This window comes from Chenopodium album, chromosome 5, assembly GCF_948465745.1.
Source record: "Chenopodium album chromosome 5, dcCheAlbu1.1, whole genome shotgun sequence".
NCBI classification, from domain to species: Eukaryota; Viridiplantae; Streptophyta; class Magnoliopsida; order Caryophyllales; family Amaranthaceae; genus Chenopodium; species Chenopodium album.
In genome coordinates, this window is record NC_137838.1 from 71,878,211 (window position 1) to 71,950,299 (window position 72,089).

General features: G+C 35.6%; 3 protein-coding genes and 1 pseudogene across 6 annotated transcripts; 1 reads left to right on the top strand and 3 right to left on the bottom strand.

The window, feature by feature from the left end:
* Window positions 1-4,100: 4,100 nt before the first annotated feature.
* LOC145630984 (casparian strip membrane protein 2-like) lies at window positions 4,101-5,286 on the bottom strand. The gene is made up of 3 exons (XM_081683097.1): window positions 4,848-5,286; window positions 4,590-4,713; window positions 4,101-4,462 (listed from the first exon to the last, which is right to left on the bottom strand). The coding sequence occupies exons 1-3, from the start codon at window positions 5,117-5,119 to the stop codon at window positions 4,247-4,249; spliced, it is 612 nt and encodes a 203-aa protein (XP_081539223.1). The 5' UTR covers window positions 5,120-5,286; the 3' UTR covers window positions 4,101-4,246.
* A 970-nt stretch (window positions 5,287-6,256) lies between these two features.
* LOC145632236 (uncharacterized) lies at window positions 6,257-41,565 on the bottom strand. Of its 3 annotated transcripts, XM_081684560.1 has the most exons (24): window positions 41,218-41,565; window positions 41,028-41,128; window positions 40,030-40,240; window positions 38,659-38,740; window positions 37,578-37,854; window positions 36,322-36,427; window positions 36,060-36,196; window positions 25,965-26,138; window positions 18,481-18,674; window positions 18,247-18,390; window positions 18,077-18,165; window positions 16,485-16,632; window positions 16,207-16,259; window positions 15,423-15,481; window positions 14,504-14,667; window positions 11,608-11,798; window positions 9,797-9,854; window positions 9,623-9,695; window positions 9,401-9,502; window positions 8,946-9,042; window positions 8,768-8,878; window positions 8,424-8,683; window positions 8,175-8,315; window positions 6,257-7,650 (listed from the first exon to the last, which is right to left on the bottom strand). In XM_081684560.1, the coding sequence occupies exons 1-24, from the start codon at window positions 41,369-41,371 to the stop codon at window positions 7,468-7,470; spliced, it is 3,309 nt and encodes a 1,102-aa protein (XP_081540686.1). In that variant the 5' UTR covers window positions 41,372-41,565; the 3' UTR covers window positions 6,257-7,467. The 3 variants fall into 3 exon arrangements, with proteins under 3 accessions (XP_081540686.1, XP_081540687.1, XP_081540688.1); XM_081684561.1 differs by lacking the exons at window positions 41,028-41,128; window positions 41,218-41,565 and having other exon boundaries at window positions 38,663-38,740; window positions 40,030-40,084; XM_081684562.1 differs by lacking the exons at window positions 41,028-41,128; window positions 41,218-41,565 and having other exon boundaries at window positions 37,578-37,844; window positions 38,663-38,740; window positions 40,030-40,068.
* A 1,743-nt stretch (window positions 41,566-43,308) lies between these two features.
* On the top strand, window positions 43,309-45,200 carry LOC145630985 (putative pentatricopeptide repeat-containing protein At5g52630). Its single transcript, XM_081683098.1, has one exon. It carries the CDS (start codon window positions 43,377-43,379, stop codon window positions 45,180-45,182), a length of 1,806 nt encoding a protein of 601 aa, XP_081539224.1. The 5' UTR covers window positions 43,309-43,376; the 3' UTR covers window positions 45,183-45,200.
* A 6,427-nt stretch (window positions 45,201-51,627) lies between these two features.
* LOC145632237 (zinc finger CCCH domain-containing protein 30 pseudogene) lies at window positions 51,628-55,651 on the bottom strand (annotated as a pseudogene). Its single transcript, XR_014112535.1, has 2 exons — window positions 55,393-55,651; window positions 51,628-54,187 (listed from the first exon to the last, which is right to left on the bottom strand). The product of XR_014112535.1 is annotated as a zinc finger CCCH domain-containing protein 30 pseudogene (transcript).
* Window positions 55,652-72,089: the final 16,438 nt, after the last annotated feature.

Here is a 72,089-nt window from a genome sequence, read left to right on the forward strand (position 1 = left end):
ACTTATAACCTCATTTAATTTAAAATTCTATCTAAACTACCTACCCCACAATTAGCTTATTGGTCATTTCACATACTCAATCACCTTTAAGCTATCAGCTATTTACCAAACACTTTTATATAATCAGTTAATACAATAAGTTAGTCAAATCAGTTAATAAAATCAGCTAGTCAAAATCAGCTAACTCAATCAACTTCAACTTTCACCTTTCTCCCAAACAGGGCCATAATTATTTTTTTCAAGCAACTATGACTAGCCTACAAGTACTCATACTGTCATACATGATACATGTCTTATTAGTTATTATAAGATTATGTGGTTCCATAGTTAAATGTAGGGGTGAGCAAATTGGGTACCCAGTCAAAATTTTAGGACCCGGACTTGGAATTGGTTGGAATCGAGTCCTAAAATTTGGATCCAGAACTGGAATTGGTTCAACCGGGTCCTAAAATTAGGAATTGGTATTGGAACCACCGGGTACCCACTTATGTATGTAATGGTTAAAATATAATACAAATTATAATTCTTATTTTAATTAGATTCATTTTTAGCATTTAATACTTATATTTATGTATGCATTAAGCTATTTGTATTTATGTTAGGTATTAATAATACTTATTTAATTTACAAATTAGATACATTCAACATATTTTAATTATTTAAAATTTATTTAGTTTAGCATATATTAGGTAACCGGGTACCCAACCGGTTCCGGTTCCAAAAAGTTGAGAATTGGAATTGGATATAACCGGGTCCTTAATTTGTTACCCGGAATTGGAACCACCGGGGCCAATTCCGGTTCTCTGAACCCGCCGGTTCCTAATCGGTTCCAATTCCAATTTCGGGTACCCGAATTTTTTGCTCACCCATAGTTAAATGTATGTATCCTTTACTCAAGTTTTATAATTAAGAGTTTTTAGTATCCAAAATCAACATTTGACTATATAGTACAACTGTACAATAAAGGAGTATATTAAAACTAAAATTGCGAGCCCATATGATCCCCATATAAATATACTAGATGAAGCCCGTGCGATGCACGGTTTGTTTGTTTGTTTGTTTGTTTTTTTTTTTTTTTTTTTTTTTTTTTGTATTTATGAGCCTAAAATTTGTTATATATTTAGATAAAATTCCTAATATTAAAAGATAATATATAATATTTAATTAATTTAAACTTAAAAATCTCATTTGTCAATTTTGATTACATGGCATTTAAATTATTTAATTCTAAAAGAATTAATTGGCTACTACTAAGATTTATAATCCTACATGGCGCGCTAAGAAAATTAGATCCTACGTGGCTCTCTAAAAACTCGGGAAAAAACTCCCCTTTATATCTATATATTAGATTTGTAACATTTTAACTATTTTACTATTCAGACGCTAACTCTCTCTCTCTCTCTCTCTCTCTCTATATATATATATATATATATATATATATATATATATATAGTGGCGGATCCATGATTTCTAACTAGGGGTAGCACTGCGCATTAGATAACGTATTTAAAAACCGTAAATAAGTAGAACTCATAAAATAGTCGTTATATAATATAATACACTTCCTCCGTTTTTAAATGCTTGCTCCACTTTTTATTTTCGGCCGTTTTTAAATACTTGATGTCTTGCTCCATTTCCTTATCTGGAAAACTTTTACAATATTTAATTCACTTCTCTTAACTAGTGAGATCTAATAAAATGATTTTTTTTTTTTTTATTAACTTTGGATTCTCTCTTCTCTAATACGAGTATATCTTTTACTAACCCCACTACCTCTATATTTTATTACTTTATGACTTTCTCCAATTTCTCCTAAATCTCCGCGCATTAAGAAATAACACAAGTATTTAAAGGCGGATGTAGTACTATTTAGATTGTCGCTTTATACAACAATCAACCGAACAAGATTTAATACTAAATAATTTAATGATTAAATACGAGCTTTAAAAAAAAGATATGTATGAAAATGGGAAGAATTAATATGAATGGAGAGAGTATTGTAAATTAGAAAGCAATTTCTACATAGTAACTTATATGAATATGGGAAGTTTTCATTTAAAAGGATTAAAAACAATTTAAAAATAAATTGCCTAGAGGTCCCGAACCCTGACCATTCATGAAAACAACTTTCTGTCCATACTTCCGCACCACCGAACCAACGCATACCATTTTGTAATATCATACAAGGAATTATATATGTACAAAATAAATGCTGCAGCAATTTTGAACATTTCAAACTGTCATACATGATACAAGTATTCATACTGTCATACATGATACATGTCTTATTAGTTACTCCCTCTATCTCTTTATTTTTGCCCCATTGTCATTTTTTGGGTCAAACTTTGAAAACTTTGACCATAAATTATCGTTAATCTGTAAAAGATAATATAGTCATGAGTGTTCTTGTTAGATTCGTCTCATTTTATATTTTATTAATATCACGTTTTTATAATTTTTGCGTGTATGAAAATAAAGATGTAAACGTTCTAATACATGTCTTAGAGATCGTGTATAGTCTAATGGAGCAATAAAATAGGGACAGAGGGAGTATTATAAGATTATGTGGTTACATAGTTAAATGTATATATCCTTTACTCAAGTTTTATAATTAAGAGTTTTTTATATCCAAATTAACATTTGACTATATAGTACAATAAAGGAGTATATTAAAACTAAAATTGCGAGCCCATATGATCCCCGTATAAATATATTTGTAACATTTTGACTATTTTTCTATTCAGATGCTAACTATGTATGTATAATTTTTAAGAATAACAACTTCGATTATGTAAAATTAATAAAACTAGTATACAAAAATTCAAATGATAGTATTGTTTTATATGTTGTTAGTCTCAATATATATTTTTAAATATTTTTTACTAATACAAAATTACATATATTAATGATAAAACATGTGAATTTATATAGGGGAAATACTAGTTGATCTTCATGATCAACAAAAATTGTCAATCATAAGGGTGTAAATGAGATTTCCATCATTAAATTAGGGATGATATGGTAAATTTGCCATTGACAGTTGGCATTCTTGCCATATCACTACTTTAGCTCACAGTCACACAATTCACGCAGTTAACATAACATTTTCCATCAACTTTCTCTCTCCTCACTCTTCTCAATCTCTCAACAATGGAGGTAACTTCCAAGAGAAGAGCTCACTCAATCAGTGATCGATGTCAAACGTGAAAGCACTCCACCACCATCACAACCACAACCATCATCACAACCACCGTCATGTATATTTCATCTCCTCTCTTTGCCATCGACGACCTCACTTCTACCATTAACGACCCATCTTCGAAAATCAAGCTCAATGGAGGGAGCCTGAATGGAGGACATGGTCACCCCTACCCTTAGGGGTTGACCATGCCATTAATTTCACCCTTTATTCATAGGGTTTTCGTTTAAGATTGGGGAAGGTGGGTGGATTTTGGGGAATCATCAATGGTGGTGTCGGGAAAGCTTCAAAGGTTGTGGAGATGGGGAAGCTAGCTTCAATGGTGGAATGGAGGTTGATGAAGCTTTAATGGAGCAAGAAAGAGTACGAAGCTTTTCAATGGTTAACCCAATTGCGGTTACGACGTCAAATAAAATGATGTTTCATCTTGTTGATTCATCAAGTGGGGGTCACAAAAGCTGAGGTGGAGATTATGATTGACAAATTTTGTCAATCATGAAGATTAACTGGGCAAGCCCAAGATGTACATTCAAATTGTTGAAAGTATTTTGAAACAAATGGAGTAATATCCACTTGTGTTGCGTGGGAGGATTTTTAATGAACTTCCACCCAAGCTAATGCTTCTGGTGAGAATCAAACTCGTGACCTTCAAGTCACTGGTCGATCCCTTAGCTTGCTACTAAACCAATATTAACTTGGTTATCACAAACTACTTGGGAATAAGTGTATGCGATTTGTATATGCAGTCCATATGAGTCTCATTAGGGAAGTCAATTCGTCACTTGTTACAAGAACCTTTTGCCATGCTAGTTTAGACTTTAACAGTGCAATACTTGTGTTTGACAAAGAACTTGCAAGTAAATAGGAATCTACACTTCATACAAATTCAAATTAAATCCATTTCAAACTCAAATTCATAATCTTACAAATGTTTACAAGTCCAAATCGACTGTTAAGAAAAGAAAGAAAAGGCGGTATTAACAAGCTAAGATATGATAAATACATTTAATTTGTCACACAGATGAAATTCATCCTTAAGCAATATACTCAGTTTCTTCTGAGGGAGGCAGCAGAGATCAACACGAGTACGATGAAGAGGAAAGCAGCAATGAATGAAGCAACAACAGCTCCACTAACGCGCTCACAGAAGCTGCCAAATTGTTGGCAGATAGCCCCCCAGTTGATCTTGTTGTTACCCTTGTGTGCCAAGTACACTATGGCTGCTGCAGCTCCTGCACCTGCGGATATCAGTGCTACTGCTATCTGAAACAGAAACATTATACAGAGTATCAGGTGTCACACTTCAATATCGTTTAATGAATTAAATATGTAATTTTGTTACTTCACCAGGCCAAGGAACTTGTTTAAATGGACTGGTTTAAGTATTTACCGTGTCGAAGATGATGAGTAGCATCCTCACCCCTGAAGCCTGTGGTCTCACAATGCTGACAATGGAAAATGGCAGAGAGAGTACTAGGTATGCACTTGCCACTGCATTAGCAGCCACAAAAAATCTGCAGTTTTCACCATACATTATTATTATACACTATACAGCAGAAGTAGCTATTTCAGACATCCTCAAATAGTATACGTGACTATAAATGTTGTGGAAAGGGTGTATGATATATGAGTACTAGAATGCACTTACGAGAAAGCAGGGAGATCGTCGTATCTAGCATGAAACTGGAAGAATTGAGTGAAGAAATTAAGAGTTTGATCACTGGTTCCCATTGCAATAGCAGCACCAAGAGCAGCAGCTAAAGCAGCCAGTCTTAGAATGAAGTCGAAAACAGCGAGCCCTCTATTCACAGCTCCCCCTCCTGATCCCATAACTTTAACAGCTTTCATGGCCCCAAACTTTCCTCTTGGCTCCGACTTTGGGTCTTGGATGTGGATGGTTGATGATTCGTGGTGCGACATTTTCTTCTGCTCTCTTTGGGATGGATTATGAATATTATGTAAATTTCGGAAATTATATGAAAGATGAAGATGAGAAATGTGAGTAAATTGCTTATGGAAGAATAGAGTACAATGAAGAAATATATAGTTGATATTTGATGGTGGGTTAATGGGTTAGTTTTTTCATTTGATGGTGGCAAATTAGGTAATGGGGCAGCTAGAACAACAGTAGTGGTTGCTCAAACTTGCTCCATTCATAAAATGTTGCTATTAGCCTGTTATACTACTACTCTACTAGTATTATTTTGACATAAAGAGTACTCACAAGTAGAGTAGGTGGTTCCAACCACTTGGCCAAGGTTTCCGAGTTCATGGCGTTCCATACTCCTCGGCTCGTCCTTTGTCCTTGAGACTCCCCCTTGCTATTTTGGCTTAGCTCTATTTTAATCTTACTACTATCCAATACACTTACATCATCCTAGATTGTGGCAAGATCCTCATGGATTCAGAAACGATAGGTAACTATGTTTATTTTGTAAAACACTTTTAGGGCGTTGTTTGGCAGAATTTTACTTTAGGCACAGGCTCCAAAGTACATCTGCAAATGTAAATATTTCAAATTTTGTTTATGCAAAATTTATAAAAATGTGATTTTAAAAATGACGACTAAAACGAATCCAGCAAAATTTTACATATCTTCGTCCCAAGAGTTCTTCCTCTTTGAAATCTTGGCAAACAATCTTCTATATTACTCACAAGATATAAAACATACAATCAATATTGTTATGTTAGGTCTTATTTGATTCATCTTAATGAGAAGATTATTAATATTCACTTTTTTAAATTTTTTTTACTAATATGCTATTAAAGTAATCAATGGTAAAAATAATACAAAATAGAAAGAATTTTTAGAAACGAAGGGAGTTCATACGATAAAAGTTTAAAAATTTTACTCACTCACAAAATAGGGATTGAAGGAGTTAATGTTAGTGACATCTTTGGTAAACCGAACCCATTACTCGGTATCAATTTTTGGTACACAATACTTTTATTGACTACTTACTACAAAGTACTCCGTATGTACTTAGCATTAAGCATTAGCATATTTTTATAACTATAACTCTATAAACGATTCCAAACCAAAAAGAAGCCTCGAGCTGAGCACTAAATTATCTTTGTTTTTTCTTCTTCATACACAGTAATTTGGGAGTATTATGGTCATAAAAATTACTACATCTGTTTCATATTATTTGTAAGTTTGGAATATTTACATCTTATAAATAATACTCAGAGTTGTAAATAATATGAAACAGAAGTAGTATATCGATAATTTATAGAATTTAATATGCACCAAAAAATCAGTACAAAATCAATATATCTGAGAACAAGGAACTGAATTCTATAGCTGGTTGATCCAACCCATCCAAATATGATTAGTAAGTTAATAGTAGAGCTTAATTTTCACTATTGCATCAGTCAGTACAAGCACACCTGACTCAAAACTTCCCATCTGATGTGAATTGAGAGCCAAACTGAGCTTAGAATGTTTAGTTCGACAAATTCAAGCTTGAGCGTGAGTTGGTGCAAGCTACAGCCAAGATACACCAAGATTGAGCTCAGATCATCACCAACCGAACTCTTTTGTATTGTTCTTAAAAATAATGAACAAAACATAACCTTGTTTTGTCTGCCTCTCTATATCCTCAAAGTCCCGCATGCAAAATTGCCATGCTGATATGATGCAGCTAATCAAACTTCAATGATTTATCAAGACACCAGCAATTGTTCTTCAGGCAGCATATTACGCCTTTATTAAATATCAAGTCTTTACCCAGATGAGGATGCAGGGATTAGAGCCATTGATTTAAAGGGTAATCTGAAATGCAACCCATAATGACCACTGACGACCTAGTGTTTTGACAAGGTTTGAAGGTTGCGGCTAAGGCAGTGGTGGGATTCCGTGGTGAGTGTCCAAGGAGGCCTAATGATAGCAGTAAGCTTTGTGTGTAATGTCTCTTTCCCTTTTTTTTTCTTTTCAGGGATAAATAGCATATATGAACAGTAAAGGGAAGGAGGGTTAGAATTATATGGTCAGGGTCTCAGGGATGAGTGGAGAACCTGCAGTGATCATCAACTGGTGGAGGAATAGGTGGCAGACACCTCCAAAGCCAAAAACTTGTAAAGTTACAGGGTTTACGTATCGTTGAATAAGCTTTTCACAGATTTGCTTACACATCGTACCAGTCATTTCAGTGAGATACTACGTCTACACTGAAGAGGGCAAAAGTGACAATAACTTTAACTTCATACATAAAAGATATTTACAGGTGTATTGCAAAAGCAAAAAGATTCCATAGCAAGCAATTTTTCTATTGAGAAGTCAAGCATACAAGAAGTTTCTGGCATACTTGTCTCAACTGGGGTGATGGATCAGAAGTAGATACATGTAGCAAAATGGATCTTGCCTCAAGTAATTTCCCTGAAATTCTTTCAATCACCGCATCATCACTGGCCATAAGGGATGCCATCAGCTTGGCTCCTGCCATTTTTTCCTGAGAATCAAATAACACAAGCATAAGAGTTCTTAACGAACAAGTAAAAAACAGAATCCATGTAATTTTTTTTTTTTATTTTTTTTTTTTCCCTTTAAATAGCCAGTGCCCATGCTACAATGTTCATCATTTGCTGAATATTTTTATGGGCTTTCAGGTAATCCATCCCATATACCTCTTTCGGAGAAGAAATAGGCAAGAAGAATTTCTATCAGGATACATATATATTTATGTACTCTAAAGAGGTTAAGAAGTGATGCGGGCGAGTATAAATGAGCAGGCAACAGCATAAACTCAATTGCAGTAGACACTAGACAAGGACATGGAAGAAAATTAATATTTGTTGCTCTCACACTTTCACTGTTTTTTATTTTATTTTATTTTATTTTATCCGAGGATAATCTGTGGTTATTATAATGTTTGTTCTCAGACAAATGACCAGAGAATAAGTTCTTAGTACATTGCTGATTACAAAATATAGTGAACCATCTTCAAATATCCTTGAGAAGAGATAGACTAGTTACCTGTTCAGCTTCTTTTCTAAGAGAACTGAATGAAATTTTGAGAAGATCATGTGCATAAGGAACAATTCCCAATTTTAAATGACATGCAGCAGAAAACAGGACCTGAACACAAGCAGCTCGGATCTCTGCATTCTCTATGTCCTGTAATAATTTGTACCAGAGAAGATAGTTTTACCACTTCCTCACAATATAAGTTCAACAAATAAATTGAGAAGAGGATCAACTATTACATCAAACAAAAAAGCAAACCTGAGTTGAAGAAATGAGACGTGGAAGGGTCTTTCGAGCAAAAGTGTTTTTGACAGATTCTGGCATTTTTTGGCAAGCACTAATGAGGACATTAGCCATGCACAAACGAAATGAGATGGATATGCAAGTCTTGTGTGCAGTATTTTCAACTAGTTTGGAGCGGAGACCAGCTTCATAATTATCCTTGATCAAATTATCAATGACAAACGAAAGGACAGAGCTTCCAGAGATAAGAGCTCCAGAAGTTTGGATCATTAAGGCTGCAAAAGCACAAAAGCCAATAAGGCTGAAATTCAAAGGGTCAAAATGATCTTCATCCCAAAGTTTTAATTAATCTTAATTACCATTCTGGGTATCAGACGTCTCAGCTGAGCCTCTCACTGTTTTTGGAGCTTGCGATTCCGCGCATATTATTAGGGCTAGACAGTCGATGCACCCATGTTGTACTTTGGAAACTGCAGAAAGGTTGGAATCTTAAACTCGCGTCAAAGCATGTAGAAACATAAGGAAGAAAGTGCATACCTTCATCCCCATCCACAGAAGGCCACAATAGTACAGCTCGCAGTGTTCTTATAATCTTGCTTACGTCGGGATGAGAAGCTGAGTCCCACCCTCTAATCTACCAAATAAGAAGGATGAACTGTTAGCCCAAATTAAAAGTATACCAAGATTCGGCAGGAAGGAAACATTTATTACACTTTCTACCCCATCATCACCCCCACCCAAAAAAGTTAATCAAAGAGTACTGTTAGGGGGACTTGGTCATACATTACAACAAAATGATAAGGTACACATAAGATGCACAAATGAACAGAAGGCTAAAGTATAGGAAGGCTAAAGTATACTTCCTATTTGAGTAGCTATACATACGTGAAAGCTAAATAGAGCATCAAGAGCAACATTGAAAGGCAATAAAAGCCTTGAAGATGATTAGCACATAAAATGCGCAAATCATTGAAAGGTTGAGAAATTTTTACCGACAGTGAGGTGCAAACAGCAAACAGACAAGACTTCATCTGCATGGCATCCTTACTTTCAGCAGTGCGTTGCAAATAAGAAAGAGCAACAGGAAAGAGAATCTGGAGACATACAAAGCAGTGGGTACCAGAGATCAGCAGGGGGTCAGCAACTAGGGTAGTAGGGTGAAGGCATCTCTTGTACAATAAAATAATATAAGGTAAGCATGACATTTTACATACTTGGGGATGAATGCGACCACAGAGTTCAGCAGCAAGTTTTCTTACATCTTCATATTCAGTCAGACTAAAAGCCCTGACAGAAATAATAAATGTTAAATTAAAAAGCAGAGATTCCTAAATTTTGGAAAGAGAGAGCCACGAGCAATAGCAAAGCAGTACTGATCTTTGACTGACCTGTTAAAGAGCAAAGTGGCAACACACTCATAATCATGGACATCAATATTATCCGTACCTGGTACCCCACAAATGTTAGTCATGTCAACTAGAAGCTAGACTGCAAGAAATGGACTTAAAAATTTGCAAATGCCAGTACAGAATTCAAACAAAAACTAACTGTATTATTACAATATTACAAATCCAAATAAAAAGTGTTGTCACAAAATCCAATATCAAATTCAAATATCTCTTCATCTCTTTGAGGATTATCACCTCTTGACACGATAAATGTAGCCAAATACAAATAAGCAGAGAGAATCACGTTTATAAAATAGACCACGTTGCAGATAAACAATGATCCCAAATCAATTCTATTGAACACCTCAAAACACACCAATATGTTGATGACACTACATGCTTCAGCAGCTCAGCGTCATTTCTATTCAAGGCCAGGAAATCAATATATGCCCAGAGCTATTAGTGGCTTTTATGGTACAAATCTACACCCAATCTAGCACTTCTAGCCTATGTTACTCGGACTCTTTGTTTTACCTCAAGTACCCGTGTCGGACCCTCGACACTCGGACATGGGTATGACACTCGGACACTTCATTTTAGTTCAAAATCATAGAATTTTTTCACAAAATAGCCGAGTCGGACACTTGGACACATACCCGTGTCGGACATGGGTACCCGAGTCCGAGTAACATAGCTTCTAGCTACTTTTTGTTTGCAGTTTAATCACACAAGAAATGCCACCCATTCACCATTACTGACCCTTTTAGAATCTTCACTGGAGTTGGCACCTAGAAAGAAAAACTAGCTCAGCCAGATGGGAGCATCATGGATGTCTTCAAAGTTAGGACAACAAAAATGGCATCGAAAGGACAAAACGCTTTTCACAGTATTGTACAGCAATTATCTAAGTGGGAGCTATGGCAATAAACAATCTTATTCCAATCAACTCTCACAAAATATGGATGGATCCATAAGTGTTCATGTCAGGCCAAACAGAAACATAAAGCTTATGGCAGGAAAGAATTTATTCAAATTTGACAAGAATTCTTTTTACATTAACAGCACAGATAAAGGAGTACAAGCAAAAGAGGACAAACAAGTGACTTCGCCCCACAACAATTCAAAAAGCCAAAGATACGTGTGAAAAGACCCAGGAGTTATGACCCTTCTCTAAAGCCACAAACCCACAATTCCTCATCTGTCTAATCTGGTTTGATAGTTTCTCCTAAATAGACCAAACTTAGACTGTATCTGTCTATTAATATATAAGTAAAAACACTATGAAGTAGGGTCTTCTCAGATTTCTCGTAATGGGTTTTTTTCTAAATACCAAATTTTCATATCAGTAGAAAATTCCAAATATTTGGCAATATATAAGCGCAAATAAGAAGATAAAGTCTAGTCTAAAATTTTTGTGGCCTTATACCAAGGACAAAGATGTGTCACTCTAGTTGCCACTTTTGCAACCCATCTATATTGGTGCAACCCGTATTTGCTCTTGATAAATCAATGACAAAAGGACTGAGAATCACGAGAAAAATACCACAACCAATTTTCCAAGAGTGCAATATTTTTTGGCAATACTTTCCTAAAGCCTAAAATATAAGTATACAAGAAATTACAAAAGAAAGAGGGAAAAATAAACCCATAGATCACTGTCCCTGCCTTCATACTCACATTTGTAGGTAAATAACATAACCACAATCAGATCCTAAAGCAGAATTGAAAACAACCCTAACCACCTTTTTCCAGTTAATTAAACTCTAATTGCCTTTTCTTGTTGTCTAGAAAACAAAGAATAGAAAACTTACCATTTGCAACACGTTGTTTTAAAGCCTGACCGTACATAGTCATACAGTTGAAGTCATCGAAAACCCGCAGAGGAAGCACTTTAATTACAAGTAATGGGCAGAGGCGATCAAACAGCATGTTTTCCACTTTATCTAAGGCATCATTTTTACATGTCTTTTTATCTACTGTAGCATGTACTGATCCAATCATCCTGTTGAGGAGCAAAACAAAAGTTTATCAGCATAGAACACTTCCAGAGAATCAACCTAAAAAAAGACAACAGATCCCAGAATGCACCAAACAATAATGTCACTTTCTGGCAACCATTCAAAAGTATCAAACATTGAGAACAGAACACGCTTTAAACATTATAAAGAAATGGGTTGTTAAACATAGTTGTTGAGAAGCATCAGAAACATTTTTCTTACGGTATTTATTGATTAAATCAAGAATCATTAGGTGTAATTAAATGTTTGCTATCTCTATTGTGGGAAAATGTCTATCAATTAGACAGATCCAAAAATCAAGTATCAAACATAGTCGTACAGTGATGTTACTTGAAGTTCGTCGTCGTTGTCCGGGCATTTCACGATGGGTTTAATTCTGCTATTCTGATCCAGCCATTCTAATCCAGCCAGATTGTATTATGGGGACCACACCTTATGGTCGTCTTGGGGGTAGGGTGATCCCCTTTGGTCCTCTTCTATTTGCTTTAGTTTCACAACCCCTAGTGTGTAAAATCAGACACTTTTAATGTATGTCTTTGAGCTTGGTATTTGGATGACGGCACTATTATTAGGGACACGTTGGGAGTGGGGAAGGTTCTGCAGTTGATTATGGAGGAAGGGCCTTGTTTTGGGTTACATCTTAACATGGAAAAAACTGAATATTGCTCGACCTTTGCGTGGTGTTAAGTTGTTGGTGGTCTCGCTAGTTCCGATTCCGGTTTTAGAGGTGAGCTTATGATGCATAGGGGGACCAAGACCATTACGCTTATGGACAGGGTGGCTAAGCTTGATGATCCTCAGTCCGAGCGCTGTTGTTGCTTAGGTCATGTACCTGAGTTTCTAAATTCTACTTTGCTTTACGTACTTGTCCCCTTGGTACTTTTGAGGTGGCACATCTCACATTCGACGAGGCTCTTTGATCTTCCTTGGAGCGTATCGTTACTGCTTCAGGGTTTGGCGATAAGCAATGGCAGCTTGCCACTTTACCTTTTGTGTATGGCGGGCTTGGTGTTTATTCCGCATATAATGTTCGTCATTACGCATTTCTTGTATCTCGATTACACTCTGGGTTACAGACAAAGCTTCTACGACATGCTAGTGTTGTTTGCCTTGATCGAGCCTTTAAGGATGCGTTGAGTCAGTGGATTTTGACATTTTGAGTAATCCTAGTGAGGTCGCTGCCCGAAACTCATGAAGAAATTGGCAGATATATATTTCACAAAGGTTACAGCTTCTGCAGAATCCACCTTCTCTTTATCTCCTCGACAATTAGCATTGTGGAAATCGCAGCAGGGAGATCACACCTCTGCTTAGCTTCAGGCAGTTCTTATTTCGGGGTTGGGCCAGACGATGAACGCAAAGACTTACCGATGTGTGTTGTGCTACCGCTTGGAGATTCTATTGTGCTATGTCTCAACGTCGTGCTTTACTTGTTCTCGGGTTTTTACTGAAATAATTTCGGCGAACATGCGGTGTCGGGTATTGGTATCATAGGTATTAAACTGTTAGATAATAGATTTATATATTATCTTGTTAATATTCTGTAAAGATATATCGTGTTATATTATCTAACATAAACATCGGCATAATGTTGTTCGGGATACACTTGTTGATATTTGCAATAAATCTGGGTTTTCAACAAGAAAGGAGGATGATTTAGGGTTGTCTGGAGGCAATGACGGGGCCCTCAGACTTGCCGATATGTTACTTTATTCATGGGATCGTGTTGGTGATGTATGTGTCGGACTTCACAGGGTCTTCTCCTTTGACACAAACAGGGTTATCTGACTTTGTTCCTTGACGGGTTGTGGCTGATGCAGCTCATCGGAAAAGAGTTAAGTATGAAGCTCGTTGTCGGGCGATTGGATATGGTTTCATTCTCTTCTCCTTTTCTTTGCTGGGGAATTAGGGAAGGAGGTTGTTGCGTTGCTGAAACGGATTCAAAGGTTCTCAACGACGTAAGACATTGGGGCTCGTGCTGCAGCTCATATCTTCACTAGGGTAACCTTTGTTATAGCTAGAGGAGTGGGGGCCTAGATTGTATCTCGGCTTTCCACTAATTTTTTGTAGGTTGTATGACTTTTGTTTTTGAGATATAATAGTAATAGTAATAGTAACAACAATAACAACAACAACAACAAGAAGAAGAAGAACAACAACAATGACAATAACAATAACAATACAAAACATGCCCACAAATAAGTACACTCTCTATTATGAGTATATCTGGGGCAACGCCTAGGGCACGTACTAGTAAGTATTTAAAGACATTCAAAAATTCCTTCTTCTCCCATTTTACCCTCTAGGCTAAGCAAATCTAGTCAAAGACCAACCAAGTGGAATTCATATATGATATTGTGATCCACAACATCACCTCTAGTAGAATTTCAGCAGAAGAAAACAGATCACCAACAGAGTACATCCAGCGTCATTAATTGATTTTTCAATCAGCACTGATAAAATTACCAGAAGATGTGGTAGGATAGCACTGAAAGCAGTGTACACTTACTAAGCTTTTTTTTATTAATCTGTCAGGTTATGGTGGTATCTACAAGAGTATTAAAAGATAACAGCATTCATATTGATGTTGTTTGAGTTTTAGCAAACAACCAACATTAGCGACAGAAAGTGATCCTTAAAATGAGGAGTTGAGGATGAAGACAGCTATATATATATGTGGAGTACTTACTCTTCTTGTTCCTGCATTTGTACAAGAATTCGCCCAAGGACAAGGTCTACAGCGTCTGCCAGATACTCACTTACACAACTTAAGAATCTAACAAGAATTGCATTTGTTGGCTCAGAAAGCATCTTGTCTACAAGTGGCCCTACCAACAAGTTCCAATCTTGAACCTGTCTCCATAAAAGAATTAAAAATAAAAAACAAAGAAAACAAAAAAGTTTTTCAATTGATGTCTCAAACAATTATACAAAGTACATCATCATCATCATCACTTACTAATTTACTATTACTATTACTATTACTACTACTATTATTGATGTCTCAAACAATAACAATAAATAAATAAAACTCCTCCTTCTACCCTAACTCACTAATTGAGTGATTCTCCCTCACAATTGTCCATCCACCATCACTTCCCACATAACGACCTCTCCATTTCTGCCGGAAGCACACCACAACCCATCAATTTTTTATTTTTTTTTTGTTAAAAAAAAAACGCGGCACGACCACCCACATACCTTCCACAAAAACGAACCCTCAACCTTGCAACAACCATCACAAACCCAATCAACATGATGGTCAATCAAGAAAGCTTATTCATAAACCCAATCAACTAATTAAGAAATCATAGCAGATTAAAACCAATCAAAAGCCCCAAAATTATAGCTGCCGGCCTGCCACCACTCAAACCACCGCGGCTCCATTGTCTACTTCCCTGTGATGAATCAACAACAAGCCGCACGGCCACCACTCAAGGTTGTTTGTTATTCCAGTGAAGAGGGGTGGGGGGAAGGAAAGCAGTCTGTTATGGTAATAAACATGGAAACTAAGACAATCTGTTTATACATTGTGAGCTGTTCAGTTTTTCCAGACAACCAAGCACGATTTTTTATAAATAGGATGTCCACTATCTGTGAAAACTTACGGCTTTTGACCACTCCGGAATTAGCCTGAATACTTCAACAGGGTCATATTTTGTTGATTCTGCAAGATTGACAAATGTGTGAACGTCAAAAGGAAAATTTTTGAAAAGCATTTAAACAGGACCAAAAAAAAAAAATAGTTATGCATCGAGGGTTAGAAACTAGGAATTAAGGTATGATCATAGTGGAACAAAATTTAGGATATAACAGTAAGTGAGCAGCTTGCAGATAAGCTAGTTAAACCTGGTCAGTAGGAAAAAGCGCCAGATCTAATTAATATTCCTAATTTGTAGTTGGGGTCTCTATATCTAGCACTAGAATTTCATACCACACTACCACAAAATGGTTACAAAATGATACTTTCAAAATAGCACTAGGTTTTCATACCACACCCCCACAGGCAAAAGGGTTACAAAATGATAGGTTTAATAGCTTTAGGCTATAACTCTCTAACAATGGCTTGAGGCCATAACTCTCTAAGCTTTCCCAATTCAAATTTCCGGCTACCCTCTCAATAGCTCTCTTCTATTTTTGTATTTACATTCTCCATCCCTAGGATGATTCTAGACTGAGCATTTGTCTCATGTGCACAGGTGGCATCACTTGATTCTTTGCATATTTTCCCTTATGTACAACAGTTGATGACTACTAACATACTAAACTACCCATAGTACCCCTTTCCTAAGACAGTTCATTACATGATCACACAGTTTTTACATTTTATGTTTTCAATATGCTATTTTTATAAATTTGCCAGCAGATGAATTATGAAAACAGCAGGAATACCTTCCTTCACGCCTCCAGAACCCTCATCATGATTGTATTTATTGTTGAGGTCGCTGAAAAAGGGAAAAATTTCCAGGTATGAGACACAATTAAAGCGTACACATTAACCATTACAATACAACCAATAACAAGTGATAAAAACGATATTGTCATTTCAAGGTTCATCGATAAATCAATAATAATGTCACACTATTTAGCTGCATATAATTTGAACACTGCTTTCAACATAATCTAGAGTCACAAATAAACATCCCGTGACTGTCTCAGTTCTAAATTACCTTAAAGAATCGAGCACCATCCTGATAACCTCAAACTTTGTGTTGTGAAGCCTAAGAACTTGGGCAAATGCATTGATTGCGGCTGATTTCATAGTCCCATCAGTCGTAGAAATAATGCGGACTAGTGCAGGCAACACTAAAGATGGATCTGCAAAAGGACAGAGTTAACCAAGGATCCAGTTTTTTTGAACAATAACAACAATCTCAGTAGGGTCCAGATTAATAAAACAGACCAAAATGCAACTAAAGCTGAAGGCAAGGTAGGCAAAAGTCAAGAAACCTTTACCAAATGTGAAACATCTTAATGAAATCAAAAAAAGAAAAATCTATACCATAGACCATCTGCATCAGCACTAGATTTTCAAAGAGGATACACATTCTAGAGCATATTGTACATCTCTGATCTCATCTGTCATTCAGGTTTCGTTTATGGCAACCTTTATCCACTTTTTTTATCATCTCCTACCCCACTTTTTGGATCCATATTAATTTAATAAATCCCTCTATCACTCTCCTTCTACAAGAAAAAGTATTCACACAGTTAGTTCCCCTATGGCCATATTGGCTTGTTGAGTTCTTTTTGGATACTGATGCCGCAGGATTATAATAGTTAGTAAATTTATTTTACATTTATGGCGTACTTTTACTTCCATAACTGTTATGTACTTAATATTTAGAGAACCTTTTTATATTTCTTACCTTTTGCCTCTTCTTTGAAAACAAAAGGCAAGGTATGTAAACCATGACCTCAAACCTTATGTGAACAAATCCACAAAAGTAGATAGAACTATGTGTAATTCCAATTTTACACCATATACCCTTTGCATTACATATGCCTCTTGCATCATCAAATTAATTAAGTTCACTCTTACAGTTCAAAATAGAGGCACTATCTTCACAATCAGGGAGGGCCTTCAGCTGTTAACAAAGTGTAACCCAAAATCGGTTTCAAAAATAAAATAAGTGAAACCAAAATCAACTTTCATTATCACACTGTCGATTTCACCCACTGACAGGCCATAAATTAAATATTATGTTTCAATTAAGAATGGTAATGTACATTGCCAATAGCAGGAACACCTACAGGGACCCTTTTCCCACACTAATCCAGACTTTGAAAGTCAAGCAAAAGTTCCTTGGAAGCAGATACTTTTTACCCTTATATATGCTGCTACAGTACTAGATGCCTAGATGTAATCTTAGTCGAGGAAAATTGACATTAGATGTTGGGTTTCAAGAGCTGTAACAGAACTGATAGTCCTCATCAATGTTAATCACACTAATCAGCACCTAAAGGAAATTCAAAACTCACTTTATCCATCTATTTCGGCACCCACCCACATTTTTACTCCATCACTCTTACTTAATCCACCTTTTTCTTACAACCACTGAAATTTTACATATGATATAATACCTGTATAACTAAAGTAATTCAAAAAAAAAAAAAAAAAAATGGAGGCAGTATGAGCAAATTAGTATTTAATGAAAAGGTTTATTTTTGCAAGCATCTCCAGGAAAGTTTCATCATATTGCGCAAAAGAACCCTTCAAATTCAACTAAGAAAACTAGGAGTTCATGAAATTGACACCAACCTATAAGTGGAAGCAAACTTGTAGCCTTGGAGCGTATTAAATTATCTTCATCTCTGAGGCAATCCAACAGTTGGTTTGCTATGTCTGGCCTAAAACAGAAATTGTGTTTAACCAAAATAAATGCATAAATATCAATAAAAATGCATCACTAATAATATATATTGGCATACCAGAATGAACTGGCAGTCACTTTTGTCGAGTTTGATGACAAGCGGATGAGTTCGGAGATGACATCAGCAGCGTTACTCCTCTGACATATGCTTCCAGAAGCTAATCGTTTAAGGACTTCATTAAGGCACCAATCATCTGAAGTTCTGGAAACTCATCAACACACAACACTTTACAACATAGATGTGGTGGTAAAGTTGGAAATAGACAATGTAATAGCATGATGAGATTATTACATTGAGCAAAAATCAGCAATGAGAGCAGTGACAGCTCTGGAAGCACCATCGCGCTCATCCAGAAAGCCCAGCAATGGCATTAAGAACTCCTTGCAATCCATCGGATCATTGAAATTACTTCCAGCAATCTTAAGGATAACAAACCTAAAGATGCAAACTGCAACATTTACCACATCTTCATCTGCACAGTGAAGCTTCAAGAAGCAGAGAATTTCAACAACTAATTTAAAAACAGTAGAGAACAGGGAGCTGGGTGAGAATGAAGACTTGCAAAGTGCCATAATTTACCCAAAAATTTCAATTTTCAAAAGCCATAACTAGACAATTAATGGGATTAAAAACACAACAAGATCATCCAGAATACTCAGTAGTCATACATGTGGATCAACTTGCAACACACTAGTTTTACCCTTAGAGCCATTACAAAACTATTCAGTGTAGCAAGTGCTTGTAATGATTATGTAGTTAAGTATGAAAAATTTCATGCCAATGTCATGGTAACATAAATTTATTAGTGTTACAAACAAAATCAGAGCTATGATCCCAATGCTGGGTTTAGCTAACTGAACAAAGAATTAATATCTTGTAGGCTTCAGTGAAGATCATCACCCTCCATGCCCTTCTAGCCCAATTTCTTTATATCATTCCCAACTCCCTCTCTATCCAAGTCACCTTTGATCTCCCTTGGCATCTTCTAAGATCCCAACTCCCTACTTTCCTTACCAGCGAATCTTCTGCCCAAACCAACGAAATTGGTTCTCCGTTATTTTATCCTCGCAGTCCAGAACTCTTACTGTCCTCCAAATATTTACATACCTAATATTATCACTTATGATGTTCCCACACATTTATCTCACCACATCCATTTTTGCTACTCACATCTTAATTTGATATCTCCTAGCAGCCTAACAATCTGACCCAAATACATCACTGGTCTACAAGTCGTCCAACAAATCTCCCATAATCCTTAAAGGTATATTATGACTACACAATATCCTAGCCGCTCTCCGAAAACTCAAACTTTACATCTTCCTTGACTCCCTCTAGCAACTAAACGAAATTTCTAGCACAAATTAATAAACATGTCATTATATATATAATGAGAGGTTTCTCAAAATGAGAAGGATTTTACATGCAAATATTTTGTAATGACAATGCATATATTTTGAACTAAATGTTAAAAAAAAAAACATTTAACAATGTGCATATTTACTTGTGCAAAATGTACATAAAATTTCCCTTTTTCCAAAAAATTAGAAAAGTTGAAAATTAAATTTGCACACTTGGTAGAAAATTTATCCTTCCTCCGTTCTTTTATTATTGCACCATAAGGGTTTGGCACGATATTTTTAGTAGTGGAAAAAAGGATAAGAGAGAAAGGTGGAAATACAAATATGTTCATGTGATTGTACACTCAAAATAAAAAGTAAGTATTGAAAAACAGACAAAGTATATAATAAGTAGCATGGTAAAATAAAACTAAGTAAAATGAGTAGAATAAAAAATACCTCCAAATGAGGAACAGAAAACTGCAACGAACTAGCGTGGTGTTGGTAAATAAAATGGACGGAAGGTTGATTTGGATAGATAAAGCTCGAAGCTTTCGTACAATCGTCAATGGCTTTAGGCCATCACTCAACAAGAACTCTCTAACTTAATACTTTCTGCCTAATTTCTCTAGCTACTGCCCTCCTCTATTTAAACTATTACAAGTACTACACAAATGGCCAAAGGCCTTAATTGCTATTTTACTACAGCTTGTCCCGTAGCTAAATTACACATAGTAAAACTCTAACTAACCAGCCTGCTAAACAGTGGACCGTTGCTGCTATTCTATTGCCTCTGTTGTTTCTGAATCTGTCCCCTGCCGTACACTAAGTAGCTGGTGGTGGGTGCATTGCAATACCGCCCCCCAAAAGAGCCACCTTGTCCTCAAGGTGGGAGTCAAGAATTCATCGACATCGCAGCCAGCAACTCCCCTGCTGCCGTCCCCTCTAGTGCCATCAGCTCGCTTGCGTCGTCCATTTCATCTTCCTCCACGATTAGAACGCTTAGACTCTTGGCTGTGCAGACGTGAGTGGGACCCGTCCACCGGCCGTCGCACTTGAAACAGAGGCCTCTCGCCCTTTTTTCTTGAAGTTCCTTCTCAGTTAGGCGCCGCACCTCCCCACTAAATCTGGTTGAGCTTGGGTTGGTTCGATTTTGGTAGGAGTGGGTCGTGTGGTTTATCGAAGCTATAGAGGTTTGTGGAGTTTGGGTGGGGTTCGTGGTGGTGTAGGACCGGTTGTGTCGGTAGTGAAAGGTGTTTGAGTTTGAGTTGAAGGGATGTGCGACTGGAGTTGAGGTTTGAGCATTTTGTGGGTTGGGGTTTGTGGAGTTAAAAGGCTGGTTGTGTGTTGTGTAAGATTGGGCCGGCCAGATCCTAGAGGAATAAGAGGGATAGAAGCTGGGCTTCTATTAAAATCAGAATAGGGTCCTGACTTGGTAAAGGCTCCACTAGGGTTCTTCATGTGGCTGACCCGATTTCTCTCTTCTACCCGAATCGCAAGATCCATGGCATCCTCAAGGGTCCGCGGGTTTAACATCCGTAACTCCGCCTTTATCTCCTCCTTAAGTCCGTTCACGAAGTGGCTCTTCATGATTCTCTCCCGGATGTCAAGTAGAGATGAAGCCCTTTCTATGAACAAGCGCCGGTACTCCACCACGGTGGTGGTTTGCTCCACGGCAAGCCACTGCTCATGGAGGCTCCCTTCATTCACCGGCCGAAATTGAGTTAAAACCCGAGTTTTGAGATCCTCCCACCCGATTAGTGGTCAGCGCCGGCCTTCCCATTGGTACCAACGCAGCGCGTCGCCGTCCATGGCCACCACCGCCGCTTGGAGCTTCTCCACCTCCGTTAGCCTATAAAACTCGAAGTATTGCTCTCCCCGAAGAATCCAACCGTCGGGATCGGCGCCGTCAAAGGTCGGCATGTCCAGCTTGCGGTATTTCCAGCCACCACGACCGTCGGAGTGATCAAGGGGGTGATTCCGAAATCCCTCTCTCTGTCCGGGGTCCCAAGTTCCAAAACGGAGCCCGTTGAAACCACCAGCACCCTGCGACGGTTCACTAAAACCCCCTGCGACAGATAACTGCTCAGCCTCCTCCTCTGCCGTTCTGGGTGTTTTTCCGTGATTTTTCAAAGCTGCAATTATTCCCCTGATTTCCTCAAAAAACTGCTCTTGCTGATTCTTCATTAAAGCATTCTGTTGGTTTTGGTCATCTCTGAACTGATTCACGCGACCTTCAATTTTCTGGGTTGCTTCGTCAATGGCAGCCGTGTTCTTGCGGTTGGACTCTTCAATGGCTTCTCTATTTTTGCGGGCTGCCTCTTCTTGATTCTTGTTGAATCTCTCCGTCAAAGTGTTTTTTTTTGAGAAATCCGTCAAAGTGTTTTGAATGGCTTTCATTCCTTCGCGAATCGTCGTCATCAAGATGTGCTGAATGGAGTTCTCTCCATCCCCTACCTTGTCGCTGATTTCCTCTAAACGCTCCTCGAGAGCTGCAAATCGTTCCACGGTCACTGTCGGCGCCATTGGAGGCATGTCGGCTCTGATACCAATTGCAACGAACTAGCGTGGTGTTGGTAAATAAAATGGACGGAAGGTTGATTTGGATAGATAAAGCTCGAAGCTTTCGTACAATCGTCAATGGCTTTAGGCTATCACTCTCCAAGAACTCTCTAACTTAATACTTTCTGCCTAATTTCTCTAGCTACTGCCCTCCTCTATTTAAACTATTACAAGTACTACACAAATGGCCAAAGGCCTTAATTGCTATTTTACTACAGCTTGTCCCGTAGCTAAATTACACATAGTAAAACTCTAACTAACCAGCCTGCTAAACAGTGGACCGTTGCTGCTATTCTATTGCCTCTGTTGTTTCTGAATCTGTCCCCTGCCGTACACTAAGTAGCTGGTGGTGGGTGCATTGCAAAAACCCTTCAAAACAAAAAGTGGGTCAAACAAAAGAATAACGGAAAATTTGAGAAAAATAATCCCAACTTTCCTCGGTTTGCTCAAAATAATCCCAACTTTGGATTATTTTTAAATAATCAAAACTTTGAGGGTTATTCGCTCAAAATAGTCTCATGTTACCGGTAACCTTATAAAGAGGATTTTTTTTTGGGGGTATTAGGTACATGTGTCATAACCTGATTAGTTGAAAAAAAAAAAACTTTTGAAAAAAAACAACCACATTTACTACCAACATTCCGACAGCCGCCTCCTCCCATCGCCCAAAACCCCGCCCCTAACCACCGCCGCGCCCAGAACCCCTCTCCCCCGCGCTGCCACTCCCTATAGCCCCTAAACCACCAAAACGCCCACCCGAAATCCTCCTCACTCATACCCACAACACCTAAAAAAACGCAACCCCACTGCACAAACCCCCTAATCGGCCCTCTCCCACTCTCGATACGCTAGTCACTAAGGTGGGTTGGACAAAATAAAAAACAAAAAAACCTAATTTAAAGTGGTTAAAAAAAATAAATAAATAAATACGAGTAAAACTCATAAGGAGTAAGTTAATTGAGCAATAATAAGTGTAGTATGGCAAAAATAGTCTAAGCATGACAAAAAAAAAAAAAAAAAAAAAAAAAAAAAAAAAAAAAAAAAAAAAATCCTTGGTTAAGCTGTTACGCAAAAGTTTAATCTTAAAAAAAATCACTTAAGTGAGAAAAACAAATCTTAAGCTAAGCAAAATAAATAAATAATACGTATAGCGAAAATATGTTGGGAATCATGGAGCCTTAATTTATAAGAACAATAAAGGGCCCACTGAAAGGGGGAAAGAAGAGGAAAAAGGAGATTGAGTAATGCTTTATAATGCCAAATACCTAATACATCATACCAAACATTTACTACCTCCATCACCGAAAGTTCTAAACACAAACTATTTAAAAATAAGGCATTTGGAAAGAGGGTGATGGTGTGGTGAGTGGATGTAAGAAAACATTAGGTCGAGAGAGAGGAAGATAGTAGAAAGGTAGGCAGACATAAGAAAAAAGTAGATGAAGTAAGAGATAATGAGTATAACGGTTATATATAATGGGGGGTGAGTTAGTAAAAGGGGCTTGTCAAAAATGGAATAAAGTAGGGGGTTGTCATCTAATTTGGAGCAGGGAAAGGATCAAATAATCTATTGAACCCACTATCATAATATTTTAAGTTTACTATCAAACCTCTAATATACCCCACTACCATAAAATTTTAAGCACCAAATAAAATAGTCTGAAAATTGTAAAGGCTATTGTGACACTTAATCCCGCCCACCCCCATAGTATTTCCGATGGAAAAAAAACTCGACTGTTTCGTTATGTAACGCCCGCTTTGTAATGGGTTTCAAACTCTCCGTTCTAAAAAAGGTTGTTATATAACGCCGAGTTCAAATTCACACCCAAATCGGCGAGTTGGCCGTTCTGTAACGGTTTAACGCCGTTCTGAAATCATTACATTTGCTAGTTATCGTTTTGGGCATGCTGAAATGCTCGGAAACAACCTTCCATTTCTTCGTATTAGTGCTAACATGGCTATGGAGAAAGAAAAGAAGTGAGGGAGCGAGGGATTGGGGGTTGAAGAAGAAAGGAAATTGAAGACGGAAGTACAATTTATAAAAAAGTAAGTAAAAAAGTTGAGACAAATAGTCACATGCTGCCCCACTTTTTGTCTTTTTTCAACATTTTTACTGCAGTTATGACAGCTTTGTTCCATCTTTTTTTTTTACCCATTTATTTATTTTACCTTTATGGTGAGTGTGACCCATTAACTACCCCTCTTTACCCCTTTTTTTAAATGTAGTCTGGGGGCTCTCTACTCTGAATTGAAATATAATGTTTGTAATAGTTTTGGGCATAATATGGTATAAATACAAAGCACGTGAACTAACAAGCTAAAAATTCTACTTCTGTGTTTTTTTTTACAAAAATTCACGCCGCGAAATCCGCAATTTGTTCTATTGAACAGATACATGTCGTTTCCGCGACAACGCGGCCGCATTTTTTCCATGGTATTTCCATTCCATTTCAAAAGTCACGCATACTACAGCACACCAACCACATACCACCACCAGTTCCCTACTAGCCCCATACCAAACACAACCGTCTAACCACTACCACCACCTTCACCAGTTCAGCCCACCGCCACTACCACCATCAACCTCACAACCACTACTAGTACCTAGAGGCCACACATAATAAAATAAACCTCCATAAAACCACACCCCCCAACCACCTTGCCACTCCATAGCCACCCTTCCCAACCACCCATAACCACATCCCACTCTCTCAAAACAACCTACCCATCCCAAAGTCACCCATCCACCCACTGGAAAAACCTCCCCCTTCCACCGAAGAGGAACAATCAGCACCCAAAACCACAACCCAAAAATTTTGAAAAAAAAAAGGTGAAAGTGCTTAAAAATAGTAACTTACCTTTTTTTTTTTTTTGAATCGTTATTAGTGGCTTTAGCCGATTAAATTTGACCATATTTTCATAGACGAATATAAGCATTAAAACCTCTGAGCTTTAATGGTGGTTATGAAACAACAAAAAAGGAGAAAAAAGGGATGGCCAGGAGGCGGCAACGGGGAGGCCGAAGGCGGTGGTAGCAAAGCAAAGCATCACCATAAGAATAGGCGAAAAGGTGGTAGTGCAATGATGAGAAAAGAAAGAGAGGTGAATGGCCAAACACTATCAAACAACTCTATCAAAGGGTTTTTCTTTCCTTGCCTTTCCTTCCCTATCCCTTTCTTGATTCCATTCCCTCCACCCCGTGGCCCGTGCTAACCAAACGCCCCCTAATAGTGTTAAAAAAATAAAAAATCAAAGAACGGAGGTATTATAAGACCCTCTCCAATGGTGAGACTTGAGGGAGTTTTTTTTAGGAGAAAAAGTATTTTTTGCAAAGGATACCAATAAGTTAGTAATTAAACTTAGCAACTCCAAAAAAGTGTGGGCCCTTATCAATAAGAAGTTGCTAAGAAAGTTGCTACCAACTCCAAAGGATACCAACTCCAAAGGATACCAATAAGAAAGTTGTTAAGTTTAGATACTCAACTTTGAGTCTCATTTTGACAAAAAGTGTGGGCCCTTATCAATATTATAATATGTTTTGTAATTTATTTAAGTTTTAACTTTATTTTTTTTACTAAAAAAAACTTAGAATATGATTTGGTGGTCCATAAATTGAAAGTGACATTAGTATACTTTAGAAAGTCTCACCATTGGGAAATTAGACTTTACATGAGTTGCTAAATTGAGAAGTGGGTTGGGTATCAACATTGGAAGTAAAAAACAACTCATTTTGTATTTCAATAATCAAAGTTGAGTCTCACCATTGGAGATGGTCTAAGATAGAGGAAAAGCGAAAAGGGAAAGGATATAGCAGTTGAAGCAACAATTTAAAATACCTCTCACAAATATAGGGTTTACAAGAATACATCTTACCAGTGATAAAAGAGCACGAGAAATCCGTTGTCCATACAAAGAAGTTGTACTTTCCAGAAATTTTTGGTCCAAACGACCTAATAAAAGGGCCAAACAATTTAAGAAAAACTTCATTGTCTCTACACAGCTATCTTTGTTTTCCACATGATCCTTCAGATTGTCCTCAGTATAAAACTGCATAAATCATGTCAAACAGCCTGATATTACTACAGGTAGGACAAAGCCTAGAAGAACTAACTGAAGCATGATAAATAAAAAGAAAGAATATATTTTATCCTAGCAGGTTAACTGTATATTCTACATCCTGGTTCTGTATACAATGAAGGTTTCACACGCAGAAACAGGATTATGACATTGTGCAGATCATGAAGTCATTATATGTTAATTGCATGCGCACAACCAGGCCCGTTTCTGAGATTTCGGTGGCCTGGGGCAAAAACTTAAATCGGGGCCCTAATTCACATATACTATATAAAATTTTTAAAAATTGGGTATGCAAAATGAAAATGCATATTTTATTATAGTTAATAATCTTTAAAAAATCAAATTTCATAAAACATTGAAATTACATTCCCGTAACTCTCGTTGAAGTAGTTACACCAGCCGAACCATTCAAACTAAGTATTCAACCAATCAATTAGATTTTTTTTCCTCAAACTAAGTATTCATCAAGATTTTTGTTGTGTTGTACAATACACACTTGTTGCTTTCTTTCTTTCCTTTTTTTTTTTTTTCAAATGTATATATAAGTAATACTCCCTCCGTTTTTAAATACTTGCTCCATTTCTATTTTTTGCACTATTCATTTATCCTACTTTGACTAATGTTTGTGATTTATACATAAGAAAAAATATATACTTGTTGGAATTATCTCAATGAATTAATTATTAATTTCAATTATTAGAAGTTATACCTATTGATAATTAAAGATATTAGTGATCAAAGATTAGCATTGACATGCGTGTCCAAGAGAAATAGAGCAAGTATTTAAAAACGGAGGGAGTACTATTTAGTATGAAGTACTACCTCCGCTTCATATTTTTTTTGCAATTTTGGGTATTTTTTGTGATATAAAATATTACAAAGTTGCAAAAAAATATGAAACGGATGTAGTATTTATTTTGGGGCCTTGTATTGTATTGAAGCTGGGCTTTTTAACAAGGGGCCCAGGCAGCCGCCCCAGCTGCCCTCCCCTTGCTACGGCCCTGCGCACAACATGCATGCAGCCTAAGTGTCACGGTCCGGGAGTTTGGACCCCGAAACGTGCGGCGCGCTCTAGCCTTTTGGCGGCAAGAACGCTAGCCTTAAGCGGAAGAGCGGCTTGCGAGCACAAAGCAACACAAGCGGCCAATTAAATCAAAGAGCACTCGCGTCTATTTGAGCGACCGAGTGCGGGTGGTCGGTGCATGTGACGGCCGATACTTCAAGGCGGGCACAAGCGGGTCCGAACCACGAGTTCTTAGTGCATCAAGTTGGTTTGGAGGGGAGCTATTATGCAAGTAAGACACAATATCTATAAAGGTCTAACAACAAACAAGCATAAGAGCAAAGCAACACTTGGTAGAAGGCTTAAGATTTCATTAATCATTCACCCTCTAAAGAGCTTTAAATGACATACAAGGAGAATCCCTAGTGAACACTGATCTGACAGTAACACAATAATGGGACCTCAAGCTAAGAAAGCATAACCTAAACTCTAGGAAAGCACTTAAAGGGAATCTAATACATCAAAAGGAGTTGGATTCTAACACTAAGGAAGAGGGTGCACCATTTACAGGAGAAAGAGTGTATATACTATGTTCTATTGTGGTGCTCAGACTTGTCATTTTAACCTTGCTTACAAGTGTTGACCTTGTCCTTTTATTTTGACTAATTAATGGTTATCTAATTTACATTACCAAGCACTCCCTCCGTCCAATAATAGTTCAAAAACTTATCTGCGCTAAGTGATAATAAGTTAAGATGTTATCAATCACAAATTTTATTTTATAAGAAAGTGAATGCTTTAAGAAACAGGGTATTTTATTTGATCGACAATTTCTTGAGGTAAAATTCACACACACATATATACAAATATCTCTATTAGTAGTATATAAGCCAAAGCTGAGGTGATGGTGTCTTCCTAAAAAGGCCACAATACCCTTCATAGCCCAATGTTAATGTTGGGAAAAAAAAAAGTCAAGATTTATTCAAGACGAATTCTTTCGAAGTTCCAAATTATAGACATAATTCAGAAATAAAAATCATGATTATAATTATTGATATGGAAGCAAATAAATATCTTAAAACTGAAAATGTATGAAAGTTTCAAGCTTACAATTTTAGTATTACTTCAGTAGTAATGTAATTTCAATGATTATTACTTCAATTTTTTTAACCATTGCTCCACTTCCCTTTTAAGGGCGTTTCACAAATATAGCACATCTATTTTAAGAAAAGAAATATTTATGTTCACAAGGCACATCCCTAATATAACCTTACTTTTCAACACTTGATTTTTTAGTTATATATACAATCACATGAGCAATTTTGTACTTTTACCACTCTCATATTTTTTTTCCACTACCAAAAAACTTGTGCCCAACCCCTATGGTTCAATAATTAAAGAATACAGGATTTAAGAAAATCGATTATTATATTTATCAAACTTTTAGCAAAAATATTATATTCTTCCTATGTAAAGAGAGTAAGAGACTAAAGATTTTGCAACATTAGTTTAATTGGCTAATCATTCTTTTTGTTTCTCAATTATAAATTATTTCATGAAAGTTAATGAAGATACCAAGTTAACTATCACGTTGAAATAAAATATTTAAACCACACTAAACATTAACCATCATATTTGACAAACACTCAAATTAAATTTCGTAATCTTTGTATGTGTACAAACTAGATACTCCCTCCGATTTTTAAATGCATCACTTTGACTTTTGCATTAGTCATATACAATGTTTGACTTTATATCTTTGCTATTATAAAATAAATAAATGTTATCATATAATACATCATTAGATTAGTCACATTTTCTATTTTCATAAGTAAATTTTGTTACAAATTATACTAATAGACAATTACATATATTGTTGGTCAAAATTATAACTCATCTGTTGGTCAAACTAATAATAATAACAATAACAATAACAATAATAATAAGGGAGTATGTTACTCCCTCCATCCCATAATGTTTGTGTTTTTCACGGTATTTAAAAAATAGGAAGAAAAGGTGGATAAAGTACATTAATAAAAGTGAAGAGTACATAGACAAAAGTTACAGAGAGAAAGTGGAAAAAAGTACATGTTATGTGCAAAATTCAAGGGTAATTTAAGAAGTACAATGAATAAAGTTAAAAAAGTGAGGATATAATAGTCTTTACATACTATCCAAAGATAGAAACAACAACATTTTGGATCTCCAAAATAGGAAAACAGTGGCTATATTATAGGACGGAGGGAGTATTAAATTTTGGTAGCAATTTTTCATATAATGTTATATTATGATATCTTATAAGCTTACACAAACTCTTTCTGGGAATTTATGAGTATAGAAGAACCTATTGTATTTTTACGTTTGTATACTTAGATTTGCAACTACAATAATAAATAGGAGAAATCCACTATTTAACATTTAAATAACAATTTAGACTACACAATATGATACTACCTTCGTGAAATGCAAGAAAGGCCACAAAATTATGTGATTTACCCATAAAAACAACTCGCACAAGGAAATGTAATGTTATACTACCTCCGGTCCACTTTACTTGCAACTATTTCCTTTTTGGGGTGGTCCAAATTACTTGCAACTTTCCCATTTATTTCCTTTTTTAGTAAAGTTTTTTATGGAATTTTACCATTTTACCCTTATCTTTATAATAATTCAACTTTGTTAAACTACTAACCTTATCAGATTCAAAAAGTAAACTGATTAACTAAATTAATCATTCCAACCAAAATTATACCCCAACCCTTCTAATTCAACAACTCCCCAACTACCTCAATTGAATGCTCCTCATTCAATTCATCTGATGAATTGGTTGGAGTTCATTTATTCCGGAGAATTCTCCGGAATAAATCTCTCCCTATAAACCCTATAAACCCTAGTTTGTTTTCTTTGAATTCCTCTGTTCATCCTTTCTCTGCATCCAATTTTGAGGTCCGTCAATGGCTTCTCCAACGGACAAAAACCTAGATCTAACTTGCCATGAAACCCTTGAATCAAGTGCTTCCAGCCGCCGATCTGGTAGCGTTACCTACAAACCCCAGCGTGGAACGAGTGTCATGAAACCCATTCGTCGTGCTTCTGTGATTGCGAGGAGGCGGATCCGGGGGCGAAACTCACTGACTATGACAGCGATGAGGAGACGCTGAAGGTGGTGGTCCCTGAGGCTGTGGCCCATGATGAACTACCGTTTGAGGTGGTTCCAGCTGGTGAGGGTTCGTGGTTGCTGCGGTTGTTTCTGCTGGGGTTCTGGGTCTTCAGTGACTGGCTGAGGAAGTCATTGAGGCTTACCTGTAGATCTACTACCCTCAGTTCAACCCCCCTCGTAATTGAATGCGCAGCGTATACTCGATAAACCCTAATTTTTTTATAAGCTTATCTGTTTGTTTGTGCTTGTACTGTGCAATTTGTTGTTTTGATGTTGTGTGCTGGGTTGTTGTTGCGGTTTGTGTGAGTAGTTCATTTTGTTGCATGACTGTGATTTTGGTTACATGAGAAGTTCATGCATGACTGTTGGAGTAACTGTGGGTAGTTAATTTTGTTAGCCTCTCTGGGATGGTGGTGTTTGCTAGAAGTTGAATTATGTTTGTGATAAAACTGGTATTTTTTGGACATGTAGGTTGTTTGATAGAAGTTGATTTCTGTTTTGGGATGGTGGTGTTTGCTAGAAGTTGATTTCTGTTTGTGATAAAACTGGTATTTTCTTGGACATGAAGGTTGTTTGATAGAAGTTGATTTCTGTTTTGGGATGGTGGTGTTTGCATTTGTTGGAGTAGTTCATTTGCCTATATGTTTGTTGCATTGGTGGAATTCACAGTTGATTGGTTTATTTTGGTTGTTGAGATTGAGTCCCCTGCTGCTTTAGTCAACCTTCACCTACTTGGCATGGAAGTGTTCAATTTTGACCCTTGTATTCTGCCTCTCATGCATTGAGTCCCTTTTTTGTTAATGCATATCCCTTTTGGTTTTCCATATGATGATGGGACTCATTTGATAGCTACTTGGGTGGTCTGGATGCCATAAACCTTGTCAAACTGGTTTTTGTTGAGGTACCAACACTCACTAAAGCTTTCACGGAAAACACACCCCTTCTGATGGAAATAATAGGTTCTAAAAAATAAACAAAGACAGAATTAAACTTGTAAATGTTTTTTTAATCAAAATATATGAGCTTGACTAATGCCAAAAAAATAAACCATTTGTATCTAGCAAAAATACACATAATCTAACTCAAAAAGTTGTTTGAATAGGAAAAGGTTATGTGTGGCAGTTAATATTGAGTCCCCTAATACTACCCTTCCAAAAGTTATGCACAGTTATCAGTCTGCATCTACTTTCATGTGCCCTTCATCATCTCCTGTAATTGTGACTGTGTCTAAAAAATGGGCAACCTGAGCAATGAGATCCCTGTCTACTTCAAGTAGTTGTGGTAGTAGACCTTGGCTGTCCAAACTTCTCTTCTTCATGTGTGGGGGAGAAAAGTTATTACCACCTTGTTTTTCCAGTATCTTAATCATGCAAGATTGAAGTGTGATCCATGTGTACTAGTATAGGATCAAATTCTTGAAAAGCTCTAGCCACTTCCTTGATTAAGTCATCTAGATTCCTTGGAAAAGATTGATATTGTAATGATTGAATCACACTAAACAAGCCTAAATCTAAAACATTTGTTTCTGGTGGCTGAGCTGGTTGGAATATGAATTGAATGTTGAACCCATGTGCATGACAAGCTGCTTGAAATTCTTCATCTTTTGGTACCTGATGAGGCCTAGCATTATCCCATTGTATGATGATGTCCTTTGGTAACTGTTGTGGCCATTTTTCATAGATTATTGGGATGACATGTGTTAGCAGCATCTCCCTTATGCACTCTTTTGTGACACTTTGAATTGCCTTTGTCTCTAGAGTCCCTGCATCTCTATTCTTGCTTTTCTTTTTGGCTCTTTCATACTTTACAAAAGGAAAAAGGTCATATTTTCCATCATGTATCATGTTGTTTTCAGCATCAAACAATGGTTTCCCCATCATTCTCATAAACATTGCTTTGATCTTGAACCTCCTTGATTGTTGAGCCCTGTATGGATCATCTTGTGTTAGCAGTAGGTAGAAGGTTCTTGTTTCTGGATTAATATGTGGAATCATTTCTCATCTAAATGTATCCATTGTTGCATATCAGTGAATGTTGGGTCCCGTACTGCTGGTACAGGATTTATTAGACTTAAAACTCATTTAAGTCTTGACACTTTGTGCTTCTTTGTCAATGTTGGGTGATTTGTGTTTGTGTGTGTTCTCAGCCTGCCTTGCTGCCTTAGCCTATGCAATGTTGTTTTGGATGTTTTCAGTGCAGAAGCATATCCCCTTTCAGTTGTTCTTTTGTACAATGGTACAGTGTCAGGAACTCATCTGTGTATTCTTTTGCTTTGCGTCCTGTCCTGCCTAATTTTTTTGTATTCACATCAACAACAATACCTTGTGCTAGAGAATGTTTTATTACCTGAAACCATCTTGTTGTTGTAGATTTGTGCACTGAATGTTTTCTTGCCAAATTGGCTAAAAAGCCTCTTGGCAGTGAGTCCCCCTCCATGTGCAACATAATCTCCTCAACAATTGCTCTTTTCTGTTCTCCTGTCATCTCTCTTGTTGGTCTGCAATTGTGTTGTAGCTCTTCTTGGTTTGCATCATCATCTGCATCATACCCATCTGCATCATTATTTTCATGATGTTGGTCTTGTTCCACGACCATTGATACTCTTCTTGGATGAATTGTTCTTCGTTCAAATCATCTTCCATGAGTTGGTCCTCTTGAATTAAATCATCCATAAATTTGTGTATGAACTCTGCCATGAGTCCTTTCTCTTTTTTAAATTTTTCAGGATTGCTTTTTGGTGATGAAGTGGCAGCTGGTTTTTGGACGGTCTTTAACGGAACCTATTCCTGTAATTATTGAAGCTGCATCTACTAACACAGCTTTAGGAATTAGGATTTAACTAATTAACTTTTAGCCGGTTGTAATTTGTTAGGGCTGCCTGTATTTTGGATTTAGTAAACTAATTTCTGATGTGATTGTACTTGAATTAATTCTCCCCCCTCCCCCCTCCCCAATTCCCCTAAAACTGATCTTTTGAAAATGGGGAATTGGAAGGGAAGCCCTGATTTTATATAGGGCATTTTGTTTGAATTGAATGCAAAAATTTAAATTTTGGGGGAAATTGGTTAAAATTTTGAAATTTGGGGAAATTTTGGGAGGGAAACAAGGTGGGCAAAAATATTTCCCACTACTTGCTTTTGCTGCCAGGAAAAAGGGTGGGAATTTCCCACTACTTTCACAAAAGTACAAGGGCTTACAAAAGTCAAAAAGGGGACCACAACTATTCCCACCAATTTTATCTCCTAATTACATACCCTTACTTTTTCTAATTCACCCCTTAAAAGTTTAGCCTCGGCCTCCGCAAACACCCTCAAAGTTGCTAGTAAAGTGGACCGGAGGTAGTATTCTACAAAGTATTTGCATTGTGAAGGCAAAGTATGATTTCCTTAAATGAAATCAATGCAAAATTTTGTGTGATTTTAGAAAAAGTAAATGTTGCAATTGGCACTATTATTGTACATGAATTATGAATTGTATGAGAGCCCTATAATCTATAACCACAAAACACGTGTTATTGCCATATCACGCACACGAACACACGCGCACACACTCTGATTATGTTACACCCACTATGTATCATATATGGACAAGATATGTGGCAAGGAGATCAATCCAATTACGACATAATGACATATCATTTTGAAATTATATACTTAACCCTCTCTCTCATCCTTCACCTAACCACCATGAATCCAATGATTAATTTACATGACTAATTTTTTCTAAAAAACTAAATCGCTCCCTTTACCCTTTTCCTCTCTACCCATTTTCATTCTCTCTCCTTTGTTAGGAATTCTCGCTAATATTAGTTATTTTCCTAGGATCGTTTTTAAAGAAAAGAAATTGATGTATCTATGACATGATTCCAATGTATCTACATATCTATATTATACTTTGAATGTATCAATAATGTTCTTACAATTACCTTGAGTGTTCAAAAAAACTATAGCTTATCCAATTTTACAAACCTTTGACTTTGTGAGTCTTGATCTCTAAATTTATCCACCTTTATGTCATCCTAATATTTGTAATTAAAATATTCTAGTAAAACTTTTGACACAAATCACTCAACTAAAGCATCATGAAGACAAAGCATTTGTAATTTTTGACCGACACAACTCATATTATACTACCTTGACTAGGTACTTAATTTTCTTTCATGATTGTTGAAGTTTTGATTTTGGGTACTGATGATTTTAATGGCTTAATGGGTATCACTGTATCATGCTATTGGGAAAGAGGAGATATAATTGTACAAATTAGGTTGGAATCAAATTAAAATTAATTTTGAGTTTACAATGTTGTTGGATACTTGGTTATAGCTCCTTTGTAAAATTATTTATTATGCGTAATACTAATGATAATTCTTCTCACCCTTCTCATCTCTACACCTCTACAGGATTTTGATGTTTTTTCATCTAGTTTTGATGTATTTATAGTGTATTATCATTGTATCCGCAATGTATTTGAGAGAGATCCAATGAGAATAAGTCCCTATGTGACTATGTGAGTACACTTACAGATGAGAATAAATCCAGGAAGGTTAGAATAGATCTAAGACCTAGATTAGCCGTGTTCAATATAGGCAAATTTGTAAATCAATAACATAATACTAAAACAAACACCAGAAATGACACATGTCACTTCTTGGTGTCGTTTTTCCTACAAAACCACTTTCCTAAATCTAACTTGATTTTTCTTTACATTTTTTTTATTGACAACTTATTTGAGACAATAATATTATATATATTTACTTTATATATTATAATTGAAATTAAAGATTCTTGTTAGTAATATAAATATTATTACAACCAAATGAATTTAATTTATAGTACGAAATTTTATAAAAAAAAAATAATAATAATAAAAATAAAAATAAAATAAAAAAAAATTTTACGTTATATTGCATCAAATTGACTTTAACATAGGTCTATAACTATAACTATATATTAAATTATATTAAAGGTGAAACATGGAATGACATGTGTACGTCATCTCCTTTTTAAAAATTTCCTACTCTTTTCTTCCTTTTTTTTTTTTTTTTTTGTTTTATTGTAGTTGTCAATGATTCTTAGAGAATATTTAATACTATGCAATAATATTTCCCTTAATATTTGGTAATTATACTCCGTTTATACACATTCAACAAAAATATTATTCTTTTAATTAATAATATGCAATAATAGTTTCTTACATGCTTCGTATAACTTTGTGACTTAATGCATGATTATTTTTATTAGTTGTGCCGTTGTGCATGTAACACTCCCATTAATTTCTTTAGTATAATAAAATTTTATATTTATTTTTGTTATTACGAATTTATCATCTATTTTGCAATTAGATAATTTTTATAATTAAATATAGTATAAAGTTATTAATAAATAGTAAAAATTACCGTGCATGGCACGGGACCTAATCTAGTAAACAATAATTCCATTGCCAAAATTAAAGACTTGGATATATGTAAGTTCATGAAGAGCTTGACGACATCAACACAAATTAAAAAAGTTTACAAATGCAAAACTTTTGATCACATGAATGATTTCAATTATCAATTAAAGAACCCATCACACAACCATACTCTAAATGAGCTATTAAAACCAAGCAAATCTTCCTTCTCATTTAGATTAGTGACGATTTCAGAATACTAAGTTCAGCTTGAACAGTCATATCAGCATAACCTTTGATTTGCAGCAAAATAAAGAAAGCCAAGAAACAATAAACAAACCTCGATTCCAGATAAATACTGTTCTACTAACTCATTGACACGTTGGTAAAACTGAATGTCTTCCAGAAGAGATAGCATACTGTAATGTTTCCAACAAGAGGAGAGAAGTAGTACTCCAGTTGTTTGAAATTGAGAGCCTGTTTACATTTAACAGACTTAGAATCAGACACAACAAAAAAAAAGCAAATACAAAATATGTAGTCAAAATATATATATATATATATAATGTAAAAGGTTAGAAAGCAGAGATGGTACACCAGACCTGACTCACGACCCTCAAGTCGAGTGCTACTACTCTCTATCTGCTGCAACCACTTAAGAATTTGCCCTAATCCTTTCGCATGTAATGTCCGACTCTTTTGGCTCCACTTCACATATAAATAAACAGCATTGCATCAACAAAAGGCATCACATCACATATATCTATGAACACGAATATTGGACTAACCGACTAAATGACTGCAGTAAACGAAATTGTAGACTTGTATTTATAAAAAAGTCATTACGAATGTATGACCACAATAATGTTCAATAAAAGGTGAATCCCACAATTTAATGTCAGCACGATGATACCTATACGCTGCATGCTAATTTGTATTTCACATTTGTTATGAACCGACTTAAGGGAGGGGCATTATGGGTAGTTTAGTACTGTTAGTAGTCATCAAGTGTATTATAAATAAGGGAAAATATGCAACAAACCAAGAGATGCCACTTGTGCACATGAGACAAAAACTCATTCTAGAATCATCCTAGGGCTTGAAACCATTCACATAAATAGAGAGAGATGAGAAAGGATTAGGCAGGCAATTGGTGAGAGGGTTTTAGGAGTCTTGTTACCCGAAGCTATCGATCACTACCTTAGTATTGTTAGTAGTCATCAAATGTAGTATAAATAAGGGAAATATGCAATGAACCAAGAGATGCCATATGTGCACATGAGACAAAAGCTCATTCCAGAATCATATTAGGGATTGGAAACATGTACATATATAGAGAGATATGAGAAAGGATTAGGCAGGAAAACTATGAGTTTATTCCTATAAGAGATGTGACCTCAAATCACTATTTGGAGAATGGCAGCCTAAAGCTACCGTTACAATAAATCTTTTGCCTTATAATAAAAGACTCGATCATTCTTCTTAACTCTTCTTAATTCTTTGATAAATCTCAATTGTGAGCTTGAATCTATTCACAACAACTCACATCATCATAAATAGTCAAAGAACCCACTATCCTCCCTTTTCCACCCTGGCATATTCCTAACCTCCCTCTTCTCTATGGATGCCCCATTCCTTTTACAAAAAGGCATCATAGTTAGCCATATAAGATATGTTGGCAAGGAATGAACAAAAGATATGAGGCCTTTAGACACTGCAATTGTGCTTCGTCCACAAGATTAGCACCCAATATTACTTATACAATTATTTCAATCAATCTTGTTGATTGCAGTATTACAATTTCTTCAAACTGAAAGAAATTTCGTAAGAAGAATACAAGGCTGAGTTGTAAACATACTGACTGAAGTTTCTGAACAAGAACAATGAGTTGATCCAAATTCTGCCAGAGCAACAATCTTCCATCAATGCTGATGGAGGCTTCAAAAGACATATTCTTTTGTTCTATCTGCTTCTCTTCAAAAATGCTGATTGGCCTATTAGGTTTAAATGCTCCTTTTTCATTTAAATTGCCAGACTCCAATAGTTTTTGTGTCAATGCTTCAGTGAGAACTAATATACAATCTGCAGCAGCTGCTGAAAGCCGAGTTGGCAGTTCAAAACCATCCTGCAACACACTAAAGGTGGTATAGTTTAGTGACACAATATGTATACAAAAAACACTATTGTTTTACTTAAAGATTAAAACAACTAACACCATCAAATTCGAAGGACTACAGTTTAATGGAACTTTAGTTAGCAAGGGAGGTTAAGTGCCATCCCTTAACTTTGGAAAGCTCTTGGCAGTCCACATATAAAATGAGGCCCTATAAGGACAGTTAAAAAATTAGGTACTATAAGTCCACACATAAAATGAGGCACTATAAGCTCAATGCGCTTCTTTTAAAGTGGGCGCAATATAAGGCCAGTTAAAAAAAATTAGGCTGAAGTTTGGTTCAGGTGCGCCTCGTGCGCTTTTGGTGCACTTTGTGTACTTTTTGTGCGCCTAACCAAAAACGCCTCGCCTAGACCACGTTAAGTGCATACCCCTCATCGGCTAAGGCTACACAAATCTATGCTGAGAGATATGGACTCTCCATTTATCAATGAAAACTGATATGTAAATTATGACACCAGCAGTACATTTAGGCCATGTTTTGTTCACCTTATTTGCACTTATTTCAGGTTAATAAGTTCATATAAGAGTTAATAAGTTCAGATAAGGGTTAATAAGTTCTGTGATAAGATAAGTTCAGGAAAAATAATCAGATAAGTTGTGATAAGGGTTAATTAGGACTACCCAAGTTTAATTTATAACTAAAATAAGTTCATTTAAGGGCTAACAAGTTCAGATGAGTACAGATAAGTTAAGTTCAAATAAGTAAAAATTAGGTGAATAGAACGCACCCTTGATCCACAATATGCAATGGTGAACAACATACCTACCGTTTTTTACCATTACTGAAAGATGTCCAATACTCGATGAAAGGATCTTCAATAAAGCTTGATGGTTAGATTTGAAACCTGGGATGGAGAACATAAATTAATTATTGATTAATTAAAGTAAAGCAATATACAAATCCTACTACATAATACCTCCGATTCAAAATAGATGCAACGTTTAGAGTTTTGCAATATTCATTTATTAACTTTGACTATAGTAATGAGAAGTTTCTTAAAAAGGATGAGATGGATACATGTGTAAAGTTTTTCACTGATTATACTTTTTTTTAACATCAAATGTACAAAATTGGCTTACAGGTTATTAATTTTTTTTCAAAATTTATGCACATTGAATTTGAGTCAAATTTTTTTTGCACGGTTAGTAAAAAAAAGTAGAAAATAAAATCCTTCTCATTTTAAGAAACTTTTTAATAGTAAGAAGGATGAGAAGGATTTTATGTGCATAGAAGAATGAGAAGGATTTTAAGCGCATAAATTACATTTCAATTTTCATCGGTTTCACAATATAATACAAAAGTCAAATCAATGCTCTATTGTGAAATGGATGTGGTATTAATTTTCCAATTAGCTAACCTATAATAAATAAGCCCATTAAAATTTGATTATAAATGCCCGTTTAAATTTGATCTTATTCGTTTACCGAGGCTCATTTATTAAAAGCTTGTATATATTATTGTAGTTTGGCTCAAGCTCTATCTCGAATTAAACGAGCTACTCGTGAGCTAAGCTTAAAAAAAAATACCTAAACAAGCCAACATAAATCTCGGTTGAGTAGGAGCTCATCTATTTTATATTAAGTGTAAGTCAAAAAGGCTAATACTCTTCATATTAAGCCTAAGTCCACTATCCAGCTTTTTAACAACCCTAACTATAGCCAATAGAAAATTACATTAAACACCATAAAGACAATTATGAAAAGATGCAAAGTCACACTTAAATATAGTTCTTTGATGGGCCAAGAATGCATCAGCTCCCCTGCCTTTCTCTCCAACTCCTCTGTGAGAATGACATAAAGGCAGAGAAGAATGACAAATTGGGGAATGTAACCTAAATGTCTCAACTAATTGATTTTCATACATTACAAAAAGCTATAGTTAAAGTTGGAATATGAATATTGAAAAAAGTCAATATGCGTCAATTATTATGGAAAGGAGGGAGTGAATGTACTATTAACATTTTAATTAGCACATACTAGATATAGGATCTAGGATATGCAGCGCTATTGTCATCAAAAGTAAGTTATCATACAACTCAACATCTCTACTATAAAAGTATAAATTTAATGATTCAATTCACTCGGTAAGCTGGCATAAACTAATAACACTTTTTTTATGTAAAAAAAGACTAACCATTCTTTGAAAAGCTTGTCATTTTTGTATCATACATTACAAGCGAGCGTACAAGCTTGCACCAACCAAGTGCAATATATCGATCTTTTCTCCTTGATATAATATTGACAAGATCCTTTGCAAGTGGCAAAAAAAGAGCTTCATCTTGAAAGAGCCAGTTCATGAGAATCATTGTCTGATTGGGATGCTTCGACTCCTTGCACCTCAAAAGCTGCACGTAAAATAGGGTAAAGGTGAATCAAAGAAACATTTCTAAAGCCCACAACATATGTGTAAAAGCTTAAATTTTTGGAACAAGTTTGTTACTGGAACAAACACAAAAGTACGAAACGTACACTCAACCAGAACCAACAAACCATAGTTCATTATTGGTCAGTTTTTGATCACAGACTCAGCAAATTGCAACTAACCCAAATAAAAAATGAGTAGCCTAAGGACTACCATTAAAATATGTTTTATAATGCACCACCAGAACCACCTCCTTACAAACCAAGTGAGCACTTCATTAGTGAAGTAGACTATAGAGAAAGCCAGTCAATCGAAATTCCAGCACTTAAAATTCGGTGCGAGGGTCAACTCCATAACAACTTACACTAGTCACACTCTAATAATCTTCTAACTCAATATTCCAATATTCTTCTCTCACCTAGCATTCAAAATATTGACAGATACAGAGACAAAACATCTCCACTCACAGCAATAATCTATCATTTTCATTTTAAAACTGCTTAGCCTCTTCTCTGCAATGTTTCCCGTTCTTTTCTAATCCAATCCTAAACTCGCCAAACGCAACCCTTAGCAGCAAGGCAACATCAACTTCAAACATAACAATCTGAATTAACATTTGCTAAAGCAATCTTTATTTTCATAACTATAGTAATCATATTACTTTCTACCATCCATATGACACCAATTCCGCAACACGAATCACAATTTTCAATCAATTGAAGAACAATTAAAATGCAAACATTAAATTATGGAGATATAAAATGCATTACATTTTCAATCATAGGAATAAGAACTTCGTCTAAATGCTTTTCTTCAGCAACAGCGTCTCTCACATACTTGTTCAAAACGCGCAGAGATTCATCTAGTGTAACTGCAACAGAAAATAACAACCAAATCATCAAATTTCATACAAAATTCCAGAAAAAAACAAAATAAATAAATAAATTCTATTAATATTACCAGCAAAGGTTGATTTTGGAGCTTCGCCGAGTTTAACAATGGCGTCTTCAAGTTTCTTCGGTCGAGAGGTAAGCAGCGTGTTCATTACTCGACCAACCATTGAAGAGGTCATTGAATTGGATTCTGATTGCCATAAAACTGGTTCGTCTTCCATTGATAAACAGGCAGCAGAAATCAAAGGTTAGAATTTGGAACCCTAATTATGCTGATAGTGCTGAATTTGAAAGCAGCGAGGGAAAGTTCTGGAGATTGGAAGATGGGGAAGGTTGAAGAAAGAAGAAAATGTTAAGTCTGGTGGCTATAATATATGGAATACTTCGTAATACGGAGCAACTATTTGTTCAGAGTTCAAAGTATTCCTTGTACTAATGTACTCTATACTTCCGTAGAATTTACAAATTTTGAAAGGATTTGTTAATGAATGCCCCGATACGATGGATAATGTTGTGGTTCCAGCTCCATTTGCAATACTCATATACGAAGTAGGAAAAGTATTGTGTAGAACGGACTCACATGAGTCCGGTTAATTATCAGAGTAGAGATATTATAGTCAGGAATTGATATATTATAGTTGGGAATAGAGTATTTTTATCAGGAATAGAGTACTTTTCATCAGGAATAGAACACTTTTCATCAGGAATAGAGTACTTTTCATCGGGAATAGAATAATTAATTATCAAATTTATCGGGAATTATTAAATTATAGTCAGGAATAGAGTACGTTTCATCAGGAATTGAGTAGTTTTCATCAAGAATAGAGTATTTTTCATCAGGAATATACTAATTTTTATCAGGTCAAAAACATAAAAATATTACAGTCAGGAATTAGTATATTATAGTCAGGAATTGGACTATTTTTATCAGGAATAAGACTATTTTTATCAGGAATAGACAAATTTTTATCCTGACTAAAATTTTGTAATTCCGGACAAAAAATCTCTAATACCTAACTAAAATATTCTTATACCTGATATAAAAAATACAATTCCTAAACATTACCTGACTGGTAAAAATATTGTTCTGCTTCACATTTTATCCAAACACATTGATCATCATCACCATCGTCCATGGTGAAAATCAAATCGAACGGCAATCACAACTCCTCAATTCCTATCTCAAATAATCAATGACAGTAGCAACCCTAGTTTGTTGCAGCATCACTTCCGAAACCCCCCATATGCCTTTCTCTCTCCTCCATCATCATCATCTTTCAAATTGATTTGCGGGCTTGCCGTGGTTAGTTTTGGCTGTCGGCGGTAGATTTGGAAGGTTTTCATTGATTTTGGTGGTGGTGGGACAACGACGATGCGTCGGAGGCATGGAAGCGAGAGAGGAGGAATCGTGCAGTGGCTCTGTGGCTAGGTTTGTTGTGCTGGCTATGTGTTGGTTGTCGTTTGTGACGGTGGTGGGTGATAACAACAAGCCAACAATGGTGGTGCAACCGTGCAGGTTGTTGCGTTGTGTTGTTATTACTGTTGTATATTTGTTGCCGTGTAGACTGGACTCACGTGAGACCGGTCTCACGCAAAACCTTCTGTACGAAGTATTGTTTTTGGACTCATGTATTATGCACATGTTAAGTCTTACTTTTGGTCCATATTTAACATGACTATTGTGGCTTCTCTTGCAAGCTTTAGAAGTGACCAAGTAAGGGAGATTGTAGCTGAGCATATCATACACACAAAATAGAGAAAGAGTGAGGGTTCTTGTGAAGAGCTTCCAACTTCAGATTTTTCTGAGCAGCCTATACAAAACTGGTTGTTGCTGGAGTTTTCATCGTTGGATCGTGGTCAAATTTTGACAGCTTACTCCTAACATCAAGAGCTTCATTTTGGACGGTTGAATCGTCGTTTTGAGGTCTGGTTTGGTCAGAATCGTTTTTGGACAGAATGGCTATCTTTCGGACAAAAAATTAAAACCAAAACCAAATCCAACGCACTATACCTAATTCTGTTTGTCAACCAAATAAAAACGGAATTATAAAGTTTAAGCAAGAGAATTTGTCGCAAACACAACATACTTCAATACTTTGCAAACATCACAAAAGGCAACAGAAACTTGTGATTTTCACAAAACCAGACCAAAGTCAAAAACTTAGAGAAAATAAATAAGGAAAACCATAAAACCCACATCAGATTCATTTGAGAACTTAGCTAGTAATGCTCAAACCTCTCTCTCCACCTTGCTCTTCACCACCATTTTTACCCAAAAACCCGAATCAATTACACTTCGAGCAACACTACCGCCATCTCTGCGACCTCCTTCTCTCCTTCACTCGCTCTCGGGCGCTTCCGAAAGGTCTCCAAATCCATGCTCACATTCTCAAATTAGGCTTCCAATCCATCCCTCTTGTTTCCCACCATTTGATCAATTTTTATTCAAAAACTCAATTTCCCGCCTTTTCCCGCCAAATTTTTGATGAAGCCCCTTTTAAGGTTTCTACTACCTGGAGCTCTGTTATATCTTCTTTTGCTCAGAATGAGCTCCCTTGTGTTGCTCTTGAGTTCTTTTGCAGGATGGTTGGAGCCGGGTTTCGGCCGGATGATCATACGTACCCGAGTGCGATGAAGTCGTGCGCGATTTTGGGGAGGGTTGATGTGGGGAGATTGGTTCATGGGGTTGTGATCAAGACTGGGTATGAGGAGGATGTGTTTGTGGGGAGTTCTATGGTGGATATGTATGCTAAATGTGGAGAAATTTGGGATGCACGGAAGGTGTTTGATAAAATGCCTGAGAGAAATGTAGTTTCTTGGACTGGAATGATTTTTGGGTATGCTCAATTGGGTGAAAATGAGGAGGCACTTAGGTTGTTTAAGGATGCTGTAGTTGAGGGTGTTGATGTTAATGATTTTACGTTCTCGAGTGCGGTTCATGTTTGTGGTAATTCAACCCTTTTGGAACTAGGGAAGCAAATTCATGGCTTGTGCTTGAAGAAGAGTTATGATTCGTCGGGTTTTGTTGGGAGTGGTTTGATCTCGTTGTACTCGAAGTGTGGGATCATCGAAGGCGCATATCGTGTATTCGATGAGGTGAAGACAAAGAATGTTGGATTATGGAATTCTATGTTGATTGCTTGTGCTCAACACGCTCATTCTTCGAAGGTGTTAGATTTGTTTCGTAGTATGGAAAGTGAAGGAACAAAGCCGAACTTTATCACCTTCTTGTCTTTGCTTTATGCTTGTAGTCATGCAGGATTGGTTAAGGAGGGCCAGTTTTACTTTCATCAGATGAAAACGTATGACATTGAACCAGGGCATCAGCATTATGCCACCTTAGTCGATTTGCTAGGCCGTGCTGGAAAGTTGCAGGAGGCGCTTACAGTTATCAAGGAGATGCCCATTGAACCAACTGAGTCTGTTTGGGGTGCTTTATTGACAGGCTGCCGACTACACGGCAACACTGAATTAGCAGCATATGCTGCAGACAAGGTTTTTGAGTTAGGAAATGTGGGTTCTGGCCTATTTGTACTGCTATGTAATGCCTATGCAGCAGCTGGGAGACTCCAAGACGCAGCCAAAGTTAGGCTGATGTTAAGGGATAGAGGGATTAAGAAGGAAACAGGTTTAAGTTGGCTTGAGGAAGGCAATAAGGTTCACACATTTGCTGCAGGGGACAGATGCCATCCGAAATCCCAGCAGATATATCAGAAATTGGAAGAAATAGGGGACGAATTGGAGCGAGCTGGCTACATTGCTGACACTAGTTTTGTACTGCAACAAGTGGATGATGATACCAAAAAACAAACAATTAGGTATCACAGTGAGAGGTTAGCGATTGCTTATGCATTGATCAGCTTCCCACCTGACAGGCCTATCCGGATTATGAAAAATTTGCGTGTATGTGGCGATTGTCACACTGCAATCAAGTTTATGTCAAAGTGCACCGGAAGAATAATTATTGTGAGAGACAATAACAGATTCCATAGGTTTGAAGATGGAAAGTGTTCATGTGGAGACTACTGGTAATTGTATTGTAGCAGCAAACGTGGCGTTCGTTGTATAGATTTTCTCACTCTCCACATACATCTATAACAATGTTTCAACGAAACAATTGTGGAGTTATTTCAATTAAACAACAGTTCGTAAACAAAGCACCACTGACCATTGTGCCTGCATTACTGTGTTTGTCAAGCAATTGATTTAATTACACAAAATGCATTGAGATGAAGTAGTTTTTGCTTTTATCAATTTAAAAAAAAATGAGTTATTTGGTATGTTAAGCATAGCCTAAACCTTCCATCTAGAATAAAATGTTGGGGTTTTTCCCCTACGAAAATGATATAATCATAATATTTTTGGGGGAAAATTGGCTTAAAATAATACCAACTATCAACGGTGTGTGTAAAATAATACAATCTCAACTATTTGCTATTAGTAGCACTACCTTTTATACTATATGTGCAAAATAGTACATCAATCTCCTAAAATTTTTGGGGTGTGAATTGGCGGAACATCACAAATACCTTAAGTAATCAAGGAGATGCAATTTTCTCAATTGAGGAAGGAGAGGAGTATGTAAAAGGGGTGAATGATATCATCCCTAAATGCAATTTGGATTTCCAGTTTTGGCAGCAACGATTGACGGATAAATGGGTTAGAGAAGGTGATATGTCCTCGACGACTCTCTTCTATAGGGTTAAGCAACGACAAAAGAGGAAAGAAATTCTAACCCTTAAAAATGACGAGGGGGAATGGATTCATGGGCATGATGATGTGGCCAACTTGATTCAAGACTCTTTGAAGCGAGTTTTCATAGGAAGTAGTAGTCCGATAGAGGATGATATTGATTTACTGTTTCGAGAGATGGTTTTTCCCCAACTTTCAGATTCAGAGGCTTCAAATCTGGTAACCCCCTTTACTGGTCAGGGAATTCGGAAGGCGATGTTCTCTATCCATCACCTTAAGTCCCCAGGCCCGGACGGTATCATAGCCGAATTTTTCCATGTTCATTGGGAATTGGTAGGGAAGTCAGTTATTGAGGCGGTTCAGCATTTCTTTGACACTGGTTTTTTACTGAAGGAACTTAATGCTTCCCTTTTAGTTATGCTCCCTAAAGTTGATCATCCGGAGGTTGCAGCTCACTTACGCCCTATTAGCCTTTGTAACACCATCTATAAATGTATTACGAAATGCATGGTGAACAGAATGAAATGGTGTCTCCCGTCCATGATCACAGAATTTCAACACGCCTTCATTCTGGGTCGTTATATGGAAGACAACATTCTTCTTAGTCAAGAGATTGTTCATGTTATTTCGGGTACGAGAATTAAGACACCAATGGCGGCTCTTAAGATTGATATGTTTAAGGCTTACGATCGTGTTAACTGGATCTTTATTCTCAAGATTATCAGGGCTTATGGGTTTCCTGCCAAGTGGATACAGTGGGTCGAACAATGCATAACTACAGTTTCTTATAAATCTTTGGTAAATGGAAGGGTTTCGGAGTCCTTTAAACCAAAGTGCGGCCTTCGACAGGGAGATCCTCTTTCTCCCTATCTTTTCCTTTTTTGTATGGATATCCTGTCTCGTATGCTTTTGCTGGCAGAAGATATTAATTTGATCAAAGGGATCAAAGTTACAAGGCGATCACCGTCCATTACTCATTTATTTTTTGCAGATGACGCGATGATTTTTTTCAAGGCCACTGCTTCCTCTTGTGACAACCTAGCCAATATTCTCAAGAGATTTGAACGGGTTTCGGGACAACAACTTAACCTTCAGAAATCTTTCATTCGTTTCAGTCCGTTGACTTCTACCCAGGAAAGACAATGTTTTAAAGATATTTTGAGAATGGAACAGAAAGATAATTTAGGGACTCACTTGGGGGCTCCTATTGATTTCACAAGCCGAAGAGCGAATGATTTTCGTTTCTTGGTGGATAAGGTGGCTAACAGAATTTTACAGTGGAGCTCAGCCAGGATATCACAATCAGCAAAACTTGTCCTGATCAACTCCGTCCTTATTAGTATTTCGTCCCATGTGATGAAGTGCTTCAAATTACCTGTCTCAACGGTCAATGCGATCGACTCCATCATAGCAAGATTCTTTTGGGCTTCTAATGGAGAAAAAGGTATGCATTGGGTAAAGAAGGAGATCCTTCACCTCCCAAAGGGGATGGGGGGTCTGGGGATTAGATCAATGAGTACTCTAAACGAGGCAATGTTGTTCAGGCAACTCCAGAGGATGCACTGCAATCCCCAGCTTCTAGCTTCGAGAGTGCTTTATAGGAGAGAGAGTAGCCCCCTCACTACGGGACGGAAGGCTCTAACGATTGGTATTTCACCTTCATGGGGGAGAAGAGGTTTATTTTCAGTTACCAACAACCTGGTTGAGGGTTTTGCCTGGAAGGTTGGATCCGGGGAAAGGATCAGGGCTGCAAATATGAAATGGACAAATGGTAGGGTTCCAGTCATGGCCTCGGACCAACCTCTGAGAGGAGTGGGTGCAGGTTTAGTCAGTGATTTCATACTTACTGAGCCTAAAAGATGGAATTTCTCTTTAGTACGGTCGTGTTTTGAGTAGGAAAGTGCTCAGAAAATCTTAAGCCTGGAATTATCAGATGACCAGAATGATGACCTTCTTTATTGGCCTCATCATAAATCAGGTAGTTACACCACTAAAACAGGGTATGCCTTTCTGCAGGGGTTAAAAGCCAAGGAGTCCTACCATTCAGAGTTTAAGGGGGTGTGGAAGATTATTTGGAGGTTAAATATTCCTCCAAAATGGAGCCTTTTTCTCTGGAAGCTTTTGCTGAATGGGCTAGCAGTCAAAGCTAACCTTCTCCACAGAGGCATCCCGGTACAGACTGAATGCGATTTTTGCAGGGAGGGCGAAGAAGACCTTCAACATCTATTTAGAGATTGCGAGGTGGCACAGTTTGCGTGGAATAACTGCTCAATCACTCTTGACTTAAATTTTAATGAATCTACTCCGTTGCGACAATGGGTTCAGAATCAAATCCTGCTCTTTTATAGCGAGGATGACATTCATAGTGATAGGATCACTAAGATGATAGTGACCCTATGGTGCCTATGGATAACCAGGAATGGCCGTGTCTTCCGAGGGGAAGTAGGGGATGGTGGCGTTTGGATACGGTATAAGGGGAGGGCAATGAAAGACCTTGATATTTTTCGTGACAAACGGGATAGAAATCCCCAAATTTCAGACAATATGCATATCCGACCTCCGGGGTTCTCCTATGCCTCATTAGGCTCTGTATCTTATATTCCTATCCATAGGTCAATTGCTACACAAGGAGTTACAATTCTTTTTGATGGGTCATGGATGAAAAACTCAGGAAATGCGGGGATAGGATGGGTTTGCTCTTTAGATGGTTTTACGTTCGAAGATGGAGGGGGACATTTTTGTAAAGCGGGGTCGGCTTTACATGCAGAGGCAATTGCTTGCTTGATGGCTGTTAGATGGGCAAGTATGAAAGGGTTCCCTAGGATCTTTTTGCTGTCGGACTGTTTGAATCTGGTTCATACTCTTGGGAACCAGATGTCAGCGGATGTAAACATTTTGTGGACTATCAGGGATATACAAAAATTGGCTTCCTCTTTCAGGACGTGTGTGGTTTGGAAAGTTGGGAGGGACCAACTGGGTAAGGCTCACGATCTTGCTCACTATTGCAGGACTAACTTTATTAGCTTTGTTAATTAATTTGTTGTGTTCTGCTGTTGTCAAAAAAAAAAAAAATAAAATAAAAAATTCCATCTATCTTTGTAATTTATTATTATTTTTTATATAATTAATTTTCTGTTTTCTTTTCAAAATACATACATAGTATTACGTTAACAATTTTCTTTACAATCCAAATTAATAATGCCCCACGCTTTTGTTAAAAATCAATATGTAATTAATTTTTTTTTTTCATAATACATATAGTAATTTCTACATCACACAATAGTAAATAGAGTATTTAAATGCCTTATTATTATGTTGATATAATTAGTTTCAAAATATCCGAAATTTTCCCACATCCACCAACCATAATAATGTAGGGAATTTTTTTGATTTTTAAAACATTTTTTGAAACTAATTAAATTAAAAATACCCTATTTACTATTGTGTGGTAGACTAGTAGTAGAAATAATCACTACATGTATTTTGAAATAAATTATTTAAATACATACTAACAATTTTTTTTTTAAAAAAAAAAACCTAACAAAGGAGTGGGGCATGCATTATTAATTTGATTGTAAAGGAAATTATTAATACAATATGTATTTTGAAAAAAAAAATAATTAATAAAATAATAGTAATAAATATAGATGGAATATTACTCAAAATACGTTTTTGGTGACTTTCGTACTATTTTCCACATATAGTATAAAAGGTGGTACCGCTAGTAGCAAATAGTTGAGTTCGTATTATTTTGCACACACCGTTGATAGTTGGTATTATTTTAAGCCAATTTTCCTATTTTTGGGTGCTCTATTTTAAAATAATGTAAAATCCATTCTAAATCGGAGTGTAGTTCAAAAGGCTAATTTCTTCATTCAATTAGAAATGACCAAATGAGCATAATATAACCTTAAGTGCACCAAATTCTAGGAGACTAGGTACAATATGTTTATGCTACAGTATGTTTATGCTACAAAGAGAACGAGAATGCGAAGTCTGTCTTTATTTGATTGTCAATTTTGTCATTTTGAATGCCGTCACATTTCACATTTTCATAATTTTTTTTTTTTGAAACACACATTTTCATAATTATTAAGATATATAAAATGACTTTTATACCCTTATTTTTTGTCCTTATTAAGTCATCTTCCCATTTTACCCTAACATTTGTCATAAAAATGCGTCAACTGTTAATTTAATACTCCCTCCGTTTTTGAATACTTGCTCCACTTTTCTTGTGCGGCCGTATTTAAGTATTTGCTCCATTTTCTTATTTGGAAAGCTTTATAATATTTAATTCATTCTCACAACTAGTGAGACCCAATTTTACTACTTTTAGGTTCTCTCTCCTCCAATTTACCTTCCACTAACCTCACTATCTCTATATTTTATTACTTTCTCCAATTTCTCGTAAAACTCCACGCATGGAAAAATGGAACAAGTATTTAAAAACGGAGGGAGTATTTTACACTCTTGAATCTATCAATTTATCTTTTCCATGTACTTTAATTATTTTTTAATTGAAAATGTCTCTTTCCCATACACTTTTATTACTTTATTAATTGAAAATTATACTTTCATTACTTCACCTTAATTCCCGTGATTTTCCTGTAAAAAGTGACAAACAAAAAGAGACGGAGGGAGTATTATTTTCATTGTTTTTATTTTACACACTTTGACTTTTAACATTTTTCAAAAATTTAACTTTGACTAGCTTTAGTGATGTATCTTTACGATAAAAAAATAATTATGTTGAATCTTGTGCGTCTCAATTTATATTTTCATAATATCAACTTTAAATAATTTCACTTATTGATGATTACAAATAGGCAAAAGTTAACGAACGTCCCAAGGGCATTGATTAAGATAACTAAAAGTAAGAATCATCAAATTAAAATGAACATTAATAACATCAATCGACACATAATTTTGACATGTACTCCCATTAATACCATTTTAGGAAATGTTTTAAATGCTTAAACATCACTTGTTAAACTTGTGAGATAAAAAAAGTGTGATATTAAAAATATACGTAGTAGAAAAGAGGATATAATACTTTGGGAAATAGTAGAAAAATGGAAGACAGTAAAATGTTGGTACATGTCAAAAAAAAAAAGGAAAAAGGTTCGTTTTATCCGAATATTGAAATTAAAATAAACAAAGAAAATAACAATGAGAAAAACATTTCAGCACCGAAAGTAAAAGAGTTGAAATAGATGCAATGATACTATAAAATTAGTGGTTTCTTTTCACAAAAGGAATGAAGTAATGAGACTAGAGAACGATTTAGAGCCAACGTTTTTCTACCCTTCTTTTTTTCATATCCCTTTTTATAAAGGTGCAAGGTAAGATAGTAGTAGAATAATTCTACCTCAATAGTGAACAACTATCACCTCAATAAATTCTCAGCATTTAACTATGCTATCCATTACCAAAGTGATTGTACAAAGGCAACAACAAAAGGCACCATCTATCTCGAAGTTTATCTATATGATCGCGTATGAAACCTCCTCGAAAAAATTAGAGATAAACACACCGTATAACATCCCAACATGTAACAAATCCAATTTCATCCAAGAAGACGTGACTAAACTGAAATGATAAATTCCAAACAATATAGTACTTCATGTAACTACTGGTTGAAAGATTAGATTAACCAAGCTAATGAGATTTAGTAATTTAATCCGGATTAGAAATTGTTTGACCAAAAGAAATATGAGAGAAGACAATTATTTCACAAGATAACTAAATTATACCAAAGTAAAAAGAAAAGAAAATTTTAATCTGCCAATAGGAAAGAAATCAATTGCATTGAAGATGTACAAAAATAGCACCATGTTAATGGTTTACAGAATGAGGCAATGAATTCAATGGAAAAGAGATGGAAGATACATGAGATATATAGTTCTTTAATGAAACATATTGCTAAGCATACAAAGCAAAATCGACTAGGCCAAGGCCAAGCCTTTCAAAATAATGGCCGAGAAGCACCCTGGTTCATAAGAAACATGGTGCAACAAGATTTTACCCTTTCTAACTACATTAGCAAGAATAGTCAGAATGAATATCATTCAACTAACAAAATAGGAAAAAAAAAAATAGCATACTTCTATCTGCTTACCTTGCTCCATTCTTTCTGCTACCTATATCTTGCCTCGTTGCTACCAATCAAAATCCAGAAAGCAAAGGACAAGTAATATTATTCATTAATTAATATCTTTCTGCCATATCCACTACTTCAGCTTGTGCATTCGAATAAGAACTGTCAACCACTGATGAAACGGAACCTCCAACCTTCTCTTTAATGTCAGTAGGTGATTCTTTGACAAGTGACTGAACCCAAGAAAGATCAGGCTCTTCACCATTGTTGCCAAGCTCAAAGGAAGAAGATCTCCTGAGTTTACCCAATTCCTCTGTGTTTGTACCCCAGTCTGGCTTACCGTTGGAGGAACCCCATCTTGACCAAGAATGAACAGGAGAGCCCACAATGGCACCCAAGCTGGTTCCAAGATCCCGAGAGCTAAGACTGCGGAACTGATGAAGCTGTTGCTCCCGTTGAGCAAGCATAGAAGCCCGAGCACTCATTGGGGAGATGGGTTCCACACTTCGAGGAGACATTCTTCCTGACAATAATGGATGGTCAGCAACACCCTTAGGGGAGAAATTTGTATTGATTGGAGAGAGCATGCTTTGCTGCTGCTGTTGAAACTGGTTGAAAACAGCAGATTTATGAGTAGGCGAGTAAAGACATGAACCCAGTCCTTGATCATTGTACCGCGGAGACAAGCTCTCAGCAGAAAAAAGATCATCCAGGTTAGAAGGGTTCAGAGTTTTTGAGCGGTTAGAGCGATTTAAAGAATTAGGGGTCATAGAAAGGCAAGAAAATTCACTCAGGAGCTGTTGCTGTTGTTGCAAGTCATAATCTTGCAGCATATTATCAAACTCTTCAGCTGCAATATCTCTTGCATTAAGAGATGACCTTAACCTACTGGACTGAAGATTGCTGCCTGGAAGACGCAAAGACGGAACATTTGGCTGTGGCCAAGCCAAGGAAGAATGAGAAATTCCATTAGCAGCTGAAGGTGACATTGGTGGAGTGAAAGCAGAAGGAGACATATGAGATGAGGGAGATCCTGGCATAAAGTTCATAGCAGCAGCAAAATCCATAGAACTAGAAGCGCTTGAGCGGGGTGATGGAACAGCAGAACCAGTAGACACATAAAGAGGTCTCAGTTCCTCAGGTATATGAGCAAAGAAACAAACTCTTCTAGCGCAACTTGGGCCATCCTTGCAGAGACGTGTTCTATATTGAGCTGGATGGAGCCAACACTCAAAAACCCCATGAGCATATTCACACATATCCCCTCTTCTACAAGCTCCTTTTCGAAAATCAGGACAAGGAACACAGCTGTAATGGTACTTCCGCGGATCTCTCCTCCTAGCATTTTCACCAGGATGAACAAAAGGGCATTCTGTCCAATCATGAGAATAGGCACGAGAACAAGGACGGATCTTGAAGGAGTACATACGGAATTCATCAGTTGCATAAATGCTGTTCTTAATATCAGGTATGGATGGATCAATGGGGTATTCTTTCTTCTCAGATGCGTAAGATGTAGCTTGGATATCATCAAACTTTGAGTTAATTGGTGAAGGTGGTGAGTCTGAATAAGATGACGGAGATCCGTTTACTGGTGAAGATGAGAGTGGTGGTGAGTTCGAATTAGAAGTGGCGCTTGACAGCCTCAAAATGCGCTCACTAATAGAGCCATGACCAGCTAGGAGTTCTTCAAGAGCACTTTTGACATCATTTTGCCTCGGTGAGACCATAATAACATCAAAAGGTCGGTTTCCATTGGCATCTAGTGCATTATGATCAGCACCTGCCTCCAGAAGCAACCTCACAACATCAACAGCATTCACAGAACCACCAGATGCAGCACAGTGTAGTGCAGTGCTTTTATCCTCACCACATGACCGGTTAACATCAGTAATGGAGAGAGAAATAATCAATTTCAGAACATCCATACTGCCGTAAATTGAAGCAACCATCAGAGGAGTTCTATGCTCATAGACCATCTGTTTCGAGCCTTTTTTCCGGACATACCACAACCCAGGCTCATCAATTCCAGCCGGATCATCTTCAATCAACCGTTTAAATGCTTCCACATCATTATTTGCAGAAACTTCAAGCAGGCTTGAAAATGTATCTACGGTCTCAACAGTCAAGTTATTCATGTCTTTGACAGAAGTCAACTAATAAAGAGAAGGAAATGCAGGCCAGAATTCAACAAGTTCCAATCACCCAACTTTACAGCGCATGATATGACTATCTAGACCTCCATCTGTAACAATATAAATCACAACCATAATTAAACATCAAACCCATGTACTCGGAAGCATGGAGAGAAACATAGAGAAAAAGTAAAAGCCGAGTGCTTCAAGCAAATGAACCTATTTTTATCCACATATGGAGATTATGAAACATCACCAAAACAATGAATTCCAAGAATTATTTCAGGAACAAACTTTATCCCACAAGAATGTCTCACAAGTCATGTACATACATGTAAGAACAAGAGCAGATGGATAATTAGTATATCGAAAAAATCCGAAATATTAATAAACAATCAAAAGCAACCCTGCGCCCCTTCTTCCCCCTCCAAATATGCAGGCATCAACAAATTGATCCACAATCATGAACATAAAACATTCAAAGAAAAAGCGCAAAAGGCAAACTTTGCAGCCAAACAAATAGCTTTTCTAGTTTAGGGTTTCACCTCATCTTGCTATCAATTACACTCATTTCAGACAGTGGGTCACATGCAATAAATCCTACTGAAACTGTACTATTCATCAACTATTCAAATTGATGAATTCATGGGCATGTGACCAAATTCTATAATCGGAAAAATTCATAAGCCCTAAAATTTAAAACCCAAACCAAATCCAAAACACTATACCTAATTCTTTTTATCAACCAAAAATTAGAAAAATAAAATTTAAGGGTTTTGGTCACAAACACAAGCATACTTCAATACTCAAATTCGGATGAACATGCAATAAACTAAAGCTTATTGGCCCAAAAATGAAATGGGGTTCTAATTAATTTTCCCTAAAAAAAGTTGAAACACTCAGCAAACATCACAAAAAGCAACAGAAACTTCTGATTTTCACAAAAACAGGACCAAAGTCAAAAGATTAAGAAAAAACAGGGAAAACCATAAAACCCCACATCATATTTTAATAAATTAATCCAACCCAAAAAAAAAACAGGAAAAAATTAAATTAACAGAAATTAATTAATTGGAGAAATTACAAAAAAGCAAGAATAAACAATAAAAAATCAAATACATGCAAGTAGAGCAAAGAACAAATCAAACCCATTAATTCAAATAAAAACCAGAAAAAATTGGTCAAGTATAATAAAAATTAGACAAGTAAACAACTGAAATAAACTATCCAAGTAGAAAAAACCAATGATCAAAGGGATGATAAATTTGATTTTTAAAAAAATGGGGAAAAAATCAAAGGAAGACAAAAAAGTTACCTTTATTAATTAATATAGTTTTTGTGAAGCTACAGCAGCAAAGAGAGAGATCGCATATGAGTAGAGAGAGAGACGAAGAAGGGAGTTAAGAGATCTAGTAGAAGTAGAGAGAGAAAGTAGAGAGAGAAAGAAGAGGGGTTAAGAGTTGAGAGATCTAGTAGTAGTAGTAAAAGAGAGAAGAGAGAGAAAGAGAAGAGGGAAGCACGAAGCAGTAGAAGAAGAAGGAAAATGAAAAAGTTGTGAGAGAGAGAGAGAGAGAGAGAGAGAGAGAAAGTGAGAAGAGCGCGTCTTTTCTTTTTCTCTTCTCTTCGTTTCACCATTTCCTATGAACAAGGGCTTATTTAATTTTCTAAAAAAAAATTATTTAAAAGAAAAAAAATATATACAGTCCTTAAATAAGAAGCTAAAAATGAAAAAAAAAAATTAAAATAAAACAAAACAAAATACTCCTATTTACTCGGTGAATTGTCGATTAATTTCCAACTTTATACGGAATACTAAAAAAATAAGTATATTACATGCTTATATTCAACTAAAGGGTGCATATAACATTACCCTATTTAAAATCATTTTTTACGAATATTTTTTTGTATTATATTCTCCGTTTTTTTATTAATTACAACACTTGTAGTTACTCTGTATTTTGTAAATTTCTACTCCCTCCATCCCTAAACTAAATGTCTACTTCTAAATTTACACAGGAATTAAGGAACTTGGAGTATCCTTAAAACCTATAATTGGGAAGTACAAAAGGAATTAAAAGACATTTAGGGCTTGTTCTCATTGACTGAAATTAGCTGAACTGAACTGAACTGAACTTAGTAATTAGTGATTTTTAACTACGGATTAGTGATCTTTGATTATTTATTGATTATTTATTACTATACATATGTATATAACCATTTGTACATATTAAAATATTTATGAAAATATACTTTATAATTATAATATTTATGGAAAATATATTATAAACATGAAACCCCAAAACATTTTAAACACATATACTATATAATTTAAAAATAATATAGTATTATGACAAAAGAACACAAAACACTTTATTGTTTAAATTTTTTTTTTTTAAAAAATTAAAAAAAAAAATTTACGTTTTCTGTTGCAAATAATCGTTGCTTGTTGTACTCTACACAATTTTATTCGTTTACATGAACTAGGGATTCCATTCACGCACCAAGTTGAAGTCATGGAGCGAAGAGAAGATCATACTATGTACGATCCTAACAGAAAAGCAGCTATGGATATTGTACGACAAGACATAACTGATCAGATATGGGAGTCAGTTCAGAGGAATGTCGAGGTAATGGAGGAGCTTGGTGGACAAGAAGAAGACGAAGAACTAACCGATTATGAAAATTAGTTTAAGTTGTGTAGTACTCTAATTTTCTCAATGATGAGTTTAACAGTAGAAATGTGTATCAAAAAAATAGAACCATTTGAAAAATGAATTGTATTATTATTATTATTATTATTATTATTATTATTATTATTATTATTATTATTATTATTATTATTATTATTATTATTATTATTATTATTATTATTATTATTATTATTATTATTATTATTATTATTATTATTATTATTATAAGAGCTTACAAGAATGAAATTATTATCGTCGTTGTAATAAGAGCTTAAAAGAATGAAATTTGGCATTATATCATCAGCAATATCATTAGACATAAACTGAACTGAATTTCAACGTATGAGAACAGGCCCTTATTATTGTCTTTGAATAAAACAAAAAAAAATGACATTAAATGCTTGTACATGTCAGCAATCCTTTAAGAATAAAAAGGATCAATTACATTTGTTTATAAAAAAATAAAAGAACCAATCAAATTCATTTAATATTTTTTTTTTTTGTGTGTTCCACCCGATTCACCCTTTGGGCTAATCTGGATTCGGGGATCAGTTATGGATGGTTAGGTTCCAGTCCCCTCCCGATTGTTGTTGCGGGGGATCGAACACGAGTCCTCCCTACCAAGTGTAGTCCCAATCACCACTACACCAACAACCAATTGGTTCAAATTCATTTAATATGCTGCACATGGATTGTAATTGTTTAAATGGTGGAATAAAAATTTAAGAAGAAAAATGAAAATAAAAGGACCAAGATATTATGTGAAACCATTAAGTGCCAAAGCAAAAGTGAAATGATAACAATTTGGGGACATTTTGGGAAATAAATTTGGAGAATAAAGATAATTTGGTAAAAAAGAAAAAAAAAATACTCCCTCCATTTTATTTTTATTTTTTACATCACTTGGGTTTACACAAAATTTTAGGAGAGTAATACAATACGGAGTATTGTGAGTGAGTTATAAATTATTATAGAAAAAGTAAAATGGTGACCATGAAAGAGAAAGTATGTGAGAGAGTATATATTCTTATTATTTAAGTGGGGACCATTGAATAAAGAGAAATAATAAAATATTTTATATAGGGTTTAAAGTAAGAGGGAGAAGTGATAAAATATAATCCCTCTGTCCCTATTTGATAGTCACTTATTCCATTTTTGGTGCCCTAAAATGTTAGTCACATTTTTTTTTTTCAAGTGCCATTAATATTAAGTTTTTACCAAAATTCTCTCCAATTTGCAAAAATATTTGTGCAAATTTAATTTTTCCATGTAAATTTTGTTTTCTCATGTACTTTAATTAGTTTCTCTCTCTACTTTTTTGCATACCCAATGTAACTTTACATTTTCAATGTACTTTTGCTACTTCTTATTCATGTTTATTAATTCCCGTGAAAAGATTGCTCGAAAGTAACTATCAAATAGGGACGGAGATAGTTGTATAAAGTTATCAAATATAGATGTGATGCATTTTTTTTAAAAAAAAAAAAATCCATAAATGGAAAGTGATGAAGCGGAGGGAGTAACTTACTAAAAATGGAAATAGGCTTCTAATTTTAAAACCGTTTTAAAAGAAATTTGGCATCTAATTAAGGGACAGATGGAGTATTACAAAAAGTTTTTTTTATACTAGTAAAATTATTACAATTATATGGAGTGTAAGTGAAGAAGGGAGGAAGGAATGAAGTCAATAATAGATGTCTAAATTATAGACTATTTAAAAAGAAATTTCTATATATATATATATATATATATATATATATATATATATATATATATATATATATCCCTACCTTATAAAAAGTAGAAACTTGCTCTTATGAACAGTGCATGGACCTTTATACCCCTCAAAATGTTTAATTACCTTCTTACCCCTATTTGTAATTTTGTATTTTTCTTACACTTTTTGTCTTATTGACTTTTTCCCGACAAATTGTCTGTTTATTTTCTCACCCAAAATGAAATTTGAGCTTTCACTCTCCTCTCCGTCTCTGTTCACCTCCTTTACTAAGCATTAATTTTTAACTTTCTATTTCTTCTCCATCTCCGTTCACATCTCCATTAAATTGAAGTACCTAATTCCACAATCAGAACAATTAAAATCAAATTGGGGCAAAAAAAAATTCCCAAATTTCCAAATCAAGAACAATTATAATCAAATTGGGGCCAAGAAAAGTAGATAATATGAAGAAATAATCCAAGAAACAAAGGGAAAAAGAAGAAATGACAAGGAAACGAGGAGAGGGGGAGGTGGTGGAAAAGGGCGGCCAGGGTCTCAATGAGGTGGGTCACCGGTAGCTCCGGTAACTCTCTTTGCTTCTCTATTATGTCAAGGGTGGAGATTTTGTTAGTTCAGTCATTGACCAAGCTTCCATGACCGTGACTCTGTGAGTATAAATGTTTTGTACTTCTGCTTCTGCATTAACAAAGTATTAGCTTTTGTACTTGCAATTAGAATCCTATTTTGATTTCAAAATTATTACTATTATTTAGAGGGAAATCATATAAATGATGTTTTCCCATTCTATCGAAGATCGATACGGCCCAAATGTTTGCAATATTTTACTGCTATATTCGATTACCTTGATTTCAACATATTGTAATAATGTAATGCTTCTTTTCAATTAATTTGTTGTAGGTTGTTTTGGTAGCCAATGATTTGCCTTTTTTTTTTTGGTAGAAAAATGACTTCTATCAATATACATTATTCTTCCACATTTTATCACAGGTATTTTTGCATCTCACAAGGCTTGCTGGTATTTCTATTTTCTTTATTAGTTGAAGGATGAAAATGGACAATTCATGGGAATGACTGAAGCAATCAGCAACAAGTATCTTAAGAATTATGTTGTGGAATGGAGTCTCTTCTAAGATTTCCACTCCCATTGTACGTGTTTCGGGAACACTTCTTGCAAAGAGGTTATCATTAATTCATAATGATGTGCTATGAAGTTGTCATATCACTCATATGGTTTTATAATCTGGCTACTTCCTGATAGTGTTCCCTCCTGATTTCAGGAGATCATGGGATTGATTATCAGTTTCTCACCTCTACCCTTATGGCTCTCTAAACACCCAAAAAAATAATTTGGCTATTTGCTTGACTTTTATTATGCATGCAAACTTGCTATTACATATTCATATATAGTCTATGTCCAAGGGGAAGGACCAACAATTTAGCACCCGATCATTTACAATGGTATAGGTAAGCACATAACCATCCATTTTGGGTCAATTAAAGTTACTGTCTTTTATTTGACACAATAATAACATACCATGCTTTTTCATAAACTAACCGGCAACTAAAATTTCATCATATACCATGCAAGATACGTGTTTCTTAACTCTTTTATCTGTTTAACTAATGCTAGTTTTGCAGGTATCGGCGTTACAAGAGTGATTTAGGATCGCAGAACGTTCTGAATCATTCTCCGCCCCTATCGATACTTTGGCTTTCGTTTTCGAAACTTGCGTTTCTCCAAACTCAGTCAAAGTGGGGGCTTCTGTAGACACCCATTTGTGTCTCCCCAAAACCAAACCCAGTGATGAGTTCCTTTCACGTCGAATCATAATCGAATGAAACAAAAGTGTGGAAAGGTCTAGTGTTGCGGAAAGTTTTATTTCTTTTCTTTTCTCTTCTCTCTGTTTTTGAAAACTTTATTTTGAGAAAACAGCCAATCCAGTTTGGTTGGTCCATGATATGGGTCCAATAGTGGTGTAGTTGGATGGGGTTTGCAAAGACCTTTCCAACGATATATTATAAGCCCAATTCCGATGAATATTGAGGAATTTATGGCCAATTTACTAAACTGGGCCCGGTTTGAGTTTTAAGTACGGCCCAATGATCTAGGGGAGGGCCTAATATGATTTATCATTCCTAATGTAATTAGGAATGGTTGTGGTCTTCTAGAACATTCTAGAAGCTTTTATCATTCTTAATTCAATTAGGATTCTTCAGAGTTTTAATTAGATCAAATAGCATTTTTGACTGAAATTATATTATTTTATCTTCCAGTACGATAAGTTTATCAGTTTTTCGAAAACGCGTTGAAATCCAAATTGGCGTCCAACCCCAGGCCTTGGCGCCTGGAATCAGGATTGGCGCCAGACGCCAGTATTGGCGCCTGGCGCTAGCCACTGGTCTTGGCGCCAATGAGGCAGGGCTGGCGCCAATGTGTTTTTGTGATCTTCATACTCTGTTTTGATAAATTATCTTTTTTAGATGATTTTCTCTATAAATATCGTATCAAAAACTCCGTTTTCATTCATCAACAAGCATCAATTATCATCAATTACCATTCATTAATTCTCTGCATCTACAAACAATTCATCTCTTTTCATCAATTTTCAATAACATTAATTCTTTAGTATTCTTTTCTAACTTTGCTTTTTTAATACAAAATTCCGCATTCACAAGATCTAGAAACACCTAGCCATATTCGAAGTTGCCTTCGCCCTAGACGTGAAAGGTTTTAATTTCTGAGGGTTTGGTCCCAAATCTCTCTTTCAATTATTTAATTTAATTGTTTTGATTATTATTTTCCTTGAAGTTACTAACGTGTGTATTTTGTTATTAGAAAGAGGTACGAGGCATCCAAGTAAGTACTTTATTGATTAATTGATATTATGATGTAGATATCATGTTTAGATTGTTATTTTGATTCCTAGTATCATGTCTAGGGTAATTTTAATATTAAATATGATTGTTACGATGCCTTTTATTCTCTTCCTAATATTTATGATTGTTAGTATCATGTTAGGGCTAAAGATTTGATTTTTAATCCTTAGTGACATGCTAGGGTTTGTTATTAATCTTGTTAGTATCATGCCTAGGATCTTGCTATGCTTTAACATGATTATGATGATTATGATTATGATTAATGTTATTATTAATGATGTTGATTATTTATTTATTATGTTGCTTGATGATTTATTTATTTATTGCTTAATCACCTTTATTGCATGTTTAAAGGGAATTGGTATTTGCAATCACGCTTAATAAGATATTAATAATCTTGTTAGGGTTAATTGTGATTATAATTTCAAGTGATCGCCAATAATAGATTTGTTTGTGCATTAATGTTCAACCAACATAGATTAAACAGGTTTAGGGTTAATCCTATTGATTGTATGTTAATCAGAAAGCGCACATGAATACGAGCAGAATAAAGTAGAGGCCTATTATTAGGGCAGGTTCAATCTCTTTTAGGTTGGATTTGTACCATCATCCCCGAACCCTTATTTGGTTCATGACCTTATGGAGTTGACGATCTCTTGAATCGTTAAGGGGTGTAACCTTCACCTCGTGAACGGTTTACAAGTTCCTTAAAAACTTGTTGGCGACTCTTTTGCTCTATCTTCTTCCCTTTTGGACGCCACCGTACTTTAGTGTATGATCACAGTGGGGTTCAAGCTAGTGGGATTTTAAAGGCTTGAAACTATTCCCTACAGTTTTTGGCGACTCCACTGGGGAGGATTTCTATTTTAATTCCTGAATTTGTTTCGGCAATAATTTAGAATGAGTGGATGAGACTCGAAAAGTTCTAAGTATTTCATGTGCGTAATTTTGATTAACATTGTGGCATATGCATAAAAAGGTTCTCATTGGAAAGACCATCCGTAATGAGTCAAAAACATAGGATTTTTACACGTAGGAAATTTGAGAAATGTCTTTCACAACTAGGACTGAAATAACACCACGCGAAACTGGATGATTTTATTGAGCACAGAAAGCTGCTGAGGCATGTGGGAAGTAGCGTCAGGGGCCAGAGCTTGGCGCCACACTTTTAGCCGTAGCGCCAGACGCCAGTATTGGCGCCAGGCGCTACAGTTAAAAGTTGGCGCCATTCTCTGTTTGCTGGCGCCAATTTCCCCCAATACCGAGCCAGAAATATGCGTTCTAATTTCGACTGGTTTTTCGTATTGTTTGCTCGATCCTGCTTCCTGATTGAATTTTTTCTCACTTTTCTGAAACCCATATGTGTTCTATATATGGACATAACCCTCTGGGAATTCATGCTCTATCTACCCGATTGAACGCTCCTGGCAACAAAGGGTACATCTGAGAGGTTGAATTCACCAAACCATGGAAGTGAGTTTTTCTAAAAAAACTCGCGGTGTTCTATCCACGCGCGTTAACCCTTCACGGTTAGGCTTCTACACGGTGCATCTGGAAAATTAACCATGGACCCTATTTGACTAAACCATATCCCGAACTTTAGAGAACTAGAGTCATGGTTAGGTTACGAACTCATTGCATCATGTTGTGCCTACTTGACTAATTGTGCATTATTGGTTGTGCATATATGTTCTATGTTCCTCTTAACCGTTTGTTGATTTGTGTTGAGATTATAATTAATGACTTAAAGAACTTTGCCTAATTAATTAATTAATTCGAGTCAATAAAGTTTTTTCTTCTTTTAATCGGAATTGACCTAGTACGACTTTAGGCATACCTCAGTTGACTAATAATATCTTCATCTTTGCCTTCTGCCAAACTTACACAAGTGTGTATCTCTGACCATAAATCATTTAACAATTTTTTCTTGTCTATTATATTAGCACATTGCTCCAACAGGTTTCCTCCCAAGTCAAAAATTGGTTTCTTTAATGCCATAGTAGTCCACCTGTGTAGCATATACTGCTCAGGAATGGTTTCAAACCTTTTTTCTTTCCAAATCCAAATCATATGTCTACATGGAATTCCTTGCCTATAAAATAGCTTGCAAGAACATGTGGTGTCATAGTTAGTTGGATTAAACACAACATCAAATGTTCTAGTCCGATTTCCTTCACTTACTGTTGCAACTTCCAATTCATTTTCTTTCTTCAATTCATCAACACCACAAGAAAAACAAGCAATTTCAACCTCGTATTGAAATTCATAAAAAACAGAGTTAGTATATAAATGTGAGGCATGCTTTTCTATCCCTAGTGGTGTTTTGCACTCAGGATATTTGTGCTTTGAATCATTATCATTCTGACCTTGAGTGTGTCTCTGAGTATCAATTGCAGCTTCATATCTCAAGTAAAACTCAACAAGTGACACATGAGGATTGATAAAGGAGCAGAAAAAGTTGTTTTCACTTTCAGATCTTGATGTTGTACGCATTATTCCTCCAAGGAACACATCTCTGAAATAGGCCGGAATGTACTAGTCTCTTATCTTGTACATATAACCTAACCACTCATGTTCTTCCAAGTGGTATTCAATCATCACCTTGTTCCACCTTTCTTCAAACTCAGCGGGTTCAATTTCAAGGTGCCAAACGCAAGCACATAATTTTTTTAGGAAACCAGTTTATTCTTGCATGATTGATTTCTCCACCTTATCTAGTAACCTTTTCATTATGTGCCACATACAGAACCGATGTTCAGTCTTCTTAAACACACTTATAACAACAATTTTCATTGTCGGATCCTGATCTGTGATCATACAATTAGGTTCATTCCCACCCATTGCCTTGAGGAATGATCTGAACAGCCATTCAAATGACATGATATCTTCCTTTGCTATAAAACTAGCAGCAAAATTAATGCAATTCTTATGATGGTCAATCCTTGTAAATGGAGTAAACACCATGTTGTACCTGTTTACACATACAAAATAAAGTTTAAATGAGCAAATAATTTAATACTCATTTGAAAAATTATCAAATAATCGATTGCTCATTTGTCAAATGAGCAAATAACTCAATGCTTATTTGTGAAATAAGCAAACAATTCTTTGCTCTTTTGTCAAATGTGCAAATAATTGAATGCTCATTTGTCATATGAGCAAATAACTCAATGCTCATTTGTGAAATGAGCAAACAATTCAATGCTCATTTGTCAAATGAGCAAATAATTCAATGCTCATTTGTCAAATGAACATGCAATTCAATGCCCATATACATACTCTTATCAAAGAATATTAGACTTATGGGGATATTCAATTTTCACATAAAAGTAATGAGCAATTAAACTAATTTTATTTAAAACAAAGTCATTAATTTAAGTCATAGCTAGTAATAACACATAAATGAATTACCTATTGGTTTGGTATGTGGTATCAAAGGATACCTTATCACCAAATAGAGCATAACTCTTTTTACAAAGGGGGTCTGCCCACAATGCTCTACAAAGGCAATAATCTTCATCCTTCTCAAAATCAAAGAAAAAAGCGCTCCACATTAGCTTTTTGTTGGTAAAGTTATCCACGAACATTTGATCATCGCTTCCTTGAATGTATGCTTTTAAATCTCTATGATTGAAATCTTCCTTAGACGCACCAATGTTTTCATATCCTCCAACAATTTCCTTCATCATTTGAAAAGTTGTAACGGGACCAATATTCACCTATTTAAAGAACAAAACAGTTTATCACATGAGCAAATAATTCAATGCTCATTTTTAAAATGAGCAAACAATTCAATGCTCATTTGTCAAATGAGAAAAAAAAATTATTTGCCCATTTGTCAAATGAGCAAACAACTTTTATTAGAACATACAGAGAATTCATGAAATATAAGAGAATTTGAAACATAAGAGAATTCATGAAACAATTCAATGCTCATTTGGCAAATGAGCAAAAAATTATTTGCTCATTTGTCAAATGAACAAACAACTTTTATTAGAACATACATAGAATTCATGAAACATAAGAGAATTTGAAAGTGTTACCTTAGAATTATTCACAATTATTTTTTTGTGTAAAATGTTTATTTTCCTTCCTTCTTTTTGGAATAGATTGCAGCTAGGTGTATAAAGTGCATGAGTATGTCCCTCAGGAAATTGTGTCACTATGAATGTGTTATCATCACAATGCTTTAGGACAATATGTGCCTTGCACCCAACACGAGTAACGAGTCTCTTCATTTTGATTGAAGCTTTTTCTTCATTGTTTTCCCCTTCCTTGTTATTTAAATCTTTTTCTACAGTAGTCTTTCTTTTCTCTTTGTATCCTTCCTTATTGCACAAGATATACTGATATTTCAATTCTTTGCTTCTTCTTTATCTTTTAGTTGTAGACTTCCTTGTATTGAAACCAGAAGCAAATGCATAGCCTTTAGAAAATTCAAGGCCCTCTTCAAGATTATTAAACTTCATCCCTATAGCTGGTTTCAACTCATTGGGGCATATTGGATGCCATTCTTTTGTTCCTCTAGGAGTGATCAAAGGTGCTACTTTAAGAGAAACTACTATTGTAGGAGTAGTTGGCACATTTGTGATGGTACTTGATTGACTCTCAACTTGTTCGTTGTTGCTCATCATTTGTGAATATGCACCTCCTTAAACACACTTAAACACACACACACACACACACATACTCTCAATAATTAGAACTGAAATCAGATTCTTAAACAAACTTACACACACACAGATATAGATACACACTTACACACACACACATACACACACACACACACACAATAATTTCAGAGTCTATAATTAATTAGAACTGAAATCAGTTTCTGAAATCAGAATTGCAAGCAGAAAGAGGAGGGGGCAGGGGGATAGGTTTTCTCATTTGTCAAATGAACATGCAATTCAATGCCCACATACATAAACTCTTACACTCACTCACACTCACACTCACACTCACACACAGACACACTGTTACACTCACTCACACTCACACAGACACACACACATACATACACAATTATGTATAACTGAGTGTTTTTACCCGAAACACTGAGTACTTATAGATCCTTGAATTACTTATGAATGTAATTAATATTTTCTCATTTTAATTGTAGTTACCTCATTTTAAATGTTCTATTATACATATTTAGGTTTGCTCATTTTAATTTATTTGCTCATTTTAAATTTGATTGAAAATAAGAACATAATAACAGCATTCAATTGAAAATAAAAACCTACTAACAACATAATATGAGCATTCAATTGGAAATTTCAGAACATTTTTTATCATAAGTTTAATATGACGTCATTGCAATCACTATCAAGTTTAATTTGATATTATTAAAATCTCTATCAAATCAATCAAACCTAAATAATTGATTCAATTTAATCAAATAATTGATGCAATTAAACATTCAATTCGATTAATGTAATTCGAAAATTAACATGTAATTCAATTCGAAAATTAACATGCAATTCCAAAATTTTCAGAGATGTAAAATCAAAATATTTTGAACATTCAGATTAACATGCAATTCAAAATTAAAAGTACAAACAAACCTCAATGATGGATGAAATTGCGACCGTTGAAATTTGCAGAAAGAAAGAAATTTGCCGAAAGAAGAGCATACTCAGTGAATCGCTATTGATGAGCTTTGATTTGCAGACAGAATAGAGGAGAGAGATAAAGTAGAGGCTGAAGGTTAGTTTGTTAGGCAGGCTTATAATCTCAGCGGTTGGATTTCATCTAATCTAGCGGCGGAGATTTGTCCTCACATAAGGTGTGGGTTCTCACATAAAGGGTGGTTCTCACCGGATCCCGACCCTATATATATATACATCAAATTGATTTTACCATCTGTTTTTGTTTATTATTTTAAATAATCACCCTTAAAATTAAATAAACTTATATTTCACCACCTCTAAATATTTTGTTCCATTTATTAAAATAAAAGCATAGATTTTCGTGCTAAAACTTAGGGCATGTTCTCATTGGCTGAAATGAGCTGGACTGAACTGAATTGAACTGAAATGAATATTTTATAAGAGAAGGAAATTAGGAGCTGAACTGAATTGAACTGAACTGAAATGAAAATTTTATAAGAGAAGGAAATTAGGAGCTGAACTGAACTGAACTTATTAGAGCTGAACTGAAAATAATCGTATGAGAACAGACCCTTAGTTTGTTAAGGCTTGGGGGTCACTTTGGTCCATTTGAATCAATTTGAGGTCAATATTGCAAAAATGTTAATGAAAAAAATGTCTTGTTTTGCGTGTTGATAGTCACCTCAATTTGTGTGAAACTCTCAAATAAGGTATTTTCATACTTTTTTTTTTTTTTTGATATTTTGACCTTTAATCGAAGCCAAAGGTCCAAAATGACCCCCCAAAACCTTAATAGACCAAGTTTCAGCGCTAAAATCGATGATTTTTAGTTAAGAGGTGGTGAAATCTAGAGGTAACGAGTAGTTTTTAGCGGTCGAGTAGCAGGTCGGGGTAGTTGTCATGATAACGAGTAGCTGGCAATTAGTAGTGAGTAGAGGTTAGCTGTCAAAGTAACGATTGATAGTATGAGTTTACATATATTGTTTAAATAGTAACCAAAATTTGAAAAACGATACGCGCTACTTACGCTACTATTTTAACGTTTGAAAAAAAGCTACCTAAACGTTACATATACCGCTAATCGCTACTTGAACTGCCACCTTGCCAAACACTCTCCCTTTTTTCTAATAGTGTTTTGAATAGTCAAAACGGTAACCGCTGCCTCAAAACGCTACCTCAACCAGGTGGTAATTTCAACTTTTGTTGTTTTAAGGGGTGATTATTTACAATTTTTTCCAAAAAAATTTAATAATTTATGAGTGTTGACCAAATTATAGAAATTTAACCTTATTGACAATTGATTGATTAGAGCAACTCCAATTGTTATAGTAGGGAGTTGCTTGCAATTTTCAAAATTTTCTAGCTACTAGCTTGACCATTGGAGTTAAAAATTACAATTAGCTTGGCCAAGCATAAGCTAATTTGCTTGAGAAAAAAGTTTGCAAAATTTTTGGAGATTAACATATTAAAATAATTAAATTTTAAAGCTAATTGATAAAATCAAGCTTATTTAATTAGTAAGCTAGTAGCTAACCATTGGAGTACAAAATAGCTACAAAGAAAATTAGCTAACAATCATATGTGGCATGGCAAGCTAATTTAACAATTAGCTTACCATTGAAGATGCTCTTAGCTTTGAAAACCAATTTAGGCAACACTATTAGAGCAACTCCAATGGTTGTAGCTAGGGACTTGCTTACAATTTAAATAATTCCCTAGCTACTAGTTTGACCATTGGAATATGGGTTACCCTATTAAATTTATTAGTGTTATAGAAATTACTCCATTTTGTTTACTGATAGCCACACAATGTGGTTAGCCTCACAAAAAATGCTTTGAATGTTTAATTATATCATTTTCTTCATTCTTGAGGTAAAGTAATGTAATCTTAATTTATATATTAAGGTTTACATATTATTTGGTAGGTATCTTTTGATTAATTAATTTATAGGAAATTTTCACTTTTGCTACTATTCAAACACCCTTATTTCACTTTTGCTATCTATCTAAAATTTTAGTTTACTAAGGGAGCACACGCGCGCGGTATGATTAGCCATTATAGGAAAGTTATGTAATCGGACCTCAGAGTTTACAAACTTGTAATGGGTATTTAACAATGGTGTAAAATTAATATTCGTCGATTAAATTATACATCAATAAGTCCTTCCTATATATATATTACAATTATTTTTCTTACTTCATTGTTCTTGATATTAAATTTGCTCCGATAAAAGTGAGAGAGAGCTAAGCTAGTTGTTAAGTACATTAAGTAATTCAAAAATCCTTTATTAATCAAAAAATGATTTAAATATATAAATCAACAATTTTTTTTATAGTTACAATGGAACGATATTGAAACTTCTTCTTAAGAATCTGCTGAAATGATCTACCTTTAGCCATTATTGATTACAATAATCTCTCTGCAACCAAAATCAATTATCAATTAATAATAATTTAAAAACTCAAAGCTGATTAAAAATAAACAATTAATTAGAAAATAATAATCATTAAATTCCAAAAAAAATCATTTCGGATCGAAAATACAATATGAGATACCCAGAGTTTTAAATTGGAAGTGGAAGATTACCTTGTACGTAAGAGACTCATCCTTAAACAAATGAATACACTTGTCTTTATCATTCATTCATCTCCATCTTAGGTGCTCTATAATGAGATTGAAAATTAGTATTACATAAGTAAATGATAAAATCTAAATATCATTTTGTGATAAGATCTTCATTGTTCAATGCTGGGCGTTCGTATTAGCTATTTAGTTATTAGTGATTGACTTATTCCTTTTACTGTTACTGCGTAATGATGGTTAATTTTTGTTATACATAATTTCAATGGAGGGAAAAATTATGAAAATCCAATGGATGAACTTCGACAATAAAAGTGGTTGTACAATCAAAACACTCTCAACCATCAAATTATTCACCTCAATAATCAATTAACAACTAACAAAACTTAATTTCAAATCTCTCCTCTAATTCACGAAGAAGATGTCTTCTAACAAATGTAGTCTTTCCTAGCTAGCATATCCAAATTTGCTTACAACTCACTCAAAATAGTCAAAACACATACAATTATCGGCGATTCGGCACATCCGCTACTAAATTGCTATGCAAATCACAACCATTATTAGCTAAAATTAATCCTTAATAACATAAATTCCAACACATTGCACAATATGTCATTATATCATTAGATACCAATTACCAAATAACACAAAGCAACAAAATTTATCTACCTTCTCAACGACGTGAATGGCAACACCAACGACAATAATAGCAAGATCATAATCGAAACACGTATCTACCATTGGTATTTGGTAGATAAAGCAGCAGAGTTTGAATTCGAAAATCGGTGACTCGGAAGCTCAACTCCGCGAGATTTGACGGAGTAACTCAGAGCTTTCTAGAAGGAACTGTATATTGTATGATAAGAATTTCTTGCAAAATTTGTTAATAAGCATACCTCCGTAATGAACAAGCTCAGCCTAAAACGATTGTAATTTCATAAATTACTAAATTTGCAAGAAAAGTTATTAGGTTCTGAATTATGAAGTGACGACAACAAATCAATCCTTCCTCCAAATTGTTTATTTATAATAAAAAAAAAAAAAAAACAATTAAAGCAATCAACCCAAAAATAATTACAATTTACAATTGTAAAATCAAACCTAGATAAAATACCCAAAAAAATTCAGAAACAAATTTACCAAATCATGTGTTTCTCTATAAATAAATCATAACTCCCAGAAATTTATAAAATTATAAACAAAAACGAAATAGAATAATTACCAATTCCACCATCACCAACATGAACAAGCTTGAAGCTTAGGTAATCAACAACAAGAATACAAATCGACTATAATCTTGATTTGGACAATCTATACCTAATGATTAATTACACCTAACAATCATCTACTGAAATAGAACGAAGGAGATCAAATATATATAAGATAAGATGATGAAAAATGAGATTGCTATTGAGAAGTCGGGTATTAAAGGAGGAAAGTGAATGAAATAAAAAAACGTTATTGAGGCTTGAGAGGAGAAGATGAATAATTAGGCAGAAATACACCGAGGAAAGAAAGAAAAGGTAAAAAATTCAAGTCAAAAGTATCAAAATATGAAATGGGGGTAAAAATGTAAATTAACATTTTCAGGGTTAAAGTGGTATTCACACTATTCATAAGAGTTTTTTTCCACTTTTTATAAGGTAGGGATAGGGATTTTCCTACCACCTAAAATTACATATCTTAAATTTCACTCGGATTCCGTTAAGTTTATTCAAAAAATTTTTTTTTAAAAAAAAAAAAACCAGCCACCCTTAATTGCCCAGCCCCTCCCGTCAGCCACCCTCCCTCCTCCTCTATGCCGATGCCCAAAGCTTCGACCGGCGTCGGCGACCTCACCCTGCTACTCTCTTTTCCCCACCTATGCAGCCTACTCCCCCTCCCTTTCCCCTTCTTGCTGCCGCGACAATCCTTCACATCCAAACCAGAAACCACCTCCCTCCCATTCACCCCACCAGAATCGGCCCTCCTCCCTATTCCCACCACCGAAATCGACCCCCTCCCTAACCCTTTTTGGTCACCCTAACCCTAAACCACCACACCGAAACCACCATAAGCGAAACCCTACAACCCGTTTGGGTGGTTTCAGGCTGGTTTTTAATTTTTACGGTTTGAGACTTTGAGGTGCCGGTTTTAAGGGGAAAAGATAGTGGGGTTAGGTAGCTGACGCTGGCCAAAGTTTTAGGCGCCGACTGAAGGTAAGAGGGAGGATGGCTGACGGGAGGGGGCTGGGCAATTAGGGGTGTTGGGTTTTCTTTTTTTAAAATAAAAAAATTTGGTGGATGGTTTTTTTTTTATTGTTTTTTCCCGATGGTTGATGGGAAGGTAGTTAGGGTAGCTAAGGAGGGAGGGGTGGCCGGAAGGTGGCAGTGAGGGTGGCTGGATCTCACTAACGGAAATAATAACTGAAAGTGTTAAGTGGTAGTAAAATTTAAGATATGTGATTTTAGGTGGTAGCAAAATAAAATAAAAGTTTAGATGTATGAGTAGCAAAAGTGAAATAGGGGTGTTTGA

Excerpts from the sequence above, each read along its gene's own strand:
- LOC145630985 (XM_081683098.1), top strand. The coding sequence starts at position 43,377 with ATGCTCAAACCTCTCTCTCCACCTTGCTCTTCACCACCATTTTTACCC.
- LOC145630984 (XM_081683097.1), bottom strand. The coding sequence starts at position 5,119 with ATGTCGCACCACGAATCATCAACCATCCACATCCAAGACCCAAAGTCG. Across the intron at positions 4,714-4,847 it reads GACGATCTCCCTGCTTTCTC|ATTTTTTGTGGCTGCTAATG; the intron begins GTAAGTGCATTC and ends TGAAAACTGCAG. Across the intron at positions 4,463-4,589 it reads TACTCATCATCTTCGACACG|ATAGCAGTAGCACTGATATC; the intron begins GTAAATACTTAA and ends TTTCTGTTTCAG.
- LOC145632236 (XM_081684560.1), bottom strand. The coding sequence starts at position 41,371 with ATGGAAGACGAACCAGTTTTATGGCAATCAGAATCCAATTCAATGACC. Across the intron at positions 15,482-16,206 it reads TTCTGGAGGCGTGAAGGAAG|AATCAACAAAATATGACCCT; the intron begins GTATTCCTGCTG and ends TCAATCTTGCAG. Across the intron at positions 9,855-11,607 it reads AAAACAACGTGTTGCAAATG|GTACGGATAATATTGATGTC; the intron begins GTAAGTTTTCTA and ends GTGGGGTACCAG.